Source organism: Vigna unguiculata, chromosome 3 (assembly GCF_037176805.1).
Source record: "Vigna unguiculata cultivar grain cowpea cultivar isolate G323 ecotype 2 chromosome 3, ASM3717680v1, whole genome shotgun sequence".
NCBI classification, from domain to species: Eukaryota; Viridiplantae; Streptophyta; class Magnoliopsida; order Fabales; family Fabaceae; genus Vigna; species Vigna unguiculata.
In genome coordinates, this window is record NC_140794.1 from 24,000,073 (window position 1) to 24,072,161 (window position 72,089).

At 31.5% G+C, this 72,089-nt stretch overlaps 3 protein-coding genes, 1 non-coding gene and 1 pseudogene across 4 annotated transcripts; 3 read left to right on the plus strand and 2 right to left on the minus strand.

The window, feature by feature from the left end:
* Positions 1 to 4,787: 4,787 nt before the first annotated feature.
* On the plus strand, positions 4,788 to 7,826 carry LOC114175944 (peroxidase 10-like). Its single transcript, XM_028060797.2, has 4 exons — positions 4,788 to 5,080; positions 6,144 to 6,335; positions 6,438 to 6,603; positions 7,094 to 7,826. The coding sequence occupies exons 1-4, from the start codon at positions 4,856 to 4,858 to the stop codon at positions 7,501 to 7,503; spliced, it is 993 nt and encodes a 330-aa protein (XP_027916598.1). The 5' UTR covers positions 4,788 to 4,855; the 3' UTR covers positions 7,504 to 7,826.
* A 26,708-nt stretch (positions 7,827 to 34,534) lies between these two features.
* On the minus strand, positions 34,535 to 36,507 carry LOC146887620 (uncharacterized; annotated as a pseudogene).
* LOC114180033 (small nucleolar RNA R71) lies at positions 35,871 to 35,976 on the plus strand. The gene has a single exon (XR_003603609.1). It is a non-coding gene; the product is annotated as a small nucleolar RNA R71 (small nucleolar RNA).
* A 4,538-nt stretch (positions 36,508 to 41,045) lies between the features above and the next one.
* Positions 41,046 to 43,419, plus strand: LOC146887621 (uncharacterized). Its single transcript, XM_085670308.1, has 3 exons — positions 41,046 to 41,134; positions 42,365 to 42,795; positions 43,229 to 43,419. Exons 1-3 carry the CDS (start codon positions 41,046 to 41,048, stop codon positions 43,417 to 43,419), a joined length of 711 nt encoding a protein of 236 aa, XP_085526434.1.
* A 3,806-nt stretch (positions 43,420 to 47,225) lies between these two features.
* On the minus strand, positions 47,226 to 47,792 carry LOC114175190 (uncharacterized). Its single transcript, XM_028059954.1, has one exon. It carries the CDS (start codon positions 47,790 to 47,792, stop codon positions 47,226 to 47,228), a length of 567 nt encoding a protein of 188 aa, XP_027915755.1.
* Positions 47,793 to 72,089: the final 24,297 nt, after the last annotated feature.

The window sequence follows — 72,089 nt, forward strand, 5'->3', positions numbered from 1 at the left end:
GTCCATCACTGATGTAGACTCACTCATTCAAAAAGTGTAGAGTTTTCTCTTCAAGCATGTTACTGTATGAAATGACTTAACCTCGTACAATCTAACAAGAGTATCCTAATTCTCCTTTGTTGTAGTCTTCTCTGCAATGTTGGATAAAACCACACTTGCCAATGCTAAGTGCAAATTTGCAATAGCATTATCATTCATTTCCTTCCACTTTTGATCGGTGATGTACAAGGTTTTTCTTCAATCACCGCTAGACAATTGTCTTTTCTCAAAATTATCTTCATCTTTACTTTCCACAATGAGAAATTATTCCCATTGAACCTCTCTATCTCATATTTTTCTGACATGGCTTTAAAATCAACTTATGCACTTCTCACTATGAATAATATTGTTTGGAACAACAGAGACAGACCGTGAACTAATGCACCAGGTAATTCCTGGGAAACAGATGTGGGTCACTAATGGACACACTTAAATACCAAGTATGTCCCAGCCATAACTCTCCTAGACATGCACTTTCCCACTACCACACTATATCCAATATCAGAACACTATTCTACTAACAATATCAACGAAGTATAATCACACAAACTAGTGGCTCTGATACCATTGTTAGGTATCAGAGTAATAACATAAGTACTAACAACTAAAATAAAAGATAAAAATAAAAGGAACAAAATAGTGGCTCTGATACCATTGTTGGCTTAATTGAGACTCAATTGCTCTTTGAAACTTGATTACTAACTTGTTAATCCTAATTATAGAAGTACTTACTTATCTCTGTCATCGTTCGACCCTATCATCCGAGCGATACTATCGGGACGATCGACCGATCGGTGTCGTTGACGCACATATTTTCATATTTCCAGACTCACAACTTTAAAGTTTAAAGGATTGTTCGACTGTGTGTCACCCGTTGTTGGCCATTAGTCATTGACACATTAATTAATATTATCAACAATTGGAGCCTTACAGCTTGGCGGATGATTCGCGTGACACTGATGTGTGTCCCGCTTGTTGATGTGACTCCATGATCTTCGGTTTGATTACCACGTCCGACGAAATTAGGTTGTTTGTCGACACATAATTCCATGATTTCTGGAGTGATCGCTGCATCCTGGAAGATGTTGTTCACTCGAGCCGATATGCTCTATGCAAATTTCTTTGGGCGTTGATCTACTCTTTGTCGGCGGATCGACCCTCGTTGACGTATATATTTTTATATTTCCAGACTCACAACTTTAAAGATTGGTGATTGTTCCACTGTGATTGTCGTCGGTCGTTAGTCATTGACACATAAATTCATATTATCAACAATTGTAGCCTTATCACTCGACGGATGACTCACGCGACACTGATGTGTGTTGTCGCTTGTTGATACAACTTTGTCATCTTTGGTGTGATTGCCTAGTCCAACGAAATTAGGTCGTTCATTGACACATAATTCCATGATTTTCGAAGTTCATCATTGCATCCTAGAAGATGTTGTTGACTTGATTTGATCAGTATTGTGCAAATTTTTTTGGGCACCGATAAGCTCTTTGTAAGCGGATCGATCCCTACGGGACAAATTTCTTTTAAACTCTTTTATATTTAAAGTAAAAACATAGTTATTTTTGGAACAACAGAGGTAGACCGTGAACTAATGCACCAGGTAATTCTTGGAAAGAGAGGTGGGTCACTAATGGACACACTTAAATACCAAGTATGTCCTAACCATAACTTTCCTAGACATGCACTTTCCCACTACCACACTATATCTAATATCATAATACTATTCTACTAACAATATCAGCGAAATATAATCACACGAACTAGTGGCTCTGATACCATTGTTGGGTATCAGAGTAATAACACAAGTACTAACAACTAAAATAAAAGATGAAAATAAAAGGAACAAATAAGATAATGGGCAAATAATGTAATTTTATTCAAAAGGAAAAAAAATTACATCTCATTCTCTCTAATCCCAAAGAGAAAAAAATGACAACCTATCTCTTGGAAATAGGAAAAATAAATACAAGGAGAACCTTAAAGGAGAAACTAACATTCTCTCACTTAAAGGAGAAACTAATTCTCTCTTAATTCTTCTCTCAAGCAATAAAGCAAAAGGATCGAAAAGGAATAAGACTTTAGGATGTGTTCCTAAGGAAACACAAGACTCATTTTATAACATGAAAAGTAAGCCCCAATGTAAGCTTCTACCGATATTGGATTCTTTTCTAACAAGAGAAGCTATTGACCTGGTAAAGAAACACATTCTTTAAATTAATACATAGAATTTGTCTCACCTCAAAGCTCCTTAATCAACAACCTAGTTGATGTAATCAACATCATTGTTACTCTTTCTTACCCTATTTTGGGGATGGATTAAGGATGGAAGACCTTCTTGGCTCGTTGCATTAGGTTAAAGAGATTCAATAATGGCTAGTCAGATAGTAGCTAATCAACAAATTCCCTCCTCATTCGAGCCTCTAGAAAAAATCCTTGCCAAGTGTGCTTTAAAGGGTCTAAACTTGAGGGATGTTGTATTCCTTTAAGTTCGTACTCGTTTCTCAATTTTCTCTAAAGTAATTTTAGATCTAAATTGTTGAGAATTCAAGATGAAAGACTAAGTTGAATATTGATAAGTTGAGCACCATAATAAAAAGAAGTTTTATATACTTGTTTTAAGATTTTGAGTCAAAAGTATTATCATTATATTTTATGTGAGACCCATGTCTAATTACTATTGATTACTACAAGAAAAATATTAAATAAAAATTATTTTAAAGTCCAAAAATAATTAGTCTCCATATTGACTAATTTAAATACCATTTTATAAACTAAAAGTTGTTGATAGTTAAAATAATCTTTATTATGAATAAAAAATTATAATTAAAACATGGGTTAGAGCTTAAAGAAAAGAATCACTTTGGTTAGAAGAGGCTAAAAGTTTTATTAATAAATAAAATGACCTGAATGAAGATAAACCCAACCTCATTACACCTCATGGCCTATTTGTTTTACTATTTTTGGACAAACCTCTCGATAAATATGTAAGAAATTAACTAATATGTAAGTTAAACTAAGAAATAATTTGTAGACTTTCATTTCAATAAATATGAATATTATTAAATTTTTCTATCCCTATCTAACACTTAATAAAAGCTAATACTTTTATTTTTTTATTTAATTTTATTTCTGGCATAGGGGACTAACGTCTACGTAAATTATTTGTCTAGTCTTCAAATCTTCGCTTCAACTGTCTATTTAGTATCGTCATTGTTCGTTCAGTCTTCCGACCAATCGGGGTACTCGATAAAGAGGCTTTAATTCTTAAGTCAGTAGGGTGTGTTCGATGGAAGTAATTGATGTGGTAATAAATGCGAGAAAAGTCCTTACCAACTTATCTTTAAGTCTTATTTATAGTTTCCTACATGGACATTTGATTAGGGTTGGCTTAATTGAGGCTCAATTTCTCTTTTAAACTTGATTACTAACTTGTTAATCCTAATTACAGAAGTAGTTACTTATCTCTGTTACCGTTCGACCTATCATCCGAGCGATACCATCAGGACGATCGACCGATCGGTGTCGTTGATGCACATATTTTAATATTTCCAAACTCACAACTTTAAAGGCCAGAGGATTGTTGACACATAAATTCATATTATCAACAATTGGAGCCTTACTGCTCGACGAATGACTCCAGTGACACTGATGTGTGTTGCCACTTGTTGATGCGGCTCCATGATCTTCGATTTGATCACCACGTCCGACGAAATTAGTTTGTTCGTTGACACATAATTCCATGATTTCCAGAGTGATCGCTGCATCTTGGGAGGTGTTGTTCACTCAAGCCGATAGGCGCCATGCAAATTTCTTTGGGCGCTGATCTGCTCTTTGTCGGCGGATCAGCCCTCGTTGACGTACATATTTTTATATTTCTAGACTCACAACTTTAAAGGTTGGTGGATTGTTCCACTGTGACTTACCTATCGTCGACCGTTAGTCATTGATACATAAATTCATATTATCAACAATTGGAGCCTTACCGCTTGGCAGATGACTCACGCGACACTGATGTGTGTCATCGCTTGTTGACACAACTCCATAATCTCTGGTGTGATTGCCACGTGAATTAGGTTGTTCATTGACACATAATTCCATGATTTTCGGAGTTGATCGCTGCATCCTAGGAGATGTTGTTGACTCGAGCTAATCGGTGTTGTGCAAATTTCTTTGAGTGTCAATCAACTCTTTGTAGGCGGATCGATCCCTACGGTACAATTTTCTTTTAAACTCTTATATTTAAATTAAAAATTTGGCTTTTCAGTGTTGTATGGGTGTAGACTAAAAGTGGGAGTGTCCATCTCCCGTCACCGTCTTTCCTTTTTCTATTCTAGAACTCCGTAAAGCACTTGGGAACTCAATACCTATCTGCATCTGTAAAATATCAAAACCACTTAACAAGATCATAACAAATAGAATAGGAAAATGGCTCTTTTTCTACGTTGTGCCCGTGGACGATGCTTGCTAGAACTTTTGACGGCGCGTGACTATTAGAAAGTTAGTACTAGCAGTAATGGCAGTGCCACTTCTTCATTGTACCAATGAACTCTACCAGACATTCCATCGTGCATGCACATTCATAATTTATCCATTTCCTATGGACTATGGCTTTGACGTCAACTAAAGAAATTTGGAATAATTCTGACTCATACTAGTTAAATAACAATTCCAAGAAAAAAAAATACTCTTCTATTTTGTCCTTTAATTATGTTTTCATTTGGATATAAATAACCCGAACCTCACCACATGAATGTCACAAGAAATATAAGTTGTGGAGTCCTTGTTACCTAGAAAACATCAAGCCATGACTTGTAGAGTTGTCGTAACATTCTTGTTTTTCCTTGTTACCTTGGTTCCACTTGTTCATATGCTTCCCTATGGTAGAAACCAGCTTGACATCAATTTCTACGACAGCTCGTGCCCTAATTTGCTCATGATTGTTAGATATGGTGTTTGGTCAGCCTTGAAAGGTGACAGCAGAATGGCCGCGTCCCTTCTTCGGTTACACTTTCACGATTGCATAGTAAATGTAAATACTTTTGTGCTTTACGATTTTCTCATTGCTTTTCTTTCTTACACTTTCAAGTTAACACATACGTACTTAGCATGGCTTTATATGTTCTTTCTATCAAACTTGAAATCATACTGTGTCAGAAAGTTCTACATAATCAATTAAGAATAACGTCAATTTATAATATACAAACTTCGTCTAATTTGTAAAGTAAAAATAAGCTTAAAATCCATTTTTAAGATAGTGCATCATACTTATAATTAATAATTATTAGTGTTGCTTAGGAAGATTCGTAGATAGTTTTAAGTTTGATGTTAGAGTAGAAGCATGCTGCTAAATGATTGAAACTAGAAATATTCTTGTTGAATTTGTGTTATAATTGGTCCTCATCCACAAAAGATATTCCACTACTAAAGCACTTGCAGTTTCTACCTACCCACTTCGTATTTGTTTTAAGATCACACTGGCTAGGTTTACACTTCCGTAATTTTCCTTATGGGTACCTGAAGTTTATACATACTCTATAAATACGATGGATCACATATCTATATAGATTTTTTTTTTTTCTAATTCTTAACATGTTTAGATTTTTATTTTGGTGAAGTCTTTGTCACAGTTTTTTCATCATCACAGTATTTCGGGCATGTATTTGTGACGTGGAGATGAATGTGTCGTCTTCGTTATTTTTGTGAAATTTGACTTTTTGAATATTGTTTAATGAAAGTTTGTAAACAATGAGCTTCATACAAATTTTTATGTGGATTTTCGCTAAACACTCAAAACAGTTTCAAACAATATGAAATGGTTATTATTTTTTTACTAAGTAAATGTGAACACAAATCTATCTGTTTTCGTTATAGTATATAATAAACTTATTTAAACTTTTTTTTTTCATTGTGTAAAAAAAATGTATGCACACGTGTTTGAACACACCTCTGCATTCACGTACACTGATTTTAACTACACAATAAAAATACATAGCCAAGATCATATTTAAATTAAATGATGATATAAATAATTTATATAGTTTTAATAGTATAACAGTTACGAGGTTGTGATTAAGTTGAATTGCTTATGAAAGGGTTGTGATGCTTCGGTGCTTCTTGATGATACACCATATTTCACTGGTGAAAAGAATGCTCTTCCTAATCACAATTCACTTCGGGGGTTCGAAGTCATTGATGACATAAAACAACATGTTGAAAGACTGTGTCCATACACAGTCTCCTGCGCTGATATATTAGCATTAGCAGCCAGGGAAGCTATTGATATGGTAAAACTCACTTTTTTCATCTTATTGGACAAAACATTCTTAACCAGACAACATATTTGATGTAATTAACTTGTTGCTGTTTTTCTTCCCCTATTGTCTTAGGTTGGAGGACCTTCTTGGCCTGTTGCATTAGGCCGAAGAGATGCAACAACAACCAGTAAGGAGGCTGCTGAGCAACAAATTCCCTCACCAATTGAGTCTCTTGAAAATATCACTGCTAAGTTTTACTCCAAGGGTCTTGACTTGAGGGATGTTGTAGCCCTTTCAGGTTCATACACTTTTCTCCTTTTTCTTTAACACCGTTGAGAATAACACTAGTTGTTCATTGCCATCTTATACGATGGACTAAATATGTTCTAAACTCCTAAACTTATGTGTAAAATTAAAATTCATTCTTATTTTTAATTTTGAAATATTTTGGTTTCCAAATTTTAAAAATGAATAAACATAATTATTTTAATCTAATGTCATTAACTTTTTTTACGTGGTAAGTGGTGTTTTAAGTTGACATTTGACATGTTTACACTATTTGATATGTTCCAACTCAAATGTTAACTTAAAACACAATTTGTCACGTAAAAACAAGTTAACATCTATTCACTTTTAAGGTTTGGAGACCAAAATATATTAAAATTTGGAACAAAGACGAATTTTAATTTCGTATTTAAATTTACGAACCGAAAAGATATTTAATACATTTTATGGTGGAAGGTTTTCTCCACGAAAATATAGCTTGGTGTGTTTATTTCCATAATCAGGAGGACATACAATTGGTTTTGCTCAATGCTTCACCTTCAAAGGGAGACTTTTTGACTATCAAGGCTCTGGCAGACCTGATCCCGTGCTTGACTCTTCACTTCTCACAAGGTTGCAAAGCATGTGCCCAAATGAAGACATTTCAAACAGCAATCTAGCACCTCTTGATGCTACAAGCTCCTCCACGTTCGACAATGAGTACTATAGAAATCTCATATACAACACAGGCCTTCTACAGTCTGACCAAGCACTAACTAGGGATCGAAGAACTGCTGCTATGGTTTATTATTACAGCAACAACCGTTTCTCCTTCTACAATGATTTTGCCCAATCCATGGTGAGGCTTAGTAATGCAGGAGTTCTCACAGGAATAATGGGAGAAATTAGACAGAAATGTGGCTCTGTAAACTAAGTGCTTGTCTTCTCAACATCTTAGAAAACCTCAACAGTGCAAGTAACTTGGAGTCTGTATATTATATAAAGTAAAGTCCATCATCACTGTAGGTGGTGGAAGTATCCCAGAAGAATGCATTTTCATGTCAAGATCACTCAATGGAAATAAGAAACCTAGGTGCCACAGTTAAAAGAAATAACTGCATTATGCAGTCTAATGCAGCAGTCACATATCACAAAGCTTGTTTAACTTATTATTATGTGTGTATTTTTGCTAAGTTTGTAGATTATTACACAACTGTAAATTTGAAATAAATCAATATACATTGCCTATTTTATACACGAGTATGTGTAATCACAGATCAAAATAGGGCTTGTACTATTGTTATATGAGCATCTAAATGCATTTGTTGTAATAGATGGGACAAAGTTATTGGTAAGAATAAAACTATTGCGGAGTGGACGTAGTTATAGTCTTATAGTGGTCTCAATTCTTTTTCATTGTTAAATTATGTATTGCGCATGCATGTCTTAATTTTACCCAGGTCTCTATCGTCTGATTCAGATTTGCAATATAAGCATGGGAAACATCTTTTTATTTACGTGTTGAAACTGATCTTCTGCTTTATAAACTCAATTTAATATGATACTTAACATACTCCACTTTCTCTTCATAAAGTCTGAATGTATATTTATCTCGGCATATATGTTATAAGGTTGAAATAACCATGGATCAGATTTTACTTAATGTGATAAAAGTCTTTTAGTCTCATAAGACTCTAGTCAGAAATCCAATTTCTCCAAAAATGTAGAATAGGGTTAAGCTAGGTATCGATCCTTGGACACAACAAATTGGAGATGCAAATGCCTGTACATGAAGTGTGGTGAGGAAATTTAACTAACTACAAATACTAAAATCCGGACACTATTGTATACAAGCTAACACTTTAAATCAATTAACAAACACTGAAAAACAGGATTAAGCAAACTATTTGATGAAATGATCATCAAACCCTAGTTTTCACTATGTATTTGATGAAATGTTTCAATGAAAGTTGTACTATAAGAGTCAGATTGGCCCCTATTCTACCAAATCGATAACCTAAAATGATCGTCAACTCAAAGATTCGCTAGCCCAAAATGACCGCTAACCTAAATGGTCACTAAATCCAATATACTATAGACATCATGGTTGGATGGCATAGCAAATAATATGGCGCCTGAGCGCTAGCTACATCATATAGCGACAAAAATGTTTAACTACTTGGCCTTGTCAGTTAAAGAGGAGATGGACAATAATCCCATATATGTAGACAACAAAGTTTGTTATGTCAATACGTTGTCAAACCAACTCTAACTTAAGCAAAAATAAGTCAAAGTCTTAATTAAGCTTTTTAAAAGACTATTAAACCTAAAGCGCGAGACCAATTAAGCCCGGTTGAACCCAATAAAGATTGGGTCATAGGCACTTGATCGTAGTCAAAGCCCAACCCATAAGTAAACTTAGTAAGGGAATTACAAGTGATTAATCTTTTATAAATAAATGTAGATCCCACTAATTAAAGCTACTATAATTTATTATTGCATAATATGGAATTTGACTTTGAAAACTTTTGTTGACTTGATCGTTGGAGTCTTTTTTGCAAGTAACCTCCCCATACTCCATCAAGTATCCGGTGATGAAAGCATCATGAACAAGACATTGAAGTATCCATCCGAAGAGCCCAAAGGTTATAGCAAAATAAAGTTTGAGTCCCCTAATAACTTGACATTGTCCACGAAAAACAAAAGTGAAATGATATTTTTACGATGCATATGTATGGAACATGTTTTAAATGATTAAAACAACAAAGATATGTGTTTATAACTGAACAAAACCTATAGAAACTGAAAAACGCAATTAAAACTAGAAAATCCAACAATTATAAAGAAACAATGTTCATGAGCATGTGAAAGTGCAGGACTAGGGCTGAACTAGCTTATACAATGGATCATTCGATGAATTAATGATGTAGAATGGTTCATTTTAACATTAGTTGATTATAGGAAATGAAATTAAACGAAAAGAACAAGTAGAAATGAAAATCACAATTTTATAGAACCTAGCTTCTATCGCGAAAAATGAAGTTTAACGAACTTAACAGTCAAAGTGCATTTTTGAGTTTTTTGAGTTTAATTCAAAAATTAAAAGATGCAACGTGTTCAGAACATTCAATCTAACTAAAACAAAGTGTATAAAACTCACAGCAAACGAATATCATGCATGAATCCAAAATCACAAATGTGTGTAGTCAAGAACTCTTAAATTTGTGTTTAACACATAATTGCTTCCTATGGCTACGCTTGTAAGTGAAACATTGGTACATTTTGGCTTTTTGGACGCACTAGGTTATAGGCATGAATCCATAACCCAAACCTAGTAGATTATTGAAGAAATTCTGGTCAATTCAAAACTTTAAGTAGAACTTGAGTGTAAAATACAAAAACAACATGAACACATAGTAGAAATGGTACAGAACTGAAGTTGATCAATGAGTAGAGAAATAATTGAATGGTGAAAATAGAAAAGAACAGTATATTGAAGAATGATAGCAAATGAAGTCTACAAATCTTGGAATTAACTGGTCTCCTTCTCAAAACAGAAAAATTAAAAATTCTCAACTAAAGTTAAACTAGACTTTCTCTTAGACTAAGCTTAGTTAACGTTGATCCAGTTGGCAGTGTTTTAGAGCACTCAATGGTTAATTTAGCCTTCAACACGTCGCATGATATGATAGCCTTCAAACACTTTTTCAGATTGTGCATTTGCTGTAATTTTGATTACGTACTCTTCCTTTAATCAACATTAAACCACTGGATTGCATGTATTAACCTATACCTTACTCAACTTTATTCTAAACTAAGCTACTTTAAACTAATTCTAACTTATCTAAGAATAGAACTAACTACTCCTACAATATCTAAAATAAAACTAGTATTATACTGTAATTAAGCCTAATCACTAAACTACATCATCCAATCTACTTAAACTAGCTAAACCAACTAAGGTAAGTAATTAAGGAATTATAAAATGAGATGCTTGATTTAATCGGCTTCCAGCCCTCTTTCCAAGGTTTCCCAACTCCTAGCAAGTGTCTTTTTATGTCCCTTAAAGTCTTCCACAGCTGGTACAAGGTTAAGAGTTAAACTGGAAAAAGTCAACTAAAAGTCAACATTTCAAAATTTGGTTCAAAACTGGTGTAGAATTGCTTCGTAACTGTTGTTTTTCTCGTTCTTTGCTCTTGATCAACCCTCAATAAACTTCTTTTAGCTATCATTGGTTTAATTTTGTTGCACTAAATCAAGTTACACAAGTTAGCTATACAAACTAACGAAAAACCCCTAAACCAAGCTAGCAAACTAATCTACTTCTAACTAAAAAAAAGTCTGAAATAGCTCTAGTTCTACTATTATAATTAATCCAAAACAATCTATATTTTCTAGCTATGGTTCTAATTAAAGGAAACTAATACTAACAACAATATTACTAATATATAACTCAAGAAATCTATCTAGCTAGAGCTTAAACTCCTACTAATACTAGATTGCCTAGACTAGTTAACTAAACTAAAGTCCAAAGTCCTATAATTGCTAGGCTAAAATCTAATAACAACTTAAACAATCCTAAAAAAAATTGCTAAAACTGTCCTATTAACGCTAATTCTAAAATAAAAGTGAAATTAACAAAATAAAGGAATCTATTCTAATATAAGTTAATTAACTAAAATAAATCCTAAAGAAAACATCATTAACTAGTAAAAACATAACAAAATATGTATTTAATATCTTGATAAGAATGTTTTATAACATATAGAACCTTAAAAGATGAATAAACTATTTTCATGAAAAACATATACATCAAATTTTATAATATATACTTATCTAGTCTTAATCCTTATAGTTTTGTGAATATGAAATATTGTTTTCAATAACACAAAAATATTTACGCATTTGATTGTTCAATTTTTTAAAATTGTGTGATTGTAATTAAACATTAATATATTATCTAATTATTAGCGAGAGAAAAACATCGAAATGTCCATTATTAATAATGTAATAATAACCATAATATTAGTTACTTATTCATATATATATATATATATATATTATTAATATAACACATCAACATGTTTTTGTTAATATATTAAGATTAATTTTAAAATTATTAAGTTTTGAAATACTAGAGAACCAAATGTATATTATTAATTTGTTATTAAGAATATTCTATCTAATATAGAAAAGTTATTAAACATTAATATATTATCTGATTATTAGCGAGAGAAAAACATCGAAATGTCCATTATTAATAATGTAATAATAATCATAATATTAGTTACTTATTCATATATATATATATATATATATATATATATATATATATATATATATATATATATAATTAATATAACACATCAACATATTTTTGTTAATATATTAAGATTAATTTTAAAATTATTAAGTTTTGAAATACTAGGGGACCAAATGTATATTATTAGTTTCTTATTAAGAATATTCTATCTAATATAGAAAAGTTACTCATAATTACTTTATGAAAAGATTAATTGGTATAATATTTGTTTTTAATTATTTTTAGGTATTTTTAGACATTAATCTTAAGATGAAGAGACAATTTCCACATCATTGTCACATATGTGTTATGTCATTTAACTTGTCCACCTCATTAGGTCCCCATTTTTAGTCCATAGTGGCACTTTTGTATTTATGAGTGACAAAAGGACAGTTTTGTAAATATGTATAAATGTGGTGATGTAACCACGAGTTTTATGTTATCTTTGTCATGGGCAGCCACCATCTTCTCCCCCATTCTCCATTTTCACGTTCTTGAGCTAGGTTGGTGACCCATGGAGGTGCCTCTTCCATTTTTGTTTTTAGCGTTTTTATGCACCATTGACACCCAATGTGGATTTTACGTTTTCAACTCATTTGCTAGCTTGGGCATTTCGTTTTGTGGATTGTATTGACTTGGAAGAACACTCATGTATGGGGTTTTTGGTTTTTAGCGTTCTCATTTGCTTTTGAATTTGCGTTTCAATAAGACCCAAGTTAGGTTTTAATGTTATATTTTGTGCATCTCCATTTCCATGGCTTGGTAAATTCGTGTATTTACTCCTTGATGAAAAATGCAATGAAGCTTTGAGGTTGTGCTTGCTTTGTGAAATCTACCATGTCCTTATCTTGAATTCGTGGAATGTATGTGGTTCATCTGTTTATGCTTAATTTGCAGATTAATTGCAAATGTTTGGGCTAGACTATGCTCATGCTTAATGTATGTAGCTTGGCTATCACGAATTCACAAATGTATGCATTGCTTAATTGCATAATGAAACTGGATTTTAACTTTCGCTTAGTGGGTTATTGTCTAGTGGATTGAGAGCAGACAGAGGTGTTAATTTGGTGGCCTACGATAAGTGAAACTGTATTTGAATCAAGGAAGTCAGTACATTTTAATCACCATTGCATTTCATTTAATCTGTTGTAAGCATTTGAATCTGCCAACCCCCCTCCCCTTTGTGTTGAATTGCAATCTGGAGGGCTTTGAATGAAAGATTGGTCAGTGAGAGACGACCTTGGTTTAACTACTGAGTATTACATTTAACTGTTCTATTTGGTCAAGTACAACCTCGATCAACGAGTCAACTTTGGGCTAGCTAGCATTGACTTAAATTTCTAACATCCAACAACACAACATGTGGTAAGTGTTTCTTCTAAGCAACTTGTTCATTTGCATTTTTTCTCCAATCCATCCAAGAGCAGTTTGTTCATTCGCCCTATTTCATCCAAAAGTAGCTTCCTCGTTCACGTTCCTTCTATTGTGTCACTTCAAAACCATCTTTATTATAAATATGCTTGTACTTAAAAATGATAACTTATAAAATTATGAATATTACTTATTTTAATAAATGACCTTATAAAAGTTATTAATTCTAATAATTTAATTAAAAAAAATAAAGTTATTAAAATTCTTAAACGAGTCGCATGCATACTTATAAGGGTAGGTCAGCCTATGTTGTCATCCTTACAAAAAAGCATGTCACCAAGAAGATATGTGTCTTACTAGTATACACATATTGTCTGATTATACAAATTTTGAAAATCATTGTTAGTTTGTCTTATTAGTATAAACATATCGTCTGATTATACATTATTAGTGTAAAGTGGCTCTAAAAGGGGGCGTTTAAATATAGCCTGTAGACATTTTACGCTTTTTTTTGACATATTATAACAAATTCACATAACGTAAATAGTAAGTAAGAGAATAATGCACACAAGGATTTGTACTGGTTCACCACCACTTGAGGCTACATTCAGTCTCTTAAACTACCTGCTTAAGAAATTCATAATCAACATCTTTGACTAACACGAGTATGAACCTTTTCAGGTTACAACGAGTTTAACATCTTTAGGTATCATGAGTACAAACCTCTCTAGGTTACAATGAGTACCAAGCTCTCTAGATATCACGTCTCAATCTCCCCCTGAGATCGAGAACTTTCAATTACAATAAAGATAAATAATCTCTCACATAAGAGTGTCACAATAAAGCTCGCATGGTTCAATTTCACAGTGAAGGATTTACAAAAATTTCATTCAACCTAATATCACTCTATAACAAAGATAGATGTGACAGTATAATTTTATAATGTTTCTCTCTTTTCTATTTTGTCTTTTCTCTTCAAGAATGATTTTCAATATGTTTTTGTACTTCATATCTTCTGATATCTTCAAATATTCTCTGTCATTCTTTACTTTGGAAGTTTTTGATAATCAATTAGAGTGTATTGCTTCTTGTGAATTATCAACTCTTTCCTTGTTTAGCCTTTCAACTATTTGAATTTCAAATACTATGGTGTTGGGGCTTCAATCATCTGGATATTATCTTGTCATCTTCAATATGCAGAGTCTATTTCCTATCTCATGATTTGTTGATATTCATACGACAATATTTTAGAGTAATCAATCAGAGAGGAATTTGAACTACTTCCTTTTCTAGATAATGTGATATATGATTAGCATCCTAGATATATATTTTTCAAATATATCTTCTTCAATTATCCTTTGTTACTTACTCTGTCTTCACACAAAATATCTTCAAATAATGTTGAGACTTGTTGAACAATTTTCTTTATCATTTTGATCATCAATCTTCAACAATTAGATTTATTTTGATAACTTTGCCAATGATCTTGATCACCTTATGATTAGATATAATGCCTTTGTGCCATTATGAACTTGACTTGTTTGATCAATTTGATTCTAGTTAAGTGCTTTGACTTTCGACTCGTCTAGTCATTCTTCCAATTAGGTTATCTAATACAAGTCTCGTCAAAACGGTGTTTCAGTGGTATGCTTCATTAATTGACTTTGACTCGTTTGATGAATACTCATCTAATAAATAAGTATATTCGACATTCAACTCATTGAGTTTACTTTGATTCATTTGACATAGATACTCATCTACTGTCTTTGTGTGCTAGCATTGGACTTGTCTTACGTCACATTAACTTGTCTGAGAAATGTTTGTGTAATGTCTTTGCATGCTAGTGTTGACTCGTCGAACATGTCATTAACTTGTCTGATAGATACCCATCTAGTATCATTTGTGTGCCTTTTGCATTGACTCATCTAATACATTCTTGACCTGTTCCAACACTTCTAAATCCTTTTATCTACTTTTCTACTTGTTTTCCTTGATTTTTCTGGTGCTTCTTTGAATATTCCTTTGTAGAAGTCTAGTGTTTTACTACTCTAGGTTGACTCGTCTTGTCAATGTAGTCGTCTGAAACTTCATTTTGCTCTTGCACTATTTGAAATAGTTGGTCCTGATATTCTGACAAGTTGTCTTGAGTTGTCTAATGTATTCAACTTCACTCTATTAGTGTGACACTTGTGTAGAACCTGAGTCGTCTGATGGCTTGGTTGTTTGATCCAACCTTCAACTCGTCTACCCAATGCTTTCAACTGAACTTGATCCTTGCCTTTTCATATGTTTGCTTCTTTCACTAAGCATTAACATGTTCTTTGTTGAGTTGTGCTTGGCTTAAACTCATTGAACAAAACATATACATACAAGCATTTACAAGCAGATAATGCACACATTCTTAGGTTGTCTTACAATCATGTTCATTTCTTTAATGAAGTTTATCACTTGACTAACCCTTTCTATGTTTAGGGCTTTATCTAAGTTATTGTTCTAACAATGCTAAGCTTATTTGCAACATTATATTTACTTATATATGCTTGTTTCATCATTTTTTTTGTTATCATTTAAACATATTTTGTCTCAGACTTGTCTTATGGAGTTTCTAGCATCTAATGTTAACAATCATATGATACTTAAAATAAAAGGTGCAAAATGTTTTTAAAACACAACTTAACTTTCCTTCTTGTATTATGTCTATTTTTCAAATTGGGTATTAGAGCTCAACCTCTAAAGGGTTAAACGTCTTATCATGAATAAAAGAAAATATCCAATATGGAACCACATCTCATCACTAAAGGAGTTTTCGTTTTTAGGCCTCTTGTGTTCTTAGAAGTTTCCTTATTAGATAAACAAGATGGAGATATACATGAAGTCCATACATTGTGACTATTATTTTATGACTGAAATATCAGTTACTCATTTAGGAACACTATTTCAGACACTAATAATAATTACTATTTCCAGTCACCCATATCAATTATTATTTGTCATTTTTCTAGTAATGCATGTAAATGGTATATAAAGATTTGAAATGTATGTGCAGATGCTAATTAAGGAACCTAACTTGAACTTAGAGTAACTAAAACAATGCATAATTATATAAATGGAAAGTGGTTGTGAAATTGTCTCTATTACAATGATAACAATGTTCATAATTATGCATTAATGAACTAATCATGCTAAATTGCAATGCAAATGCTTCTTGTAGATTTCGAATGCTAAAATCAACACAAGAATGGAACAAAAATCAATCTACACACTCTGAATAGTGAATCACGAACAAACTAAGAATATGTAAAACATTGAATGTGCACTTGAGAACAATGGTGTGTATGTTTCGATTCCAATTAGTGAATGTGTGGTGCGAATGTCAAATTGAACATAAAAACAAGTTTTATATAACCAATAGACCATGAATTCCTAAACTGATCTAACCTAAGATAACGAGAATACCGAACCTAACGAACATAACTTTCTAAGTACCGTTTTATTTGGTTTTTCCACCTGTACACGAAAGCTAAGACAAAACTTGAGTTGCAAATATCAAAACAAAGTGAATACACTGAATGAAACATGTAGAATTTGATTAACACCAAAAATCATAGCACACAAACATGTAACATAGAGAATGTGAACTCGCGAACTAAGTTAAACACCAAATTTGAGTAGAAATGGTTAATTCTCATTCTTAGAACCAAGGCTAAATTTGTTGTCACTTTGATTCTACTTTGGTGACTTTGCATTCTCTAGTTTCTAAAGGGATTCCATAATAAAAACCAGTGTTGAAGCAAGAACAAGAATTACTCAATTCAACCTAAATTCTAGCATTGGTTTGTTCGAGAAAACAAAGAAATGGATGACTGAATCAGTAAAACTTGCATTAAACTGATTAAGAAATGGAATAGAAATCAAACCAAAAATTGAATTACTACAAGTGTAAAATAGTTTCCAGCTCCCAAGAATTTCACCACCAAGCTCACTTTGTAGTCAAGGAGATAAAGAACTTGAGAAAGAGCAAACTACTTTAAGAAAACTATAAATTATGCAGAATGTAAACTGTGTATTGTGAATGTAGTGTCTATTGAAGTCTGTATTACAACCTTTTTATACTTAACTACAATACTATAAGGCGGATAAGATTGGCACGAACTTAGTACTCGGTCTTAGCCGCTAAGGCAAAACACTTAGACCTAACCACTTACTTATATCGCTAATAATTAATGCTCTATATGACAAATATGAAGAAGTTGGCTCTATATTATATCCCAAACTTAGGATATAACAAGTTGAAACCTCGAGTCAAATATGAAGCCTGGGCCCATATAAGCCCAATAAGGACCCAACCTCTAAGCACAGTAAAACATAATTAATGCTCTATCAAAATAGGTGGACCCCTAACAATTAAAGGTACGCAATTCATTAATATCGAAAACTGAGATTTGACTTTAAGAGCATTTGTGGACTTGATCGTTGGAGTCCTTTCTACAGGTAACCTCCAAATTGTTCTACCCGACAAGAAGATGTAAAGATAATTCGAATAAAAGCCGAAGAGTACCCATCCAAGAGATTCCAAGGTTGAGGTATAATAAGATTTAAGTCTCATAATATTTTATTAATGTTTCTGCATGAACAACTACCTTAAGACACCGTCAATAACATAACAGGTCAACCTAATACTACGAACAAGTAAAATTCGGTGATTCAAGTTTTCATAATCTTGTTTCAGAATTAAAGATATATAGAAAAAAAGCTAACAAATGAAATTAACCAACCATAGAAAGAATAATATATATATATATATATATATATATATATATATATATATATATATATATATATATATATTGAACTGTCTGAAAAGATTAAGTTTTGTTTCCAAATATATATAATATTATTTTATATAATGATATCACCCGCAACTTTAATTATGATGTGTTACGCTTGTCGAAAGAATTAGCTATATTACTTATTGAGTACAATAGCAATCGCTTCAAGTAACAATAAAAAATTGTGAGTTAAACCATAAAATTCGTGAGTTAAAGTTTAGACAACAATTTTTTAGATGTAGTCTAGTGAGCGTAGTTGTAGATAAAAGGCTATAGTTTTCAGTACAACAACAATTTTAAATCATTGCTTAAAATCCTTATAAAAAGCAACGATTTTGATGTACGTATTTTTCGAAACTTCACATTTTCAACATTACGAGCTTTTGGCGTTTTTAGCATAAAATCAAAGGGAGGGAAGAAATTCAAATTTGTGCATTTTTGGAGCTAAGTTTTGAATTTTAAGTCAAAAAAGGAGGGAGAAAATATTTCTAAAAAAGAGGGAGGTAATATAAAAACTTTAATTTTTAGTGTATTTTAGACCACATTTTAATGGATTAGCCCACACTTTTTACCAACATTTATTAAATGTTGCTTCAGATAACTTTAAAGTCACATCTAAAAAAGTGTTGTCTTTACAGTGTTTAGACCACATTTTTATACTCCTGATCTCGTTTAGTGTTGTCTAAAGTCATTTTTGTTGTAGTAAATATTACAATTATTTTAATTTAAATTTAATAAATAATTTTGCAGCTCAATTATCAAGAAAACAAAATATTTTATTTTATCATTTTTTTTCTAGCTAAATTATTGTTTAAACCTACAAAATTGTTAATTAGGAATATGGTGATGTTAAAAGCATAAAATACGTTTGTGAAAAGTAGATATTTTTATTAAAATATAAATAATTACTGAAATATAATAAATAGTAACATATTTTTGTTCCGGTCTTGAGGCTAAACTAAAGAATAAAAAATTTTAGAATGAGTCTTTATAAATATTCTAATTATAGAATGATGTCACTTCTAGCTGTCTATACATTTTCTTATTTATACCATTATGGTCGCAGCATGAGTAACATCTTATATCTCTATGACTCGGAAAAGTAAAATCTTGAAAAAGTAATTTAAGCTATCTTTCGTTAAGATATAATATACTTATCTCTATTAAGATATGAAAAATATATAATTATAATAATTCAAATTATCATTATTAAAGATATACGTATCTTATCTTTTTCTATAATATCTTCAAAATGATTTTAATTTAACTATTATTATTAATCAAACATAATTCGACTTTAAGAGGTATTATGTTATGATATACAACCGATTTTGTAAAGGTAGAATTCGGTATCAACTGTTTTCGATTACATTTTTAGGATAATAATTGAAGAATAATAGGATTGGTACAAACCTAAAAAGAGTTGAAACAAAACTAACACAATCCTAAAACCTTTTTTTTTCTTCTAAATGGAATGCAAGAAATGAAATAAAATAACATTAATTTTCACGACAATATAAAAGAACTGAACCACGTTCTGCTATTCCTTTACCTCCTCCTATTGTAGTTGGGTGATAATGTGAACTGCATGTGATCATGAAAAGAAGATTAACTCAGAGTATGCATCTAGATTCAAATGAGAAACCGACAAAGGGTACTTGAAGTCAAAAAAAGAATATACACAGAATAGAAGAAGAAGTGATGATGCATGCCCTACGACACCTTTTGTTAGAGACAAATCGAGGCCTCTCCTCTGTCATCTACCCTCAAATTTAAATTATTTGTGTATCTAAATCATAATCACCACGTTTTTTGAATATGCTACCTAGATTCTCTGCCCTCTCAATATTCTATTTCACTTCTACATGAAGAGAGTGTACCTCCACACATTTAACAATTTTACTACTCTAAAAAAAAGAATATATTAATAACAGTCTTATACTATATCACTACAAGAATATAAGTTTTTGGCGTTGTTAGAAACGGATGTCACCAGACCAAAATCGATGATAAGGGAAGATTGTGTGGATCCAGCGATAGTAAAGTGGACCACGTCAATTACTTGGATGCAAAGCTTGTTTCCGTCGGCTAAAAATATAATAATAATTTCCTATGTGTGTGTTGATAAGCGTTTAGCAAGTGAAATAATCGTTGATGTAGTACTAAAATATTGTCCTCTTGTATTGACTTGTTGAATACTAGATTCTTAATCTACGTAATTTTGAGCAAATAAGAATCAATAGAATTACAAGCATAAAATTTTAACAAAAACTTCAATCAATATAAAAATTGTAAGAGGATTGATTTCATACCTTTTTCTATAGAATTATACTCTTTTTCAATTGATGCAAGCAACTTAATCATCCACTTGAGTTTACTCAGAGCTATTTTACCCATAATCCCTTAGCATGTAAAATCTATTCATTAAATTCGAACCCACAATTCCTTAGGTCAGTTTACAGAAATTCAATAGAATCATGAAAAATCACTAATCATCTCTATTGTAAACTAATTAGATATGCCCAATTTCCCAATTGTGACATAACCTAACATGTCTTGTTTATAATCGCAAACAATCCCCAATTTCCCAATTGTGAAATTGCTCATAGAATAAACGATAAAACCATAAACAAGCACTAAGATGAAGAACATTAACAAAATATCAGATGTAAAAAGTAGAACCTATAATCCAAAGTCTTACATCAATCTTCCTACAAAAAGGGAAATTAGTTCTGCATAATGAAAAGAAAAAACTAAACAAGGTAGACAAAGCGAATAACGAAATAGAGGAGAAAGAAGAAGTTTTTTCGTGAACGCTCCTCCTCCTTTATATTTTCCACGTTCTCTCTCTTTGTTGAGGTGATTTTCTCTCTTCTCTAACCATTTCCCCGTCTTTCTCTTTCTTTTGTTTCCTTTTTCCTTTAAATCTTTATCAGTCCACATAATCTTTAGATTTCTCACTGAAAAATCCATAGAAAGACCCACCAGGCACCTGTGGAACATGTTGTTTTGTATCCTCCAATTTGAGGCAAAATTCACAAGTCATGGAAAAATCCACCAAGCACTTGTGGAACACGCTATTTTGAAACTCGCATTTTTTAAGCCAAATCCACAAGTCATGGAAGACTCCACTAGGCACTTATGGAACATGTTATTTTGTGTCTAACTTACTCCCTCCAGACCTGTTTACACAAACAATACACCAATCCAAAGGTATGATCTGAAACCAACTAATGCATGATGAAATTAGTCCAATAATGCACAAATGAATAACAATGGCCTAAACTAATGCATGAATACACTTATATATTATCTGCTTATCAAATTCTCCCAAGCTTAGACTTTTGCTTGTCCTCAAGCAAAGAAAATGTAATGAAATAGAATAGTAAATGCAAACAAAATGATGAGTTAGTATCTAATCTCAAATCTAATTTCACTCAATAATACTCTAGATACACACATTCCACATTTGTTGGGTCCCCGAGTGCAATTTAATCAATGAGTAAAGGCACAAGACATTAAGGAGAAAAATCTTTGATTTTTTTAAAGCTCTCTGCAAAAAGGATATCTTCTTAGGTTTCTAGCCTAGGAAACACTTACCTGCTAACTAAGCTTGGATCCTCCACTCAAATGCTTTGCACTTACCACCCCAGTCTCAAAGGAATGTCTCTTTTCCCAATAACTAACCGTCTCAAAGGGATGTCTATTTCACTTATTATTATTAATAATTATACTCCCCCTCTCCTTTTTTTTTTTTCTTTTTTTTCTAATTTTTTGGTGAAATTGACAGACATTTCTCCAGTAACGAAATGTAGTGAGTGTCATCTTAGAAACCTAAAAAGAACCTTTAAGTCTATCACTCAAAATATATCTTCCTTACATGTCAAGTGTCCAGACCTCCTCTTGTGTAATATATAAGTTCCCTAACAATTATCCAATGTGCTTCCCTAAAATATAATTGAATAAACTTAGACTTGAATCAAATTAATGTGTATGCTATGCAAATGCAACAATAAAATGAAATGCAACAACTACATGCAATTGACCCTCCTAAGCTTAGATGTTTAAGTTGTCCTCAACATAACAAAACAACTAAAAAAGGAAGGGATGGACTCACAAAAATACTAATGGTGGTGGCGGAGCAAAGCCATAGTGTCTTGGAGCAATTGTTCTACACGTTGTTGATGGAGGAGTTGACTATCGTAGAACTGTTCGAACTCATTGTAATGGTGTTGTTGCTGCAAGTGGAGTTCACTAAGGGACTGATTGATATGAGCAAACGCTTCAGCATGAGAATTTGCAGGACTTGATGGCACTCTAGAGGGTTAAAAAAGTGTAGGAGGAGAGGAATTGAGGGCATCAGAAGCGGAGAACGTCCACATGTCTCTACCATACACCGTAGTAAACTCAGGATTAGGTTGAGGTTGAAGTGTCATGCCTTCTATAGAATTCATCACCAAACAATATTGACCATCCCGTTTAATCAATGTCATTGTTTACAAGCATATCAAGATCAATATGAGATGTCCCAAATATTGGCTTATCATGGAGAGCAATAGTCGTTATCAGCCCACCAATTGTTATGTTTCCTGAGGAAACTTTACCAACCTTAGTGAGTGACGAGCCAACCATGCACCTGAGTCTAAGTGAAAATCATTTATCTTACCCCACATAAATAATAACTCTGATTTCCTTACAACAGCAGTGTTATCACCCCAAGCAAACAATGTATGAGCTAATAATTGATGAGCATAACGAAAACAAGGGTGATGGATGTGAGATTCCTTGGAATCAGATGAAACAAATTTACTAGAAGTAGATAAACGACACCAAAAGGCATGTTCATTAAAAACACGAGGGTACCTCCTCTCACCACCACTAGGAAACCCAAAAATGGCATTCAACTCAGCTAACTCAAGAGTGTAATTAGTGTTGTGCAATCACAACTTAATCAACCCCTCTATGCAATTCTTTCCCTGTAAAATATTTGTAAGACCCAAAGAATTTAAATAATTAAATAAATAATTATTTAATAAATGCGGGTAGTGGAAGCCTTTATGGCATTAAATGCTAACTAGCATGACGTGGAAAAGTCCAATTTATGGCTTTCAAGGTTTTCTGCATGAGCTGCCTGGAGGCAGAGCATGATCCGTCAGGCGACGCGAACTAGAGAGTCCAATTTTTTTAGTTGCTTTGGATCTTTCAGTTATTTATGACATTGTAGTGATTTTCTACATGCGGGAATATGAATTTTGATGTATGTATTTGACTGTAGGATTGTTATTTATAAGGAAGAGGGGTAATAGAATAAATGTGTTAATGGAGTATGATTTAAGGTATGATGCATTATATTAATGTTAAAATGGAACACAAACGATCTCTGTATATAATTGGACTTTCAGTTCATGTTAGAACGCGTGCTAGATTGGCTGGGTTGAAGTTTAAGGTGTGTAGAGATGGGGGAAAACTGGGCAGAACCTAGGTTTGGATGCACCGCCTAGCGGTGCAGCATATGTCGCCAGGCGACACCTCAGCATAGGGTCAGATTGACGTTTTGTTTTGTAATTCTGCATTTGGGTTGTTTTTGAATAATTTTCTATGAAATCGAAATTTGTATGTAGAAAGTATGGACAAGTGAACCTGTGTGTAATATGGACAAAGTTTAGGTCTAACTTTGCAATGATTGGGAGTGCATATGCATAAAAATAGCATGTTGGACTAATTTAACGGTGACAGGCGCGGAGGCTTGAGTAGAGTAGGCGACTTCATGGTCGAAAGGAGGCGGCTTGAACAGTACATTGTCATTGATGTTAATCAGTTATTGTGGCTGGTGAACAGTGCGAAGGCGAAGATGTGAGTAGATTGGAAAACGTGAGCAAATAGGAGAAAAATAATTTGATGAGAAAAGTGGGGGGCCCTTGGGGTTTAATGGGTGAAAATTAATTTCCCCCTTTCCAACATATTGTACAGTCACATTATTGTTCTTTCCCTTTTTTCTCATTTTTTTTAGATGAAAAACACTCATTCATAATACATGATCTGTGGTGATGTTAATGCAGCACTAGTCACATTTTTTTCAAAAACACCACCAACATACATCTTTAATCTTTGACCATTCACTCTAAAACTTCTTTTTGAATTGAGGTCTGAAATTTCAACTATACCAAATGAAATATTTGTCTCACAACAAACAAACCAGACCACCTGGACTTTAACTTACCAGGAAAAAAATTGAGCCTGGTATTGTATAACAATACATGTTGCCCTGGTGTAAGCTCTCTATGCACAATTCTTTTATCATGCCATTTTTTTGTTCTTTCCTTATAAATGCTAGTGTCAACACCCAATTTCGTCCGGGTGAATAAATTTATTTTCAAAAAAATAAAAATAAAAAATGTTTTTAGTTAATGGTAAAAGGTAAAATAATTTTCTTCAAAAGATTTTCAAACTTTAATTTTAGAAAAAAAAAAGAGATAGAAAAAAAAGGAAGAACCCAATTTTTATTTAATTATCACATACTTTTTCATAAGCCCAATAACCCAACGTACCCTTTGTTCTTGGTTCGTGATAAAGAAATTAGTGATATGATTCTAATAATTAGAAGCAATATCTCTTTCAAATGGTAAAAATCAATATTATTAATTGGGATTTGATTTTGTGCTCTGATTTGTTAATGGTTAGAATCAATATTACTGATATTGATTGATTTTGTGCTCTAATTTGCCATGATTTGATCCCATAATGTGATGCTATCATGACCAATTCCGTCCTTATATTGTTCATTACAATTAAGGCTGAGATTGCATTGATATTGCAAGGTGTGAGTATAAATACGCACAATGTCATATGAAATAAAAAGAAATAAAAATATTCTTTACGCTTCTCTAATTCTTCCCCGTCACCACTCCTACTTTCACACCTTTTTTTTATTTTTTATCTCTCTTTCAAAAAAAAAAAACAATCATTGAAGGAGGTGGAAAAAAAGAGAAGAAAACATTCTCTATACTTCTCTAATTCTTTCTCATTACCATCCACATAGACACCTCTCATTTTTATCTTAATTGGAAAAACAAACACAAAAATATTAGAAAAGGAAGCAAAAAAAAAAGAGAAAATGTGAGAAGATATTGAAATTTTTTTAAGGTATTTCACTCCCAGTTCTTTCATCTTTCGATTTAATTTTTCCAATTTTCACTTTTTAATCATAAAAAATATTTTTCCCCTTTCTTTAGTGTCTGTCCGGCCACTTGCGTCGCATGACATACAATTTAACTTTTGTTCTTTTCTAAAAAATATATATAAATGATCTTAAAATAAATAAATAAATAGTTTTCTTTGTTTACTTCTTGATATCTATCTTGTTGCTTACGACATCCACATCCACTTTTAAATAACTTTAAAAAATTATTAAAAATTTATAAATGATTAAAAAATGAGAAAATAAAAAATAAAAAAAAAAAATCATTTCAAGTGTCTGTCGAGTAACTCGCGTCGCGTGATACCAATTTTAAAATAATTCGAAATACGAAAAATTTAAATAGAAAGGTTTTAAAAAAAATCATTTTTCAAATAGTTTTCCAAATAGTTTTTTTTAAAGAAATACGTAACCCTGATTCTCCATTGTAATTGTAGATACGTAGGAGCAAGGATTAATCCTTGTCAGACCTAAAAAAGTAAAAAAAAAAATATTTTTGTTTCTTTTGTACATCCTTTTATATTATTTTTGTGAAAAATAAATATTTTAAAAAACCACATAACTTTTGCACATTTAATTAAAGGTATCGTCTTAGAACGGACGTTGTGGTGTGCTAATACCTTCCCCACGCGTAACCGACTCCCGGGCCCAAAATCTGGTTTTTCGCATATGCATAATTTAAAAAAAAATAAACAAAAAAAAAATATTGCTCTATGTAACATCCCGTCAGGATATTATTGATTTAAATAAATAAAACTATTAAAATAATAAAGCTGTCGCATTTATGAATAAACCTCATTTCCCAAAAACGCGGGAAATTTAATTTTTATTAACTTACGAGGATAAAAGCAAAATTCATAGTTCATAAAACTGAAATTTCATAATAAAACCTCTCATAAGAGTTTACAAAATAGTCCCACTCAAAACAATACAAAAATATATAAAACTCCCCAGCATTTCCCACGCTCTGTGACTAAGCCTCACCGGCTCCACCTGCATCAACATTTTCTGCTCATGTGTACCGCGTCTACGATTATCGCCAAACACAAGCAGATAGGGTGAGCTTATGAAAACAACATACATCATAACAATAATCAAATAACCAGTTATACAGCTATAAACTCTACAAAAATCAAGATGCCATAGCTTACTCAATTCTCTAACGCTTGGCCACAACCAGACCATTCGTGTTCTACCTCTTCTAGTGATTACCCCAAGATAATTTGTTGCCAAACATATCGGCCACAACCAACAGAGCACGTGCGGGAACCAATGCCACGGATCACACACCATAACGCCAGGTGGAGTTCCCAATTACGAACATAGTCCGTAATGTCCCAAGACTACCAAACTCGTCAGCCAACGACTGAGGAGGGCAATCTAACTGGACCCATTCGTACTGGCCACAACCAGCACACTCACACCGGCAACACTCGCCAACCCGAGCTAAACTCAAGGGTTCCTCGTGTTCATCCGCCATCCTAAGCTCAACTCGAGGGATGCCATTCCGAGCTCAACTCAAGGAATGTACGTGCTTAACCCCTATCCCGAGCTCAACTCAAGGGATATGTTCCAAGCTCAACTCAAGGAACCCAGCAATCTTACCTTTGAGGCATCACCAAAAGCCTGGTAGATCACCCTACAAAGTCCAATGCTTAGGACTTACAGCAGCCAAATCGCCTAGCGTCGCCTGGCAGAAATTCATCAGAAAACACCCAGAACGTTCACAAACTTTGAGTCGCCTGGCGGTATAGGGATTCACCGCCAGGCGCTGCACCCAGAAACTCCAAATTCTCGTGCTCTCTCTCTTTGGTGTATTTTAAGCTTGCCAAACCTTTGCTATTTACCCACTTTTTCCCTTTTAAAGTGTGCCTAAAACTAGGTTATTAACCTAAAACGAAAATTACCACTTAATGGTGGTTAATTCCCATTCATTGTTTCACAGCCACCCTTATTCTGCCATTCCACTAGGATGTTCCTCAACTCTTCATATTCAAACCAAAGCCAAAAATATCAAAAATTAAGTTTAATGTAACTTCCTCCAAGGCTTGAACCCATAACCACTCAATCACAATTCAAAAGCACAACCAATTCAACCAATCATATTTCATGCTAACCATCATAATTCAATTATCATATTATTTCACAACATGATTATCATATATTTAAAATAACAATGAATAATAACACAAAATGGCATACATAGGACTCGAACCCAAGTCCTCTCACACAATCAAAGTACTCTCAACCACTTAAGCTAGTACCTTTCCATATCATTCCATTCATAATTTAATGTCATAATTAATTCTCCCACCCGCATTTATTAATTAATTATTTATTTAATTAATTAAATTTCACGGGTCTTACACTCTACAATAAGTTCAAATTGTTTCCCACTTTCTTTATCACCAAATTCTTGGAAATTTCTTATGAAAAATGAGAAAATAATAAAACTTTTTTAATAAAGAAATTAAATATTGTTTATTATCATTTCTTTTGAAGCACCCATCTAATCTTGCATGCATGAAATTGCTCAAATCTATTTCCATATTCATCTCTCTTCCACCATAAACTTTGTTTTCATTTCCATGGAGGATCATCATAAAGGGGACACATACCTTAAAATGATTTCAAGAAACTCTCTGAACAAAAAAAAACAAAAAAAATGAAGAAAAGTCTGCTAGACTAAAAACTTTGAAGGACAGTCTAGGCAAAAATAAGACAAAAAAGAAGTGAAAAAAAAGAACAAAACAAGGGACATCCTGTCACATGAACTAAATTCTTTTCATCTAAATTAAAGTTTTTGTTAAGAAAAAAAATCATGATTTGAAATGATGTGTGGCCATGTTTCTTTATCCAAAAAAAAACAAAAGTAATTATCCTTTGCTAACCAATTTGAGCCTTCCATAAAGTTTTATTCAAATTACCCTAAACAAGGGTCACCCTCACACTAAGGGTTGACATAATATTTGCATTTGTTTCATCTGAATGGTAGTTCACCAATACAAAAATATATAGAAAAAAAAAGGAAAAAAAAAAGAAATGGTTATATCAAGAAAATAAAAGAAAAAGAGAAGCAAAAGGTGAACAAGAAGAAGTCAAACAAATTTTGAATGAAACATTATTCAAAGATCCTTGTTGAAACAATCCTCACATCACTTGTTTCGGCCTTTACTATCATTTACTTCCATACCCCTAGCCTTGGCCATAATACAAGCCTAATAAAGTCCACACAGATCAAAGATTGATTGTTACCTTTCAAAGGTTTTAATTTAGATCAAAATTTTGATTTGCTAACAGGTTTGTTCTAAAAAAAATATTAAAAAAGTGTGTTCAGATATTTGCTTTTAAACACTAGGGCAATTTTCTGGGTGACATATTTCCAAAGCTTCAAAATTAGCATGGGCAATCAGACAATTAAGCTAAATTTGGGTTGTCCTCTTTCAATTCATTCCTCATGAAACTCCATCTTTGCTCTAACAATAACCTCGCTCTAAGCCTAAACCTTGACCAACCTTAAAATAGTCCATCTTTATCAATCCCAAACCCAAACTAAGGTAGTCACTTTGTTTGTAATTCATATATTTCGATAATTCATTCTGACTTGGGGCATTTATTTACATCAAAGACTATGATCACATTAGAGGCAACTTGTGAAGACCTCATCATTTTTCAATCTCCTCAATTGGGCAAAGTCAAACACGCTTTTGTACCCTAAGACCATTCTAGGCTCTCACACCAGGGGCGATTTTTTTTTGAAGTCCCCATCATTTTCTTCATACCATCAGTAACTAGGAAAGCCCAAACACATTTTGTGCCCTGAGACCAATTCAAATTGGGGCAACTCCCTAGTTAATCTTCATCACCTCATTTAAACCTTTTCAAGACCTTGGCAATTTCATGGATGTCATTCAAATAGTGTTTGAAAAGAAATGATTAAAAAAAGTGTTCGTTAGTAAACTGATTAGACCAAAGAAATGATTTGAAAAAGTAAAAAAGTATCAAAGTAGAATGATTCCATGAATTCGAAATAACAATGAAATGGGGAACAATTCGAATTTGTTTTAAAAAAAATGCAAAAGAAAAAAAATTCATACATAAGGTAATTCATACATCATACTAAGTCATGCATACATTGGTCATCCATCTTTTTGAATAAAATATTTTCCATCTTTTCAATCAAAATCCTCTTCATTCATATGAATTACCAATATACCTTAAGCCTAGTTTCCACTGGCCATTAAGCACAATTTCCACATTGGCCCCTAATTCCAGTTTTGTCTGGCCTCTATCTTTGTTTAGTCTCTAAGGTTAGTTTTCCTCGCTCTCAAATTAAAATAAAGGAAAAATGAAAAATGAAAAAAAAGCAAATTCCACCCATGCATCCACGCATCCATGTATGCATCATCATATAGGTTCAAAAAGAAAATTATAACCTGTCATGCATCATCAAGTCATCCATCATAATCCACAAAATCATTGAAAATCATTTCAAAAAAAAAAGTCAACAATGATAATTTTTTGTGTAAGTCTCACCAATGTTAGACATTCACGCGATGTTTGTCGACATTTCAAAAGCAAAATTTAGGTTCTCCTTTTATACATCAGGACCCTCTACGAGGCAATGGTCATTGATTTCCTTATGTTTACATCAAGACCCTCTACAAGGCAATGGTTATTGATTTCCTTATGTTCACATCAAGACCTTCTACGAGGCAATGGTCATTGATTTCCTTATGGTTACATCAAGACCGTCTACAAGGCAATGGTTATTGATTTTCTTATGTTCACATCAAAACCCTCTACGAGGCAATGGTCATTGATTTCCTTATGTTCACATCAAGATCCTCTACGAGGCAATGGTCATTGATTTTCTTATATTTACATCAAGACCATCTGCGATGCAATGATCATTGATTTTCTTATGTTTAAATCAAGACCCTCTACGATGCAATGGTCATTGATTCCTTTATGTTTACATCAAGGCCCTCTGCAACGCAATGATCATTGATTTTCTTATGTCACATCAAGACCATCTGCAAAGCAATAGTCATGGTTTCTCTCATCATTGAGGCCTTCTACGAGGCAATGGTCATCGATCACTTTACATCAAGACCCTCTGCAAGGCAATGGTCATTGATTTTCTTATGTCACATCAAGACCCTCTACAAAGCAATGGTCATGGTTTTTCTCATCATCAAGGCCCTCTGCGAGACAATGGTCATCGATCTCTTTACATCAACACCCTTTGCGAGACAATGGTCATTTATTTCTTATGTCACATCGAGGCCCTCTACGAGGCAATGATCATCGATCTCTTTACATTAAGATCCTATGCGAGGCATTGGTCATTGATTTCTTATGTCACATCGAGGCCCTCTACATGGTAATGGTCACTGAATCCTATGAATGGACCCTCTCCACGGGATTGGTCTAATTTGTTTTTTTTTTCAAAACGTAAAAAAAAATGGTGTGTCAGATGGAGACCCTCTACTTGGTAATGGTCTCCTAGTTCTTTTCTTTAAGATATAGACCATCTCCTCTCGAATGGTCAAGTTTGTCTTCAAATTTGTCTTCTCTTGAAACCCGAACGAAATTAGTGTTTTTATCTTTACTTAGCTTTTATTACGATAATATGAAAAAGTCAAATTTTCATATTATCTAGTAAAATCTAAGTAAAGAGGGGCAACTGTCAACACCCAATTTCGTCTGGGTGAATAAATTTATTTTCAAAAAAATAAAAATAAAAAAAAAATGTTATTAGTTAATGGTAAAAGGTGAAATAATTTTCTTCAAAAGATTTTCAAACTTTAATTTTGGAAAAAAAAAAAGAGATAGAAAAAAAAAGGAAAAAAGAAGAAAAAACCCAATTTGTTTTTAATTATCACATACTTTTTCATAAGCCCAATAATCCAACATACCATTTGTTCTTTGTTCGTGATAAAGAAATTAGTGATATGATTCTAATAATTACAAGCACTATCTCTTTCAAATGGTAAGAATCAATATTATTAATTGGGATTTGATTTTGTGCTCTGATTTGCTATGATTTGATCCCCATAATGTGATGCTATCATGACCAATACCTTCCTTATATTGTTCATTACAATTAAGGCAGAGATTGCATTGATATTGCAAGGTGTGAGTATAAATACGCACTCTGTCATATGTAAAAAAAAGAAAAAAATATTCTTTACGCTTCTTTAATTCTTCGCCGTCACCACTCCCACTTACACACCTCCTTTTTTATCTCTTTCAAAAAAAAAACAACCATTGAAGGAGGTAGAAAAAATAAAAGAAAACATTCTCTATACTTCTGTAATTCTTTCTCATTACCGCCCACATAGACACCTCTCATTTTTATCTCTATTGGAAAAACAAACATAAAAATATTAGAAAAGAAGCAAGAAATAACAAAAGAGATAAGGTGAGAAGATATTAAAATTTTTTTAAGATATGACACTCTCAGTTCTTTCATCTTTTGATTTAGTTTTTCCAATATTCACTTTTTTTAATCATAAAAAATATTTTTCCCCTTTCTTTAGTGTCTGTCCGGCCGCTCGCATCGCATGACATCCAATTTAACTTTTTTTTTCTGAAAAATATATATAGATGATCTAAAAATAAATAAATAAATAGTTTTCTTTGCTTACTTCTTGATATTTATCTTGTTGCTCACGACATCCACATCCACTTTTAAATAACTTTAAAAAATTATTAAAAATTTATAAATGATTAAAAAATGAGAAAGTAAAAGATAAAACAAAGAATTTATTTCAAGTGTCTGTCCATCTACTCGTGTCGCGTGACACCAATTTTAAAATAATTCGAAATACGAAAAATTTAAGTAGAAAGGTCTTGAAAAAATAAAAATAAAAAATTAAATCATTTTTCAAATAGTTTTCCAAATAGTTTTTCATAAAGAACTGCGTAACCCTGATTCTCCATTGTAAATGGAGATACGTAGAGCAAGGATTAATCCTTGTCGGGCCTAAAAAATAAAAAATATATATATTTTTGTTTCTTTTGTACATTCTTTTATATTATTTTTGGGAAAAAATAAGTATTTTGAAACACCACATAACTTTTTCACATTTAATTAAAAGTATCAGCTTAGGACAGACGTTGTGCGATGTTAATACCTTTCCCAAGCGTAACCGACTCCCTGACCCAAAATCCGGTTTTTCGCAGACATTGCTCTTTTTTTATGGTTTTTCATAGTTTTCTATAATAACTATGGTAGCGACTCCAAACTCTGTGTTTTTTCAAATTTTAATCCATTTTTTTGTTCTTTCCTTATAAATGCTAGCATTCTCATAAGCCTGCAATCTAAATTCATCCAACTCATCCATTTGCAATAATCTCTTCTCACCTGAAATCTTCGAATCCAAATTCAAGAATTTAATAGCCCAAAATGCTTTGTGCTCTAATTCCATCAGTAAATGACATGATTTCCCATACACCAATTGATATGGAGACACTCAAATAGGAGTTTTAAAAGTTGTACGGTAAGCCCAAAGTACATCATCTAGTTTCCTAGACCAATCTTTCCTGGATGAGCTCACAACTTTCTCTAAAATTCTCTTCAATTCCCTATTGGAAATTTCCACTTGCCCACTAGTTTGTGGATGGTAAGGAGTAGCGATCTTGTGGTTGACACCATATTTCCCCAAAAGTGCTGCAAATTTCTTGTTATGGAAATGTGAACCTCATCACTAATTATTGCTTTTGGCACCCCAAATCTAGAAAATATATGTTTCTTGATGAAACAAATTACCACTTGAGCATAATTTGATGGTAATGCCCTAGTCTCCACCCACTTTGACACATAATCCACTGCAACCAAAATGTATTAGTTCTAAAAAGAGGAAGGAAAAGATCCTATAAAATCAATACCCCACACATAAAAAATGTCCACTTCCAGAATGCTATTTAAAGGCATCTCTTTGAAATATTTCCTACCCTTTTTGTCACACTTCTTAATAAAACCACGGGCATCTTTAAAAAGAGTAGGCCAATAAAAGCCACTTTGTAAGACTTTAGAAGTTGTTCTCTCAACACTAAAATGCCCCCATAACTGATCCATGACAATGCCAAAGGATACTTCGAAACTCATTCTCAGGAACACATCGCCTAATGATACCATCACCACATCTTCTAAATAGTAGAGGATCATCCTAGAAATAACTTTTAACATCATGCAAAAATTTCTTTCTTTGCTGAAAAGTCAAGTCATGAGGAAAAGACTTTGTCTTTTCTTTGTCTTTTCTTTTTCCTAATACAGCACCCACAACATAATCACTAGCATCACACATAAGTTCAAATGGTAAAGACAAAATAAGTGTTGTAATTTTAGGAGCAGAGACAAGTTGTTTCTTTAAAGTCATGAATTCTTGCAAACATGCATCATCAAACACAAAAGGAGCGACGACTATTTAGTTGTAACCAAAATAGCGATCAAGAAAACAGTAGTACTCATGTCCAGATAACTTCTCAAGCATTTGATCTATAAACAGGAGTGAAAAATGGTCCTTCATTGTGGCTTGATTAAGTCTTCTATAGTCAATGCACATGCGCCACCCTATCACTTTTCTTGTGGGAATGAGTTCATTCTTTTCATTTGTCACTACTATTATCCCACCTTTCATGGGTACCACATGAACTAGGCTCACCCACTCACTATCAAAAATTGGATAAATAATGTCCGCTTCTAATAACTTGATTACTTCTTTCCTCACCAAGTCCTTCATTGTGGGGTTGAGCATTCTTTATGGTTGACAGATAGGTTTGAAGTCATCTTCCAAATAAATTATGTGCATGCACATCGTAGGACTAATACCTTGTAAATCATCAATTGGCCAACCTATAGCGGATTTGTGCTCCCTCAACACCTTTACAAGCTCCTCTTCCTCAACAACGGTAAGTTCATTGTTTATAATGATAGGATTGAGCATTGTCTCATCTAAGAAACTGTATTTAAGGCGAGAAGGAAGTGGTTTCAATTCTACCTTGGATGTCTCGTCTCCTCCACCTTCACTCTTGTTAAGGTCTTCTACTCTTCTGGTAGAACTGAATAAAGGCTTGAGAACTTCTAATTGATGGGCACATTGCACCACTTCTTCATCACTCACTTCTTCAAGTAACTCCTTTGCGTCCATTCCTGACAACAAGGTGCGCTCTAATGGACTCTTCCTCCCATGATTATCCATTTCCTTTAACACTAAAGACTCAAGTCGGAAACAATCCTCCTTGTCCACCTTGTGCTTCATTAGAGAGTTATTATTGTAGACTTCACTTGTCCAATTCCCAACATTTTAAAAATGAATAAAGGCATCAAATTGATGCTTGCTCCAAAATCACACAATGCCTTACTCACCATTATATTTCTAATCTCACATGGAATCACAAAGCTTCCTGGATCCTTCAACTTGGGAGGTAATTTTTTTTGAATTATTGCACTGCACTTCTCTGTGAGTATTATGGTTTCATCTTCTTGCAACTTCCTCTTTCTAGACAACAAGTCCTTCATAAATTTTGCATAGCTAGGCATTTGCTCTAAGGCCTCCACAAATGGAATATTAATGTAGAGCTTCTTAAAGACATCAAGAAATCTTGCAATTTTTTTCTCCTGATCTTTCTTCTTCAACCTTTGAGGGAATGGAATCGTAGAAACATATTCTCTCATTTTACCTTTTTCACTCTCTTCACTTTTTTCTCCCTCACTATTCTCCTCACAATTTTTCCGCTCATTTTTTCCACTCTCTTTTACAATCTCATCTCCTCGTGCATTTTTCTCATTACTCACATTACTTTTTTTCTCATTTTCTACCAACCTTCCACTCCTCAATTGAATTTCCTTACATTGCTCCTTTGGGATTGGAATGGTGTCACTAGGGAATGTTCTAAGAGACCTCTTCGAGATTTGTCGTGAAAGTTAACCAATTTGATTCTCCAACTTCCAGATTGAAGCTTCCTAATTCTTGAGATTAGTCCTTGTCTAATTCATGAAATTAGAAGTCTGTTCCATAAATGTTGAGGTTTGCACTGTTAGCTTCTCCACAACAATCTCCAAATTAGACAACTTACTTCCTTGGTTGCTAGATTATGCTTGATATTGATAAGGAGGCTTTGGTTGATTAGATTGATTCGAACCATTCCAAGGTTTGTTTAGTGGGCTCCTCCAATTTGAAAAATTATTAGCAAATTGATTATGTTGTTGGCACATTACATTCTCCTGGCCTCTTGTTGAGTTACTTGACACTCACCATTTTGATGCATTCTTCCATAAAAATCACACAGTAGATACGTTGTATTAACTGCTTTTGCTTGTATATTACCCAACTTCTGCATCAACTCGGTCATTTTGTGTGTTAACAACTTGTTTTCAGCTAGGATAACATAAAAAGTACTAACCTCTAACACTCCAGCTTTCTATTTTGTCGGTCAAACTGCATATTCACAATGTTAATTGCCATTAACTAAATAGTCTCCAAAGTTTCCTCATGTGTTTTCAAATTAAACGATCATTCACTTGTCACATCTAGAATTGCTTTAAAAGATGGTGCAAGACCATAATAGAATATTTGGACTTCAACCAATTTGGTAAAGCATGATGTGGGCATCTTCTCAAGAGCTCCCTATAACTCTTCCAAGCCTCATACAAAGATTCAGTTTCTTGTTGCACAAAATAGTGATTTCATTTCTCATTTTTGCTAACTTGGATGGAGGAAAGTATTTGGTTACAAATTTTGTAGCCATATGTTCCCATGTAGAAATACTGCCTGGAAGTTGTGTTTGAAGCAAACTTTTAGCTTTATCCCGTAATGAGAAAGGAAAACGCCTCAAGTGGATTGCATCATTTGAAACTCCATTAATCTTAAAACTATCACAAATGGCCAGAAAATTCTCCAAATGAGAATTAGGATCCTCTGAAACTGCACCTCCAAATTGATTATGTTGGATGACTTGTAATAGTGCAGGCTTGATTTCAAAATTGTTGGCTTGAACAAGAGGTCTCACGATGCTCCCTTGGTAATTATTTGTATTTGGCATCGAATAATCAGGTAAAGTCCTCCTCACAGGTTGTTCTTCACCCATCATTGATATGTGTTCTTTCTTATGATTTTATGGCCCTGCTTTTCTCTCTTGCTTCTTCTTTCTTGCGATACTCCTATTGCGTATAGCAGTATGTTCAATTTCTGGGTCAAAAAGCAAGATTTTTTCTGCAATTGTATCTCGCATAAATAACTTAAAGACATAAGATTCTAACAACAAAAATCACGTGAAAACACATTAACAACAAACAATATAATTAAAACAAAAAAGAATAAACTGAAAACACAAAAAATTTTGACTACCTAAAAATTAATACTCAAATCTTAAGCAAATTAGATCACTAACACAACAGAAAAATCAATCCCCAGCAATAGTGCCAAAAACTTAATAAACGTTTGGTGAGTGAACCAATCATTAACTTAGTAATAAAATATCGTGCTGTGAGATTGACTCGTTGAATACTAAATTCCTAAATTACATAATTGTGAGCAAATAAGAATCAATAAAATTGAAAGCATAAAATTTTAACAAAAACTTCAATAAATATAAAAACTGTTATAGGATTGATTTCATACCCTTTCCTATAGAATTCTACTCTTTTTCAATTGATGCAAACAATGTAATCATCCACTTGAGTTTACTCAAAGCTGTTTTACCCCTAATCCCTTAGTAGGTAAAATCTATTCATTGAATTCGATCCCCCAATTCCTTAGGTCAGTTTACAAATATTCAATAGAATCATGAAAAGTCATTAATCATCTCTATTGTAAACTAATTAGATATGTCCAATTTTTCAATTATGACATAACCTAACCCGTCTTGTTTATAATCGCAAACAATCCCCAATTTCCCAATTGTGAAATCGCTCATAGAATAAACGATAAAACCATAAACAGAGCATTAAGATGAAGAACATTAACAAAATATCAAATGTAAAGAGTAGAACCTATAATCCAAAGTCTTATATCAATCCTCCAACAAAAAGGAAAACTAGTTCTACATAATGAAAAGAAAAAAACTAAAAGAGGTAGACAAAGCGAATAACAAAATAGAGGAGAAAAAAGAAGTTTTTTCATGAACGCTCCTCCTCCTTTATATTTTTCATGTTCTCTACCTTTGTTGAGGTAATTTTCTCTCTCCTCTAACCGTTTCCCTCCTTTTTCTCTTTCTTTTATTTTCTTTTTCCTTTAAATCTTTATCAGTTCACGTAATCTTTAGATTTCTCGCTAAACAATTCATAGGCCATGGAAAGACCCACCAGGCACCTGTGGAACATGCTGTTTTCTATCCTTCAATTTGAGGCAAAATCTACAGGTCGTGGAAAAATCCACCAGGCCCCTATGGAACACTCTAATTTGAAACTCAAATTTTTTAAGCCAAATTCACAAGTCGTGGAAGACTCCACCTAACACTTGTGGAATATGTTGTTTTGTGTCTAGCTTACTCCCTCCAGACCTATTTACACAAACAATGTACCAATCCAAATGTATGATCCAAAACAAGATAATGCATGATGAAATCAGTCCAATAATGTGCAAATGAATAATAATGGCCTAAACTAATGCATGAATACACCTATATATTACCTGCTCATCATGGGTCAAGCCCCCAAACAATTGAAATAAATAAAAACTTTAAAACAACTTTTGTCAATTTGGACGTCGCAAACAAGGAGAATTAAACGTATTCGAGTGAGATTTTCATATGGGCTTAGTCAACAGAAAAACATAAAAATATAATAATAATTCCAAGCCCACGAATGATTGAAATAATAAAATATTTAAAATAGCTTTCGTTAGTCTAGATGTGGAGAATTTAATGCATTCGAGTGGGTGTTGTGTGGGCTAAGCCAACGCAAATTATTTGAAAGTATAATTATTTGTGTCGGCGTAGCGTGGGCTTGGCCAATACAAATGCTTGAAAATTTTGATATGAAATATTTGTTTCCAAGCACATCTCAGAACCTGCATCCAATCTTAGAACCTACATTCATACACATTTCAAGCAATCCAACATTTCAGGATATTCATTCATTTAGAACTAAAATTGAAAACATAAGATTAAGTACATTATGACTGTAATTAGATCAAATTACAATAGTCACACAAAATCCATAAGTCAAAGATCCAAATAAGTCAAGTCCAGTGATTTTGTCATTACAGTCACATTGGCATTACATCCTAAATTTTATTGCTTAGCCTATACTACTTAGCCATAAAACCTAGTAGCAGCCACATCCAAGCCACAATCCACAATGGAAGAGTGAAGGATTGCGCTGAAACTTGGAAAATGAAAAACTAAAAGGTAAGAGATTAATCTCTAAAGCAACTTTTTAAGTATCTATAATTTAATTAAGAAAATAAAATTTTAAAAAGTGTGCACAATTTGAACATGTACCATCTTCAAGGAACAAGTTGATTATCCAAGTCTTCATCATAATACGTATGCACGCGACTAGTGCCTGTTGAAGTGTCTGCAGCCTGCTTCTCCAATATCATGGCTAATTGTTGCTTGTTCAAACTCAATTCTTCTTGAACGAGAGCATATTTCTAATCAATTTCATTAGCTATCATAGTGGCTTGTTTTACTTCTTCTAGAAGCCTCTCCATCTCAACCAATTATCCATGTCTTGGATGAATTGTGCAAGTTAAAGTAGAAGGTTGAGTGAGGGATGACATGCCATGATGAATGTTGACAACCAAGTCCCAGTTCCATAAACTCTCCCTCTACTTTTCCCTCCAATAGCATCTTTCCAACATTGAATCTTTGTTGTTATTGCAATTCTTGTAGAACTAATTGTCTCCATGTCCAGTACACGTTGATGATATGTCTAGTATTCAATCATAATATGTGAAAAGTGTTAGAATTGTATAGAATAAACAAAGTCTTATATGTCATGGGTCAGCAACAAAATTTGGATACACATTGTCAAAGTGTTTCCATGATTTTTCATCGAATGGATGTCGCAACGCACCATCATATCTTTTATTTTCATAATGTCATTTCATTTGTTTAGTAGTTTCCAATGATGCATATAGTCGTTGTAATATGTGGATTAGTGGCAAGTAGAACATTTTTTTTACTAGAACACTTTTGTGTCTTCTTGTGCCACCCTTGTGAGGTAAGTACCTAGAACGATGATAAAACTTGCATTTTGTTAATTGGTCATCAGCCTTGTAATATAACATGCAACCATCTTCACAACAATCAATCCTTTTAACATTTAACCCAAGATTGGACACAATCTTTTTTGCTTCATAATCTTAGGTGTGCAATTATCTTTAGGAGAGACATCAACAATCATTTGAATAAAATATTCTAAGCATTTTTCAGCAGCATGTCCATTGGTTATGGTTGCTAGAAGCCTTATAGCTATTCATAAATGGGCTCATTTGCATTAGTGAACATGTATAAAACCTTTGCGCTTCAGCATGAGGGGACTCTTCTTCACATTGCCATCTAAAGCTCCTAGATCACATATATGCATACAAGCATTATACACCATTTCAATCATTAAAGCAAATTGATCCTCATGATTCATGTTTTCATAGCTACCAAATGTATAACCTAAGCTCTAAACCTTTGATCCATGTTCTCCATGATTAACCCAAATGTTGTAGTTCTTAAGTACGTATATAATAATAATAATAATAATAATAATAATAACTTATTATAACAATCTGAGAATGTTTCGTATCCATTCATCAAACACGTAGCGTAACTTAAATGTAAGTAATGACACAATCTTTAAAACATATTAATTAAAAGGTATTAAATAAAAGAAAATATTAAAAATTTGTTACAATGATGTGCATATTATAAGAAAATGTCTTATTAACAATCAATTTTAGTGACCAAAGCTGTTAATTATTATGGTGACCAATTTAAATATTAATTTACAAAATAAAAAACTATTGGTTACTGAAATAATTAATATTATAAATAAAAATTTATAATTAGCCTCTGATATTTAATATCTTTCTTATGATTTGTTAAATATTTTTTTTGGAAATTAGAATGCACGAATGTGTAAATTCGTGTAAGGAGAACTTCATCTTAAAATTTCAAAATGAAATATACTAGTATGTATACTATATTCAGCAGAGTAGTTTAGTGATGCTTCGATCTGTGATTCTTATAAACATGCACATCACATATATAAAATTAATATTAATTTTAGTTTTTAACAAAAGTTTCTTAAATATAGTTTAGGAAGGTTGTGCTAGTACCACTTTTTGGCTAAATTAGGTAATTACTCTACTTAGTTTTTACAGAGATTATTTAATAAAGGTAAGTTCAAAATAATATTATAATGATTTTAATATAATGCTTTATTACTACTTAATTATTATTTATTAATTTGTATACGTTTAGAAAATAAGTAAAATAAACATAATCTATTATAGATAACTCGGAGGGTAATTTTAAACAATTATGTAATATTTATTAATAGATTTAAAACTAGTATAATAAGTTTTGTTATCAAATTATTATATTTATTATAAATATTTAAAAGTAAAAATGCTATAAATGTTACAACCGGATTAATTATAATGAAAGAAAACTTAGATAATTGTATTATTTGTTGTACTTTTAGAAATAGACATAGACGTATCCTTTCCACTGTAGATATTGTGGTGAAGTTTGTAAGGCTTTATTGATGTGATGTTTTGGGGACTGAGAGCTATAAATCATAAAGAATGGTGTGGTCACAACTCCTGTAAATGGCAGAAGATTTTGACATCAATGCCATGCATCCTATCATATTCAGTCATGGAAGAAGGTCACACCATGCAATGCGACTAAACCACAGGTTTTTTTTTTTTCTTTTTCACGATAGATCAAATTTTAAAAAGAATTCTTAATTATTAAATAATGGCTTCCAATTCTAGAAAATAACTCAAAATTCAACTTCCCATGATCGAAATTCTCATTTACTTTTCTTATTCTTTTCAATTTTTTTTAAAATAAGAAAATATAATTTTGATTTTAAATTTATAAAAAAATAAAAATATATATAATAATTTAAATAAATTTAATATTATGAGTCGTTTAAAAATTATAATATATAAATTATTTTTAGTTTAACATTTTTTCACTTTTATTTAGGATAATTAATTGTTTTGAATTAAAAAAGTATTAAAAAGAAGTTTGTATGATATGTAACAATGCATGTCTTGTGTTTGTTTATGCATAAAGACAATTTGTTCGTAAGATGTGTAACAATGCATGTCTTGTGTTTGTTTATGTATAAACACAATTTATACGAACAAAAAGGAAGACAAAAAGAAGAGTGAATAATCTGTTTGTATTTCTTAATTTGCGAAGAAGTGGAGGACTAGAGCTAGAGGGAGAGCACTCTTTAGATTCCTTGAACATGTGATTAGAAAGACATCAAAAGCTAGTTTGCATAAGAGTACATTAATCAACTTTGGTGTTGCTTAGTAAGTGCCTTTTGTAAAAGAAAGGATTTTGGTCTTTTCATGTGGCTGTTAAATAGGTCATCTGTACATTACGTGATCAGTGACGGATCTTGATTAAAAAGTTTGAAAAGATCAAAATAATATACTCAAATTTTATATATTTAATTATTATTACTAATATAATAAAAATATATATAATTTAGTATTGAAATTTTTGTATGTTTCTCCTTACAAAAATTATAGTTTTGAAATTGTATTTGATATAGTTTTCCTATATATTCTCATATTTGAGCATGACCCTCCTACGAACCTTCTAAGAAGGTCCACCATTGGACGAGATATTTTTTTAGTTGAAAGTCAATGCATCACAAAATTTCTTCAGATGACTTATCAGTATTTCATGCAGGAGGTAGCGTTAATCAAGCTCACTCATGTCATCATCATCTTGAAATCATGTCGCAACTTCATCATCTTTGACATCAACATCTTGGAAGATTGCATTAAGGACGTCAACGCCAAGGGTTGCAATGCGGCTACCATTCAAGTAGAGTCATCGTCGCCTAAAGCGACATGGATTAAAGACTCTAACCATACGATGAACCAATTTATGGTTTTTCTAGGGAAAAAGTTTCCACTCGCGGCTACATTGACCTCCACACTGTCTTCCGCGATGGTGCCCAAACCAAAATTGTCCTTATCCGCTTCCTCATCGTTGATGCGCCTACATCCTATAATGTCCTCCTAGGCCGCCCTTCACTCAACACCCTTGGCGCCGTTGTCTCCACACCTCACCTCCCCATGAAGTTTCCCTCCCCATCGGGCGACATCCTCACCATCCATGGCGATCAACGTCTTGCGCGCGAATGCTACATGGCCAGCCTACGCTCACAGATTCCCATCCTGCAAACTAACAACATAGAGCGACCATCCGACTCTGACATCGTTTTGTCTAGCAATGATCTAGACCCCAGAGTGGGTCGGGATGTCCGCCTTGAACCTGTTGAAGAGACCACCCCCCTGGAGCTCCCTAATGGCCGCACCATCAAGCTCGGTACCGGGCTCGAATCCGAACAACGTGAAATCATAACACCCACCATTGTCGCCAACTTAGACCTTTTTCGTTTGGTCAGCTGTCGACTTACCTAGAGTTGACCCTCAAGTGGCATCCCACAAGTTATCTATTTACAAGGAGGCCCGATATGTCTCCTAGAAAAAGTGCAAACTCGACGAGGAGCGACGCCTAGCGGCCAAGGCTGAGGCCGATAAATTGCTAAACGCAGGGTTTATTAAAGAAGCCCACTATACCACTTGACTATCTAACGTAGTCCTGGTCAAGAAAGCCAATGGCAAGTGGAGAATGTGTGTTGATTACACCGACCTCAACAAAGCCTGTCCAAGGGATGCCTACCCATTGCCCAATATTGACCGACTAGTCGACGGTGCCGCTGGCAAATAGGTCCTCAATTTTCTTGACGCTTACTCAGGTTACAACCAAATTCCCATGGCCGCATCTGATATGAACAAAACCGCTTTCATCACGGACGATGCCAATTACTTCTACAAGGTCATGCCATTTGGTCTCAAAAACGCAGGAGCGACCTACCAACAACTGTTGGATAAAGTCTTCAGCCACTTAATGGGTAAATGCGTCGAAAAATCCCCCAACCATCACTAGCACGCTCAGGACTTATCGGCAGTCTTCTCTACATTGCGGCAATACAACCTCCGCCTCAACCCTGATAAATGTGTTTTCGGTGTCGATCGTGGCAAGTTCCTTGGATTCATGCTGACCCAGCGCGGCATAGAGGCTAACCCTGAAAAGTGCAACGCGATCATATAGATGCGAAGCCCAACCAGCATCAAAGAAGTACAGTGCCTCATAGGCTGTCTCACGGCCATCTCCCGTTTCCTTCCCAAACTAGCCGAACAAACCCAACCCATCATACAGCTACTCAAAAAATCCGCCAAATTCATGTAGAATGACGATTGTGAACACATTTTCCAAAAACTGAAAACCACCCTCACCTCACTGCCTATCCTCCACAAACCGGATACCCATCAACCCCTACTGGTCTATATCATCGCTACAGATCACACCGTCAGCGCCGCACTGGTTCAAGACGTAGGCGGCACGAAGAATCCCGTTTACTTCGTAAGCAGAACCCTGCAAGATCACAAAACCAGATACCAGATGGTGGAAAAGTTGGCCCTATCCTTAGTACACGCAGCCCGCCACCTACGCCCGTACTTCCAAAATCATAACATTATCGTCAAAACCGACTACCCAATACAATAGATATTCCAGAAACCAGACCTGGCGGGACGAATGTCGTCCTGGGCCGCGAGTTATCCGAGTTCAACATCCGTTACGAACCTCATGGCCCCATCAAAGCTCAATGCCTCCTAGACTTTGTCAATAATCTCCAACAAACACCCACAGAAGACCAGTGGACACTCAACGTTGATGACTCTTCAAATCCAAAGGGAGCAGGTGTCGACATCGTGTTAGAAGGCCCCAACGATATCCTCATTGAGAAATCCCTCCACTTCGCTTTCAAGACATCCAACAATCAGGCTGAATATGAAGCCATCCTCGTCGACCTATCCCTAGCCCGCGAGGTCGGCGTCAAATCGTTAACATGCAAAACCGATTTCAAGCTCACTATAGGCCATCTAAATGACGAGTTCCAGATCAAAGATCCCACCCTTCTACAATATTACCATCTGGTCTGAACAGTCGTCCAATCCGCTTTCGACCAAGTCCGCATCCAACACATTCCTAGATCCGAAAATATCAGAGCCGACATCCTATCCAAACTAGCCAGTACCAAGTTAAAAAGTCGCCACCGATCACTGTTACAGCAAACGCTATCCTCTCCTTCCATCACAAATACCTGTCATAACCTAACTCAACACCAAGCCAACAACTGGACCACTCCTTACATCCAATACCTCCAAACCGGTAACCCCCCACCAAATGCCGACAGAACTTGGATAACTAAAGCCGCCAGGTATACGATGATAGGTGATGATCTATACAAACGCGGATACGGCCAACCACTTCTCAAATGTGTCACTACAGAACAAGCCCAATACATCATCAAAGAATTACACGAAGGCATATGCGGCTATCATTCCAGCGCACGTACCATGACTACCAGAATCCTTCGCGCTGGTTACTTTTGGCCGACTATGGAAGCAAACTGCCAAGATTTCGTCAAATGGATAGAGGCCAAGCCTTTAATTGCTATAAACTTTATATAGCATCTTCATTAATTTTAATTTAACAATAACAAACATAAATATTATTGCAAATTAAAATAAATTATTAATTATTTATATAAATAAAATAATTAATATTATTTATATAAATAAAATAATTAAAATAAATATTATTGCAACTTAACTGATGCACGATGCACACATTGGCAGTTCATTCCATTCACATTCACACATTACCCATTCACGTTCACACATTATTCCATTTATTATATTTGATTCCAAAAGAAAAAACAACTGATGCATTCACGTAAAAACCATATCATGTGACTCCACGCATGCACTATTCAAATCATGGAAAAAGATAAATCTCCTTTGACATATGCACGTAATGGAGAAGCTTGATCCAAAAACAGTGACAACGTTTTAACACGCTGCTTTATCCCATCAAAAAGAGAAACGATTATAATTTATATGAACGCAACAGAAAACAATTAAACCCTTAAATCTTTAATTAGGGTTTATAACATTAGGGGAAAACATGATAAGGGATCACATAATAGGAGAATCATAAATCCTACAATCTTGCTCTGATACCACATGTAAAATAATTAAGGATCTTTAAGAGTTATGATTCTCACTCCATAAAACATAATAGAGCACTAACCTTGATCCATGAGAGATCCTGTGAATATGCGTTCTTCAAATTTGTAATCTTGTGTGTTTTTCAACCACCGTTTCCCAATCTATCTCTTTGTCTTTCTTTCTCTTCTCACACGTTCTTGATGGGTTACTAGTACTAGAAACTATATTTTACACGGGTTATTTTTACCCATTACATCGGTTAAATTGTCGATGTGGATACCAACAATGTAGAAAATGTATGACATATTACATCAATTAATAACCAATGTGAAAACACTAAAACACTAAAAAAAATAAAATAAAGAGTAATAGTTATATTCTAAAAGAACTTATTTTTTTAATTAGCAAAATATTTGTTAAATATTTGTTATTCTTTATATGTATTTAAATAGTTTAATCATAATATGTTAACTAATGTCACTTCTTCAACGCATCAGTTTTCTTGTTTCAATTATCTGTCACAACATGCATTCATGAGGTTTCACCATAATTTCATCATGTATAATCTTTCTTTTAGTCGGAACGGTTATATTAATAATTATATTGATAATTTATTTTCATTAGTTATGTCTTGATAATTGATTTTTAATGATATAGACAAATAATACAATGATATTTTGTTTTATAATTACTATTTTGGTAAGGACAATAATTATAGTGAAGTGATATATAAAATAATAGAAATAGGAAGAAAGAAAGGATTTTTTTCCCATGTAGCACACTTTTTCCAAAATTTTCCCCTGATAGCATAATGTGCACAATATTTACATTCATAACACTATTTTATGTTACGTTGAAAACTCGGTTTCCGAGCAACCGAATTCTAAATTTAATTTTGCAATTTTTTTTCTTATATCAGTCTGAATTCGGTCCCCAGGGACCCGAATTCTGTACTGGTGTTTTTTTTTTTTTAAATGATGGAAACATAAAATTTTTTTAAAATAAATATAATTAATTTTTATTTTTGTTATCAATAAAATAGAAATAATTAAATAAATTATTTTAAATAATAGAATTATAAATGTGTTATTAGTTATTAGAAAAAAAAAATTATTTGTTTTTGAATTTGTTGATTTTAAAATTGATATAATTATTTTTTTTTAAAATAGATAAGAGTAAAAAAAATTAAAAAAATCGAATTATTAATGTTTTATTAGTTATTTGAGGTGTTATTTGAAAAAATAGTAAAATAAAGAATAATTTATTGTGTTTATAAATTTGTAAATTAAAAAAATGAATTTGTATTGTATAGTAAGTGATTTTATGTGTAATTTCAAAATATAAAATTCAATTTAATTTTAAATTTTGTTTCATAATTAGTGAAGTATGAATTTTTTTTAATGTGTTAACAAAAATTGGAATTATAAGCTTCTTTTAATTTTGGATAATTGTTAAAAATTTTATATTTTAAACATTGTAAATTTGTCTAAATTAATTTAGAAATGAAGGAAATAATTAAAATAATTTAAAACGATTTTATTATTGTATATGAAATTAATTTTTTATATGTTTTTGGTTTATGTAAAATAAGTAAGAATAAAAGATAATAAGAAAAGATGTGCCATTGAATTGAATGAAGTTTATATTTATTGAAAACAAATCAAAGTACAACATAAACTAAGTGGTTTGATACAGATCATGAAAGTGCAGGGTTATTAGGACAATGATTTCTTGTGTGTCCTTCAGTTCTACAATAAGAGCACTTTCTTGATTGTCTTCCTTCCCTAATGTCCATCTCAATCCTATTCTACTTGATTTAGGACGACCCTTCTCAGTCCTTTTTGTGGCAGGATGAGGCCAAACCTGTGGCCCTTGGTATGGTGGCCAATATTCTTCATGTCTTAACTCGCCAAATAAATTGTCATATACTTTGACGATGACATCCAGCCTGTAATGTGGACTTATGTACATGCTGAAGTCGTGATGTGCATGCTTGCAAGCTGCAATAACATGTGAACATGGTAGATGTAGTTTTTGAAACTTTCCACAATCGCACCACCTTTCATCTAACCTGACTACAAATTTTCCTACCGGACGAACCTCTCTGGGATTGACCATCTCCTCCACTCTAAATCTTATGGTATTTCTATCAAATTCAAGGACGTGGTGCGTGTTGGACTTCGAGTCTGCATCTTGTAGGAAGTTCGTCGCATATTCAGAATACACATGACCAGCACTAAGCATTGCAGTTATTTGTCTACCTCTTTTGGTAAAGTATGTGTTGCACCTGGTATACGTGGCCAATACTATGGATGAAGTTGGCAAATTTCTTGTCTTCTTCAAGACAGAATTTATTGCTTCAGCCAAATTTGTTGTTATGTGACCCCACCTTCTTCCTTGATCATATGCAAGACACCATTGTTCCCTTGGGCCACTTCAACACACAATGGAGTACATGTCATGGTATACTTCAAACTCATTTTTATATTTGTCAGTTCCACAAATGTTAAATTATCCTAGAATGCATCGTCAATCAACATCGACAAATGTCCCTCCACCACCACAAACTACGCATGACTTAAACACTCCTCCTCCACCACAAGGTATGGAGGGAACAAGGAATTCAGTTTCACCAAACTCAGAACTAGGCATACCAAGTATGTTTGCAACTTATTATGAAACTCCACCTTCTGCACAACCGTGGTTGCATACATATTCCCAAAGTCCAAATTTCTTTGAAGGTCTGCATCAACCACAACAAGACTCAGTTTACTACGTCCACAATCCTTACACACAAGCATCATCATCTGCTGTAAATGATGATCATGAACCTGATGAGGAACATGAACGACAATCTTCATTGGTTGAAGAACCTATACCTGAAGTGCATAGGAGGAACCCCACCAGAAACTGGCGTCGACCTCAGTATGGAACTAGACACCACTACGGTGATTAAAAGGACAAATATGTACTTTAATATTGTATTACATATGTATTAGGTCGTCTTTATGTGTTTGTAAGAGTTTGCCATGTTTAACGCAAATTCGCATATCAGTAATGCAAGAACTTAATCATTCCAAATGCTTCATTGCTAAATAGTGAACAACAACTTCTTTAGATAAAGTGAACAAGTTCAACCATCTTAAAGTACAATGTTAAAACATATAAAAGAAAACTAAATATGAACAAAGTTGTCACACTTCTCAAGGCATGAAAGTGCCACTATTGAAGTTCATGTGCAAAACATTGCACTTGGGTTACCATTTACTAAGTCACAGGTTGACACATAGGGAATGAATTCATATGTTGTTAATTAAATTACAAAAATTTTATTCCTTAACTCACCAACATATACTCCCCACTGGTAATGACGAGAGTGAAGATTGAAATAAGTTTTGTACATCCTTTCACACATGTTCAAAATGTATATCACAGGTTAGCACTTATGTAGCAATGGGTAACTAAAAATACTGCACACTGGTAGTGAAGAAGAAATATATACACCTTTATTTTCCTTTTCCAAACAACAAATAGGGGCAAACTAGACTCACTTGAAGGAATATGAGTATGAAGATTTAACTTTATCATATGAACTCAAGGCATGAAAGTGCCACTATTGAAGTTATTGAAGAAAGAAAAAATTCATGTGCAAAACATTGCACCTGGGTTACCATTTATTAAGTCACGGGTTGGCACATAGGGAATGAATTCATATGTTGTTAATTAAATTACAAAAATTTTATTCCTTGACTCACCAACATATACTCCCCACTAATAATGAAGAGAGTGAAGATTGAAATAAGTTTTGTACATCCTTTCACACATGTTCAAAATGTATACCATAGGTTAGCACTTATGTAGCCATGGGTAACCAAAAATACTGCACAGTGGTTTCACACATCCTTTCACACTTTCTGCTTTTTCCCTTCCAATTTACATTTTCACCTTTTGTTTTTTCTCTTTTTGCTTGCTTCCAAAGAAAACCAACGTGAAAATTGAAAAAAATTAAAAAAAAATAGAAAGTGACAATAAAACGTCAAGTTGTGAGTGAAGTTCTCAATCAATGGATATTAATATATCATTTTCCTTAAACTTAATACCTACTATAAATTCTAACAATAAATTTTACATTATTTATTTTTGTGTAAAAATAAATATTTTATCAATAAAATTCTTATAAACAAATCAAAATATAAATATATAAATAAAAAATAATTCGTACTTCAAACAAATTTTTTAATTTAAAATATTTAATAAACATTAAAAAATAAATAATACAACACCACATTAAACATTATATATTAAATAATTTATTTAATTATTTCTATTTTATCAATAACAAAAATAAAAATTAATTATATTTATTTTAAAAAAACTTTATGTTTTCATCATTTAAAAAAAAAAACCAGTACAGAATTCGGGTCCCTAGGGACCGAATTCAGACTGGTATAAGAAAAAAAAATTGCAAAATTGAATTTAGAATTCAGTTGCCCGGAAACCGAATTCTCAACGAAAAATAAAATTGTGTTATGCATGTAAATATTGTGCACAGTATGCTATCCAGGGAATATTTTGGAAAAAGTGTGCTACATGGGAAAAAAAATCAGAAAGAAAGAGATATAAGCTAATTTTGGGGGAACAATCTTTCTTTTATTTTTTCTTTCTTCTTCCCGCAATTGTGAAATTTGTCACGGGCACAACACATGGGCACCATCACTTATAATCAGAGACCATACATAACTTCTCATCATTACACTCTAACGCCTTTTCAGTTTTCTCTCCTTATAACGTACTAGAACACAGATCCAAGATCCACTCCATTTTCACTCTTCATACACTCCACCATCAAGGTTCGTCTTCTCCGCACCGCCTAACCCTTGCCAGAGTGGCTACTTCCCGACGAAAGAAGACTGCTGCAGAATTATCACAATAAATTTTTAGCGGCTTGGAAATACTATCGACTACTCCAAGTCCTGAAATAAAGTTCCGCAACCAATTAGCCTGAACTATGGCCTCAAAGCATGCCACAAATTCAGCTTCCATGGTGGATGCAGCAATGACAGACTGCTTCGCACTTTTCCATGAAATCACTCCTCCGGCTAAAAGATACACATAACCAAATGTAGACTTTCTTGTATCCACACAGCCGGCAAAGTCTGAATCTGTATAACCTATCACCTCAAGGTGATCAGATTTTCTATAAGTAAGCATGTGATTCTTTGTTCCTTGTAAGTATCTTAAAACTTTCTTTGCAGCTTTCCAATGCTCCAGACCTGGATTACTTTGGTATCTACCAAGCATACCAACTGCAAAGCTAATATCTGGCCTCGTACAGGTTTGAGCATACATCAAACTCCCAACAATAGATGCATAAGGGATATTTTCCATATGTTTCCATTCCAAATCATTCTTTGGACAGTGCATGAGACTAAACTTGTATCCTTTCTGTATTGGAACAGGAGATGCTGAACATTTATCCATTCTGAATCTCTTTAAAACTTTATTAATATATGCATTCTGAGACAAACCTAACAATCCTTGTGATCTGTCACGGAATATTTCTATTCCTATCACATAATATGCCTCACCCATATCTTTCATTTCAAAGTTATTAGAGAGAAACCTTAGTCTCAATTAATAGACCAAGATCACTAGTCGCAAGCAAGATATCATCAACATACAGAATCAGAAATATAAACTTACTCCCACTGACCTTCAGATATATACACTGATCAACGGTGTTTTCCTTAAATCCAAAGGACATAATAGTATCATTGAACTTAAGATACCATTGCGGAGAAGCTTGTTTAAGTCCATATATCGATCTCTTAAGTTTACACACCATGTGCTCCTTTCCTTCTTCAGCGAACCCCACCGGTTGGTCCATATAGACATCCTCTTCTAAATCCCCATTCAGAAAAGCAGTTTTAACATCCATTTGATGCAACTCAAGATCATAATGAGCTACTAATGCCATGATAATTCTAAAAGAATCTTTCTTAGAAACAGGCAAAAATGTTTCCTTATAGTCAATGTCATCCTTCTGAGTAAAACCTTTGGCAACAAGACGGGCCTTGTAACATTCAATATTGCCTTGAGAGTCACGCTTAGTCTTAAAGACCCATTTACACCCAACTCTCTTGCATCCTTCTGGCAATTCCACAAGGTCTCATATGTCATTATGTGTCATTGATTTAAGCTCATCTTTCATGGCATCTAACCACTTATTAGAATTATCACCATTAATGGCTTCTGAAAAAGAAATTGGATCATTATCAATGCTTAAGTCATTTTCTGACTCTTGTAGATAAACCACATACTCATTCGAAATAGCAGACTTTCTATCTCTGTGAGATCTTCTTAATACTATTTCTTGTGGTTGTTCTACTATCGGTTCATTATTAACCTCGGGATCATTAATTTGTTGTTCTTCTTGATTGTTGTGAGTTTCTACAACATGTGGAACAACTACTCTTGATAAAGAAGTACTAGTTATAGGAACTTGTACTCTAACTTCCTTAATCTCCACATTTCGTGAAGCTTCACTCCCACTGGTTTCACCATTTTCAATGAACCGAGCATTTCCAGTTTCAACGATTCTTGTACTATGGGTAGGACAGTAAAACATATACCCTTTTGATTTTTCTGGATAACCAATGAAAAATCCACTGATTGTTCTTTCATCCAGTTTCTTTTCTTGCGGATTGTATATTCTTACTTCTGCCTAACAACCTCAAACATGCAAGTGTCTCAAACTGGGTTTCCTATTAGTCCATAACTCAAAAGGAGTCTTTTGAACAGCTTTACTATGAACTTTGTTCAACAAATACATGGCAGTTTTTAAAGCATACATCCACAATAATACAGGTAAACATGAATTACTTAACATACTCCTAACCATATCCATTAAGGTTCGATTACGCCTTTCTGATACACCATTTTGTTGTGGTGTGCCTGACATTGTGTATTGAGCACAAATACCACGTTTCTCAAGAAACTTAGCGAACGGACCAGGGTGTTGTCCACTTTCATCATATCTTCCATAATACTCACCACCTCTATCAGACCTTATGATTTTCACCTTTCTGTCTAATTACCTTTCTACTTCATTTATATAAACTTCCAAGGCATTTACTGACTGAGATTTCTCATAAAGTAGATAAACATGCCCATAACGCGAAAAATCATCAATAAAGGTGATGAAGTACTTTTCTTTATTGAAAGAATTTATATCAAACAGACCACATATATCGGTGTGTATGATTTCAAGAAGCTGAGTACTTCTCGTGACTCCTTTCTTTGTGTGTTTAGTTTGTTTGCCTTTAATACAATCCACACACACATTCAGATCAGTAAAATCTAAATCCGGAAGGATTTCATTCTTTACTAATCTTTGTCTTCTTTCTTTGGAAATATGTCCCAAACGTTTATGCCACAAGTAAGCAGATCGTTCATCCATTAAACTACGTTTATGCCAACATTGTGATGCAAAGTCATAAGTTTATGGTTCGGGTTGTAAGAAATCCCTGCATCACATTAGAAACATGAGTCGTACATCCAGAATCAATCCACCACGTATTATGGGGAACTTCAGTCAAGTTTGATTCAAAACATACGTAAGCATTATCTTCACCTTTCTTTTCGAACCAAGCTTTACGCTTTATGCAGTCCTTCTGGAAATGTCCAGACTTTCCGCAAAAATGACATTTGTCATTTTTCTTTTGGATTTTGGTTAAGGACTCGTCAATCTTCAGTGGTCCTTTACCCTTTCCATGTTTCTTAGCAACTTTCTTTCCAACAGCTCCTTGATTCTTCACATACTGAATAGAGTGGCTTCCTAAGTTCTTCAGTCGGGTCTCCTCCTGAACTAGCGTACTGTGCAACTCATGCACATTCCACTTGTCTTTCATGGTGTTATAGTTCATCTGGAACGGACCATACTCAGACGGTAATGAGTTCAGAATGAACTGCACGAGAAAACCTTCATCCACTACCATTCCTAAAGACTTAAGTTTTGCTGCGATATTTGTCATCTCGATCACATGCTCATGCATAGTACGCGAATCGTCAAACTTCATAGTGGTCAACGTACTCATCAATGTCCCAGCGAGAGACTTATCAGCAGTTTGGGAGCGCTCTTCTACAAATTTCATAAATTCTTTTGCGTCATCAGTTTTGGGAAGAGCTGACTTTATATTGCTTGCTATGCTCATTCTCATAAACATTAAGTTAAGTCTGTTTGATCTTGCCCAAGCTTTGTAATGGGCTTTCTCTTCATTGCTACTAGCATCCATGATAGCAGCCGACTTTTCAACTAGAAGAGCTAGATCAAGATCCAACACACCTAAGTGAAATTGGACTTGCTCACTCCAGTCAGGGAAATTCAACCCATTAAAGACTGGAACAGACGAAGCATGCAAGTGTAAAGATACCGGAACAGAGACTGCAATTAACACATGCCTAACATCAATGCTTTGAGTCATAAAACTAAACGTAAAAAAAACAGATTCAGATATAAACAGTCATTCTATGCATACTAATGTTCTCCTTTGGGAGATCCACTAATACACAAACATAAACATAATGATGCTAATCACATTATAACATTATTGATAATTAAAATATGCATCAACTAGAATCACCTACTACCTTTGGGTATATAAATAAAACTAGTGACGCATACAAAATTATCTACAATCATGTTCATTAATTATGAGAACAATTAATCAACCTTTGGGCGATCCTTAAATGTCTTATAATTAATGAATTTTAATTAACCCATAAATTTAATTATTCATAATTTAGCATCCATACTATGGGTAATTAAAATAAAAAATATTAATAATTTGAAATCATATAAACTTAAAATTTTGGCCACTTTGGTGACTAACAAAATTTATCATACTTAATTTCAAATAAATAAATACACATTTAATTGCTATAAACTTTATATAGCATCTTCATTAATTTTAATTTAACAATAACAAACATAAATATTATTGCAAATTAAAATAAATTATTAATTATTTATATAAATAAAATAATTAATATTATTTATATAAATAAAATAATTAAAATAAATATTATTGCAACTTAACTGATGCACGATGCACACATTGGCAGTTCATTCCATTCACATTCACACATTACCCATTCACGTTCACACATTATTTCATTTATTATATTTGATTCCAAAAGAAAAAACAACTGATGCATTCACGTTAAAACCATATCATGTGACTCCACGCATGCACTATTCAAATCATGGAAAAAGATAAATCTCCTTTGACATATGCACGTAATGGAGAAGCTTGATCCAAAAACAGTGACAACGTTTTAACACGCTGCTTTATCCCATCAAAAAGAGAAACGATTATAATTTACATGAACGCAGCAGAAAACAATTAAACCTTTAAATCTTTAATTAGGATTTATAACATTAGGGGACAACATCATAAGGGATCACATAACAGGAGAATCATAAATCATACAATCTTGCTCTGATACCACATGTAAAATTAATTAAGGATCTTTAAGAGTTATGATTTTCACTCCATAAAACATAATAGAGCACTAACCTTGATCCATGAGAGATCCTGTGAATATGGTTGAGCGTTCTTCGTTCTTCAAATTTGTAATCTTGTGTGCTCTTCAACCACCGTTTCCCAATCTATCTCTTTGCCTTTCTTTCTCTTCTCACACGTTCTTGATGGGTTACCGTGAAAATAACCTTATGGCCAGAGACAGAACCCCAAAATCCTTTTATACCAACGTCCATCAAGTTGGTTTTATTTTATCTTTATCTTTATTTTATTTTATTATCACATCCCATAATAATAATCAATAAGTCTTTATATTTTTTTATTAAATCACAGTTGGGTTCATCATAATATTTCAAATGAGTCACTAATAGAATTAATTCGTCAATTAATCCTAACATTCTTACTAATATAAATTACTATAAACTTTCTTTGCTTATTATCTTTGTCACGTATTCAATTAATTAAATTAATTTTAAATATTAAATTAATGAAATAAAACTCCAACAAACATATATCATTAAAACATTAATGAGATTACAACTGTAACTACCAATATATTTCTGAATGTTATTCATCATGAAATTTATTGTCAAATAAGAAAATTTTGTTTTTGCAGAGTTACTAGTACTAGAAACTATATTTTACACAAATTCTCAACGGAAAATAAAATTGTGCTATGCATGTAAATATTTTGCACAGTATGCTATCCAGAGAATATTTTAAAAAAAGTGTGTTACATGGGAAAAAAAATTGTTTATTGTTTATGTGTTGTTGCAGTTGTTTTGGTGGTGTCGTTGTTGTATTGTTGTGATTGTTCATTTGCATTATTTGTGATTAAAATGTTTGAATGCATATAAGATAATTATTGGAAAATATTGAGAAAAAGAAACATTCCACACCAATCTATTATGCATTCCTAACCAACAAAATATATTTTAACCACCGCTGCTCATGAAGTGTCACTTCAAGAATTGAAGATATTCACTAATCTGAATTTTATTAGGTTAAATCAATTTAGAAAGAAATAATCAAATTGGTATAAAGTATTATTTTGAACTAAAATGAACAAAATAAAAAAAAACAATTAAACCGTAATAATCTACATATTTTATGTGTTTATGTTAGTTAACCATATTAATATTTGTTTCAAAAGAAATATTTAACAAAAGTTAAAAAGAAATCAGTCAATAATTATTCATTTATGTATTTATTATTTTAAAGATTAAATAATTTAATATTCATTTATAAAATAATTAAAGATATTAATAATTAAGTTGCATATCAATAATTATTTTTTCTTGGTATTTAAACTTCACACTCATCCCACCTTTATTTCAAAGAAGAAAAATGTATACAGTAACAACAAAAACATTATCGTGTAATCATAAATCATAGTTCTGTATAACAATTTGATTTGGTTCAATGTTATAATACTTAATCCAAGAGTTATACGTAATAGTTCTGACACAATAAAAGTATAAAATATTTTACATCAATCTATATTACTAAAACTCTTTATTTTACAATTCTCTTTCTTTCATCGCATTTATACTTTATATTTTCTTTTCAACTTACATTTTTGTTGTGAAAACGCATACTTTCTAATCAAATAAATAAACTAATTCTCAAATGTAGCAGAATATGTTTATCAAATTTTATAATAACTTTAGAAATCAAAATAAGAAAACTAAGAAAACAATTTTGTTATTATTGTATTTTACCTAAGTTATTTTTATGATTTGAACTTTTACTCTGATCATGAATGTATCTTGCTTGCTAACACTTCCCTTGTCGGTAGTCAAATGATTCCCTTGTCCAAAGCTTTATCTCCAAGTCACTGGTTTGTAGTACCAGGAAAAGCACCTAGAAAAAACCACACCTCTCTCTCTCTCTTTCTCATTTTCCTGCTGCTACCCCACTCTCCCACCCAAAAAATTCCTTCATCTCTTTAATCAATCTGCTCCACACTCAACCCTACACACTTCCCACATTATCATCAACACAACACAGTAACCCTAAATCATCACTCTTCTAAATACAACCTTGCACTTTTGCTACAATTTGGGGAAAAAAATGGCACCCAAAACACTCATGCTAGGTTGAAATCAGCACCCATTTTGGTAATCCCCATTTCTCATCTCCCCTCTCAAACCCACCAATGTCTTCCCATTTTCAAGTACTTGAAACCTGAATTTCTCCTAAAAGACTCAATTTTTTTCTCTCTTTTCAGTTAAAGTTGTGTTTTTTTTCTATTCCAAACCCTTGTCTCCAATGTCCACACCTTTTGTTCAACAGCCACCGTCCATAGAAATAACCCAACAAGCGTACACAACCCATTCGGATCACGGGACGGTTGGACCTGTCATAGCGGTTCTAGCGGTCATCACCGTCTTAGGTGTCATCGCCGGCATGATTGGTAGGCTTTGTTCAGGTCGTCGGGTCATGGGTCATGGAGAGTACGATGTAGAAACTTGGATTGAGACCAAATGCTCCTCTTGTGTCGATGGCAGAATTGCACCGCCGCCTCCTCCACCTCCTCTGCCGCCGGAACCTGCCATTCAAGACTTGCAACCTGTCCAAGCCCCTCAAGAGATCAAAGTAGAACAACATCCAAGGCAAAACTTACATGCCCACAGTGATACTTAATTCACTACTATTTCCTAGTTTAAGGTAGTCTTAGCTTATTATTGTTGTTCATATTACATTTGAAAATGTAAAAGAGAAAAGCACTTGGATCCATCATGTTGTTTTCCGATTTAAGTTGACATTTTATCTAGATCATCATTAAATTAACTGTTGTCTAGGTAAAATATTCATTTTAATTAGAAAATGACATCAGCATTGTCTATGTTATGATAATTGAAGTTATGTTCTATTGATTATCTTTTCAGTTCAGTTCTTTAGTGTATCTGCATTTTTTTTCTCTTTGAATAACAAGTTGGTGAATTTGGTATCTCATGATGATTTTTTTTAAAGCTTTTATTTTTTATTTTTTGTGTTACTTGAAATTATGAATGGTCTTTAAAGGAGGCAGTTGAAGCTTTGAATTTGTTGGGTGAATGGTTTGTTTGTTTTGAAGGTGAGTTATTCAGGTGGTCCTGAGAGGATTGCATTGAGCTTTGAATTGATCACTGTTATTTTTTAGTGTATGATAAATATTTCTCTTTTGAGTGCTTCAATGAAAATGGAGATGTTATTGATTAGAGTACTACTTTTGTGAACCATCCTGGTTGGATTCTCAGACGGTGAGCTGTGGACTAATTATGAAACATCACTTTTGGAGAGACAGAAAAGACAAAGAAAGTGTACTTTCTAGGTCTTGTTTTACTAGTGTCTACATATTTTGATGTCAAGTTAGATGCTGCATATTTATAATTTACATTAGGGCTGAAAAGTTAATGTCAATAACTTACTTTATATATTAGAAAATTGGGGCTTAATATTTTTAAATAGGGACATATATTGTGTTGGAAACTCTATAAAATTATCTCAATTTAGATTTTAGTAGTCTTTTATTAGACTTCATACAATCTAATTTATTTTTTATTGGATTAGAGAGAGTTAAATAATTTGATCATAGTTTTCAATTTCTTTTAATTCTTTTTTTTTAAATATATTCTTTTAGAGTTTTAAAATAACTATTTATTTAATTTAATTATATAATTTGATATTTGAGTAATTTAATATTTTAAATAATAAAATAACATTTATATTATTATTGTTTTATAGCTCTAGTTATTTTCATGTTTTAATATGCAAAGTTTGTTTTTGAATCAATGAGGTCGAGTTTATAACTTGACAATTAGCACAAAATTTTTTGCCATGTGGTTCTACCGTAAAAAAATATTTCTGTTCACGTTTGATATATTTTCTTTATTTTTGATAATAATTTGATGTTTGTGAAGATGTAAATTTATATAATTTCATGTTTATGTTATTTTTTTTCTTTCTTTTGTATGACTTTTAACAGCAATTCAACAATAATCATTGTTTTTTTTAAATTTTTAACGAAGATTATTTGAAGTGTCGTTTTTTTATCTAACTTTTAATGATAACAACATTTACAACAGTTTAAAAATTTATTGGAGAGTTGTTTCAATCGTCGTGGGAAACTCATTTTGTAGTAGTACCACCAATTTGGACGTTGGAGAGATCTTATTCAAACACATCTTAAACTATATTATTGAGTGGAAGTACACGTCTCAAACTCCTAAGAGAGACAAAGAAGATCATGAGTGTTTCTTGTGGAAACCAATTGTGGACATATTTTAACCCTACAAAAATAATATAAATTGTTTCATTTGAATTCTGGTACTTGAATAGGGGTTTGTTTTGCTGAAATTTGTAAGCTTGAATTAATATTGTCTAATTTTAATAATTTTTCATTAAGTTTATAGTCATTGAATATAGGTTAGATTATGACTTTAGTCTCAATTTTTGTAAGAAATTATCAATTTGATATCTTTACTTTTAAAAGTTTTAATTAGGTCTCTATTTTTAAAAAATGGTATTAATCGTGTCTTTTTTGTTGAATTAGGTTAAACAATGTTAAGGAAACAGTAACAAGACATAGTTATGTACTTATAAACACTGATTAGACAAAGTGAAAAATATTGAAGTGGATTTAGTGTTGTTCAATAAATAAATTATTAAAAAAAGTCTTTGAAGAGGGTTTTTGTAGTGAACAAAGATTGCATTTTGATTGTGTTGTGATATTAGGGTTTTCTTATTCAAAGAAATTGGTGATTAAAAGTTATCATCTCCCTCGACTCCATTGATGTTATTCTAATTTCTCCATAGTTTTCTTCATATCTATCATCTTTATTGTGTGACTTAATTTTGGAATCTCTTTTCTTCTCCTTCCAATGTCACCCTTGAGCCACTCTACCGCCTCTACCTACATAGAATCCATGCAACCCCAACAAATTCTTATGTCTCACCCTTATGCCTCACCCTTCTCAGTACTTTCATTTCAACTACAAACTTTATCTCTCTTTGAAATCGTCGTCTTTGACTGCTTCACTATGATCTGCAAAGTTCATTTATTACAATACATTACAAACAAATGTCTCATAGCTCAAATTAAAATTTATCATAAACAAATCAAATACTCAAAGTTTTAAAGAATATATTATATTTGTATGAATATAATTGTCTCAACGCCTTTAATTGTTCGACCCCAGTAAACACTTCCAAATCCACCTTCTCCCATATGTTATCTGGATGGAAATCGTTTGTTGCACAAAGCAACTCCTTTACTGTGTATATTTTCCATGGATAGACCTTTTTTTAATGATTTAATTATTAAACAACATTAAATTCACATCACTATTTTTTACTTTGTCTATTCACTATTTATTCGTATAAAACTATGTCCTGTCATTGTTCCATTAACGCTGTTAAACCTAATTTAATAGAAAAGACATGATTGATATATTTTTTAAAAATAGAAATCTAATTAAGATTTTTAATAGTGAATGGACTAAATTAATATTTTCCTATAAAAATTATGAAAAAAAAAACATAATTTAAACTTAAATATATAAAGAATGGTCTCTTTAACGCTGTCATCCTAAAATCATAAACTATGTAAGTTTTAGACGTTTTAAAATATTGATGCAAGATCCATTGAACTTTATTAATCTTTATTACAGTTAAACTTTATTAAACTTTCTTTGTTATTAAAATGAAGCATAAAATAACAACTGTTCAATTGACAACCAATCTTGTTCATAAAGAGTTTTCTTAATATTAAATGTAAATTATGTTTTGTAAATTACAAATTGGATTTCTCACTTTATTTTACTGATAGTTAAGTTAGAATTCAATAAAGCTCTGTAAATGTTTTTTTTTATTATTATGGTCGTGTTATAATGTTCTTAAAATTGAAAACCTTACCAACATTATATCAGTATTTTATTTGAATTGACTACAGATAATGATGAAATGAGGAAATAATTATATATACACAATAATTGAATATGTAGAAAATTTATAAAATTATTTTCAATAATAAATACTATATAAATAATTGATAATAATTATGAGAACTTTTTGTGACATAATTAATGAACCCCAAATTGTTACAAATATTTAAATGAATAGTTTTAACATAAAAAATATTTTAAAAGTATACAAATTATTTAACATAATGTTTGTGTAAATATAAAATATCTAAGCTTATATTTATTTTTTTTCAAAAAAAAAAAAGATGACAGATTATATATTTTTTGCACAAGATTACACTTCAAATTTACTTTCTCTTTTTGAACCATCCTAGTAAATACTGTCGCTGTATCATCTCCATCCTGACTACGTCATGTAACATCATCACAACAGTAATCAATTGACATCCCATTTGAAAATGTAAAATTGGTGTAAATGTAATCGACAACTTAGGACTTATATTTGATAAATTGAAAGTTTAGCAGTATACTTATATTATAGTAAAATTAAAGGTTCAATAATAATATTTACAAAATTGCAAAAACGTTTAATATTAAAATTTTTAATTTAAAATTTGTATATCATCTCATATTCATTATATTATCGCACTATTCGTTATTGAATAATCAACTGACAAAAATGATAAAGTTTGACAAAATTGAAAATTCTATTATAAAATTAGAGGAATTAAAAGTTTAGAGATAAAATTCATAAATACCAAGTAGAAAATCTTAAAATTAAAATGTCAATAGTATGTTAACAAATTACAAAATTTAACAAAAACATATGTAATCTAAAATATAATTGTAAATCAAAAGTCACTTCACAAAGTAAAAATTATCAAGAAAATATGTCATGAAACCTTGAAATAAAATTCTGGGAGTAAGACATAAGTGAGAACTATTTGTATTGTATAAATTGTAGCAAAGGTTTCCATATATGATTACCTTGGACCATCTAAGAGATAACAGCCATTGTCGTAAAAGTAAACAATCACAGTAAAAAGTTGTGAGAAAAGTGAAAACTATGGAATTAGTAGATAACACAAGTTTTTTGAGATCATTTAATTAAGATTTAAATTGATTATAAATTTATGTATTTTTAAATAAGCTTTTTAAATAAATTTGAGATTTTTACAATTTTTAATAAAATTTTTGTTATTTATTTTTTTAATTAAATGATATGATATTTAATTACTTTGTATTGTTATTGTTTTTTGTCTCCACTTATTAAAACACGTGAAATTTTATAATTTTGAAATAAGTTTATTTTAAACGTGAAAAAATTTATTAAAAAAAAATTTAAAAACAAAAAATCATACAAAATTTGTGATAAAATTATACCATACACTAAAAAAATTATAATATTATAAAAACGTTTAATAATTTCTTTCACAAAAATTATTTTCAAGTTCTAACAAATAAAAAACAAAATTTTTAACATTTAAAATTTAAGATTAGTTAATTCTTTTTAATTTTAAAAATATTTTTTTTTGAATTATTTAATATTAATTTTCTTTATCTTTCCCGTACCAGATAAATTTCTGAACAGGTTAATCGTCTTTTTAATATTAGAATTATTATAATTTATATAAAATAATACAATTAATTAACAATATAAGTTATTGGTAACAGTCAAATCATTAAATAAGAAAAATAACAAATATTCGATTAAAGTTTATGAAAATTTAAATTTCTAATGAGAAAATAAATCTTAATTAAAAATATCAAAATTTATAAATAATTTAAAATTAAAAACTAAGACTCTCCACTGAATCATAATTTAAAATTATTGACGTGTTATTAGTGTTGAAGAAAGCATTAAAGAAGAGACATGATTTAGACAAAGATTTGAGGTATGAATGTTTTATAGTTGACAGAAGAGTGGTGTATGAAAGAGACATGGAGGAGACAGGCCATAGATGACAGATCTTTGCATATGCACCTCTGCACATGCTTATTCCCTACCACAGTTTCCATTTTCAAATTCAAAATTTATTTGACCTTAAAAATAAAAATCTTTTTGCTCTTCGCTCCTAAAAAAACTTCCTCCTCATGTTTTTTTTCTTCATGTCTAAAGTTAACATTGAGTTGCGTGTACACCCAAATTCGTAGGACGGCTACACCATGTGACTTTCTGATCTTCCACATAGGTATATACGCATCAACAGTACATCTACATTATTTTTCTTTCCATATATCTCATTATCAATTTAACATATCACTATCCGTTTTAATATGACATCATTCAAAGTTAACACACCCATCAATTTGGATCATATTTAACACTCTAAAATTAGTCTTAAGAAAACACAATTCTCTCATCATAGGTTAATTTATTGTGGAAAGTTAGAAATAGTCTATGTAACTCTTGTTAAAGGTTTACTAAAATAATCACTTTTAAAATAAATTATGAATATAGGTAAGTTGTGTTACTTTAACATGGTGAGGAAATTGTTAAAAGATAACGACTTCAATTTAAAATATTTTTAAAATAATGTGACACAAATTTAAAGTATTTTATATTAAAATTGTGCAATTTTGACATGACTTATACCAAAATTATTATAAAATTATGTCATTTTAAACCAATTTTAATTTAAAATACACTAAAATAAACTCATGAATAATGAAAAATAAATAAGTAATATAATTTATTAATGAATCCTTTAATATAAAAGTGTACTAATTATTATACTTCTTCGTTTCTTTTTAGTTGATTTAATTTAAAAAAAAAAAAAAATTCTCATTCGTCTGCTTAGAATTTTATAACATATTTATTATTTTCCCTATTTTCATATATAATTATTTTGTTATAATAAAGAACAAATATTATACTTTTTATTTTTGAAAAATAACCTTTAAAAACATATAAAAAGGGGGGAAAATAGTATTATAGCCATGTTAAAACGGGTCGATCCAATCGGTTTAGGTCTGGCACATTTCTGGCTCGCTAATAAACAGGTCAACGGGTTGGCGGGTTAGCGGACTCAGAAGTTGGACCTGTCCCACCAATAGGTGGGCTGGCAGGCTAGCTAGAAGTATGAAATGAATCTCGACATCTGTTTCATTATTTTATTTTGTTTTTTAATGAAACGGATATGGAGATCCGTTTCATACTTTTCTGAAACGGATCTTGACATCCATTTCTAAAAAAAAAATATGAAACGAATGTCGATATCCGTTTCAGAAAAGTATGAAACGGATCTCGACATCCGTTTCATTAGAAAAAAAATAAAATAATGAAACAGATGTCGAGATCCGTTTCATACTTTTCTGAAACGGATCTCGACATCCATTTCAAAAAAAAAAATAGCAAACGAATGTCAATATCCGTTTCACATTTCCGTGAAACAGATCTCGACATTTGTTTCACAGAAAAAAAATACAAAACGGATCTTAACAAACAAACAAGGTTCCAACCATTCAAATCAAATTCCAAAACATTCATATGATTAAACTGGAAGGAGACTAACCTGGCAGCAGAGAAAATAAGAGGAGAGCTTTCAAAAATAAAATTAATGCACACGGAGCTCGGGACCACGAACCAGCTTCAAGGACAAGTGCTGACAAGAGAATGAGAATGAAGCACAATGACAAGAGAATGAAGCAGAGGCAGGGACCACTACCACCTCTAGTGACGGATCTTAACCACAAGTTTTGGAGGGGCCAAATAGTATAATTCTTTCATCATTAAATTATTGGATCATTAGTATAATGTTTTAAAAATTGGTTCCTCTAACTGAATAATTTGATCTTTAGTTTAATGTTGTGAAAAATATAATATATCTTGTTTTCATCTTCACGAATAATTTCACTTTTATCATTTTTGAATAATGAATATATTCTTTTATTCTTCATCAATATACCTATTTTTAAAATAATATTAAAAATAATTTATCATACCTTACTAAAAAAATTGAGAAGTGTAAATATTAAAGAAAAAATATAGTATAGTTAAGTAACAATTAAAATTCGGTTATGAAAAATACATAATACATTGTTTTTTCTTTTATATTCATAAAAATGAATATACCAAAGGCTCATGAGATAAAAAAAAACAATGTTAGCTATTAAATTAATATTTCATTATCAAGTAAAATAAAAGAGAATTACTTTTCTTTTCTTCGAAAAAGAAATAAGACAAATGAGAAATGAGAGAAAAAATAATTATTTTTTTCTTAAAAAATAAAATATGAGAGTGAGAGATAAATACAATTTTTGTAAAACTAACAAGACAACAAGAAATGACATAAAACATATCTTAATAAATATTTGGTTTAATTATTATTATTTTATTATTATTTTTTAGGTCAAATATTTTAAGTTGGTCCTCCAATTTTGTTTAGTTTCAATTTGGTTCTGAATTTTGAAAAAAGGGTGAAATTTGGTTATTTTCATTAAATTTCTTGAAACAAATCAATGTTTTTTCATTAAACTTAAAGTTGCAAATAAAGATAGTTTGTTTTGTTGGTATAATTAGCATACTCTCACTATCAATCTTGATGAAATCCTTGTTCCGCTTTAACAAATTTAATGAGAATAACCAAATTGCATCAATTTTTCAAAAGTCATAACCAAATTGAGACTAGAAAAAACTTGAGAACCAACTTGATATTTTTAGATGAAAATAGTGACGAAAAGATTAATTAAACCTAAATATTTTTATTCTTTATATATTAAATTTTATGTTTTATTATCTATTAACATTAATTGATTGTATTTTATAAAAGAAATAAAAAGTTTTCATCCATTTATAAAATATACTACGTATAATTTAAAAAATTTTAAAAAATTTTAAAAAATTTTAAAAAATTTTAAAATATATATATTTAAAAAAAATTAAAAAATCTTTGGGGGGGCCATGGCCCCTCCCAGCTCCTTCTATGCTCTGCCATTGGCCACCTCCAAGGGACCACTCAGGAAGCACAACACTCTGGAGAAAAAACAGAGAGGAGAAAAAATGGAGAGGAGAAAAAACTTTGTGGAAATAGTTGGGATGCAACGTTCAGATAAGCAAAATACAACGTTGTTGCAGTAAATATTATTTACTACTTTCACCCATTTTCACCCACTGCCAACTACAAATTTATTAGGAGTAAAATGATAAATTTTGGGGGTACTAAAAAAGACTTGGAGGTGCAGAGAAAAGACCCCTGAAAACACGCTACACACAAAATTGGGTCGTACAAGCCCAAACAGATAGAAGAACAAAAGGCCTAGAAATACAAACCCTAAATAGCATATACATATTTCTACTCCTATAATACTTATTTACAAACAAAGAAATAAAATTGGGCCTTGTCGTTCGCCCAAGCAACGAACCCTTGGGGTGATTTTGGTTTGAGTTTGTAGATATACATTTGGGCCATCAAAGCTCTCAATTACCAAAGCTTCTAATTCTGAGGAGGGTAAGAGGAAAATGAAGGATATTCAATATGCTAATGGAGTTAAAGAACCTAATATATTAACTTTTTCTTTTGAGGATAAATGAAGATGAAACGCTTTTTTTCTTAATTTAGAGTGAAAAATTATGATGTTTAACTCTCAAAATCATGTGTCTAGTTAAAAGCACACAAGACTGTATACTAAGAAAGCATTTAGTAGTATTAAGTTTAAATAGATTGGCAAACACATGTACTATATCTCAAGAACAAACTTTTCCATAGAACCTTCTAATAAATAAAAGTGTTTTCCTTTTCAATCTTGTTCTTACACTTTTTTTGTTCTGTTGATTTGAATCCAACACCAACTATCACAATACTTTTTATTTGTTTTTTATATTACATGTAAATGGTATTCCATCACCAATAAAAGAATCATTAGAAGAAAGCATTGATTATAATGAAAATCATAAAGAAGAAACTATGATAATAATAAGAATAGTCAAAATAAATCTAATAAAACTTAGAAATGTTTCAAGGTTTGTTATATATATATATATATATATATATATATATATATATATATATATATATATATATATATATATATATATATATATAAAGAGAATAAGGAAGGAAGTTGAATTTAGGAATTATTTGCATCAATCCTTTTCTACAGTGCAGAGGTAAGTTCTTTCAAATATAAATAGCAAATAAGGTTTCTTATTTTCCTTTTATACATATAAGTTTTAACATACTAATAATAATATCATTTCACAAGGGTGAGATACAAAATTTGTATAACTTAATAAATCCATCTACTATAACCCAATTTATTTTTGTCATCATATTACGTGTTCAGTTAATTTAATTTAACTATTTAAAAAAATCTCTTAGAATTTCATTTTTGAAAGTTTAGCATAAAATAATAATATAAAATTATAATTCAGCAATTAAATAAAAAAACAATTTTATATAAAATTAGTATATATATCAAGTGCATATATTTTTTATATGATCTCTTTTATTTAGTGTTATAGTTTCGATGATAAACAATCCATGAATAATTATCATATGTTATGGATTGCATACCATGAAACTGTAATCTTAAATATAAAGTTTACTTTTATAACAATAATTTGAAGGTTTGAGTACAAGCTTTAATCCTATATTGTGCGTCATCAAATTGTTGCTGGAATTTTGATTATGTAGATTGACTGAAGGATTACTCGAAGTTGTTTCAGAGATTTTGATGATATTAATGAAGTCTCCTCATGCATTTTGATATGCATAAAAGTCTCCAAGTAAAAATAAACAATTGCTGTTTATGATGTTGAAGATGAAGTTTATATGAACATTCAGTCAGTAACATTATAATAGTTTGTTCTATTGTTTGGACAAAAATATTTCTGCAATCTGAATTTAGAGAAAAAGAGATCATATACAAAATGAATTGGGCTGGATATCTTTTTGTGTTTTATTTGGATATCTGAACTGATATATATTCTGCGGGCATTTCCTGTTGCAATCCCAAAATTTCAACCTGCACCCTAATAAATTTTAAAACCCTAAATTTATCCTTTTGGAATTAAATTCATAAGGCAATGCTTGTGTTGGTGTTGGAGTGGTTAGTGGTGTAGCATGGTGGCGATTGTTGGTGCATAGGAGATTTTCGTAAGTTATGTTTTCTAGTTTTAGATTTTAGTTTCATTGTGTGTAATTTAGAGATATTTCAGATTACATAATCTAAAATGTTAAACATAAAATTTTTTTATTTTAAAATATACAATTTAAAATACAAATTTTACAAATTTTAGTTCGATTTCAAATTACAAATTTATACTTTGAATTATATATTCTAAATTACAAATTTGTATTACGATTTGTACTACATTTTAAAATATAAAATATAAATCAAAATATATTTTAGATTGTATAATTGAAAAATATATTTCATGTTATACATTTAAAAAACTTTTCAAAATGAGAAAATAAAAGCGACCGGGTCATTTCAACACCTTATGGGGTGCTAACTGAAATCATGGTCTACATAAAGAATAGACCATATTTTGAAGTTGAAGAGTGTATATTTAATGGGCCAGTTATTCGTTTATATACAGTTAATTATATATGTTTTTCATTATGTTGATTAGTAATCTTATAAAATTTGTGGTATTAGAGGCATAGGTATTATAGTGAAAGGTAAATTCAGGTAGACATGAAACCTAGAAAAGAAATATTAAATATATAGTTCAGAATCATGTAGTCTTCATTAATCTTATAATAGGTACATAATCATTACTGTTTCTCATAATAAAAATCCGAACACAGAGTCTTGTTATTTTAAATTATTACCTAATTATTTATTAGAAATCAAGAAGAAAATTCAAATTCCTTATAGTCTGTTTAATTGAAAAATAAATACTATTCGCACCAATTTTATTTTAAAATTGAAATGAAAAAACCACCCTTGGATTAATTGATATATAATTGGTCCAACTTAATTACCTTATATATATTTAAATATGTTAAATATTAAAAAACAAACTTATTATGCATATTTTAGATTAATTTTTTTTAAAAAAAATTTCCTTTTAAATAAAATTTATATAGAAATTTAAGATTAAATCTCTTATTATATATATTTTAGGTTTTACTATATAAAAAACATAAAAATATACATAGATTTCTTTTATATATTTTATTTTAAAATTTAATATTTAAATATAGTTTAAAATAAATCATTAAAATATTTTTCCTCCTTCAACTAAATTTATGTATTTAAATTATTTTTATAAAATTCATCAAATCCATTTTAACTAGTAAATCAGCTTATAGTCTAATCCATTTTCAAAAGACAGCTCCTATAAAATATTATCATAATATTTTACCATCTCATACTATCGTGAAACATGTATGAACATGTAAACAGAATTATTATAAGAATAAATGTTAGGTACAACATTGTTTAATTCATTCTTATTGGTAATAGTTTCTTATTATTTTTATAATTTATTTTACAGGCTTGCGAATTTAAAGTGGATGCTATATATAAAAAATCTTAAACCGGTAAATCAATTTAAGAAAGATAATTAGTTAATTTTTCAACATTATTCTTTTAGCTATTAAAATATGTTGATCATTCTCAATAATGCATGATCATCGAAAGACTTTGACATTAGAATATGAATTGCATTCTTTGATTAGATGGTACCACCCATTCACTTCAATTGTTTTTAGGAAGAGGGTTGTTTCTATTGTTTGTTTGTTTCTACTTTCCATTATTTTTAATGGAATATTTTGTTTGGTGAGTGAATTAGAAATAGATACATTCTTATAGCATGCACACTCTCCACTAATGCAAATTTCCTTCTTATCAAGAAAAGCAAAAAAAAAAAAGAATCATGAGTTATCTCTATCTAAGCCCACTTGTGATACTTTTCCCTTATTAACATTCATTTCATCATACTCAATAAAATAAACTATGATAAAAAAACACAATAAAAAATTAATATACATATATCACTTTAAATATAACTACTATGTATTTAACAAAATTTGTAAGTCATATTTATTTACATTTTGTAAATGCATTTATGGCAAAACCTTTTCTTTCTATGATAACATCAAAGTAACCGTTATATGGTTAAGTTTGTTTGAGAAGAGTTTGCAATGTTATCCATTGGTGTTGCTTTATGGGTCCCAAATGTTTTCATAGATAGAGAGGGAGAAGTAAAGATAATTAAGAAGGGTGAGAAGAGGAAGAATTTTCTCCCACTTTGAAGAAAGTGGTGCCTTTGTGTGGACCACAATACCCAACAATAGTGATACCCACTTTTACCTAGTTGACTTATGGAAAATCAAGGTTATGTTATTTTAAAACTTATCTTCAATATAGTTAGAAGAACCTATTTCCAATAATTCTTTAAGTTTTACTCCTAAAGTACTTTTGAACCATTTTTTATTTTTGGTTAAATTATTCTTCTGGTCTTCCTATTTGTAAAGAAATTTCAATTTGGTCTTCAAGTTCTCCGTTATCTTAATTTGGTCCTCATTTTTCTTAAAAATGATTCAATTTAATTCTCATCGTTAGTTTGACCAGACGATGTTAAAATCAACGCCGCGCATTAATTTCTGGTTATTTTAATTTTTTTAAAATTTAAAAAAAATTAAATTTTTTTTTAAAATTTTTTAATTTTTTACACATGTCACTTCATAGTTGTGTCATGTGTCAAAGTGACTCAATTTGTTCCAAGTGACTCAATTTGGTCCCTATATTTGTTTTTAGTTTCAATTTAGTCCCAATTTTTGTAAAAAGGAAGTAATATTGTCCTTCCTTAAATTGACACTAAATTTACATTTTATAAATCTTATGGTGATTTTCTTACTAAAATTAACTTTTTTATTAAATATTTCTATAAATATTTTAAATTAACTTTAAATTCTATAAAAAACATTAGACTTTGGTTTTTGTTTTGAACTTTAATTTTTGTTTCTAAACTTATGTGTGACAAGTTATTTGATTTTTAATCTTCACTAAGTTTGTATAATATGATACACTTGATGTCTTTATATATGATGACAAAATTGTTAATTTTTGAAATTAAGTTTGGGGTTTAATTTTGTTTAATAATAAAACTAAAAAAAACTTGTTTAAAAATATTTCTACAAATATTTAATAAAAATTTCAATTTTATTAAGAATATCATCATAAGTTATATACAAAGATTAAATTGAGTGTCAATCTAAGGAGGGACAATATTGCTTCACTTTTACAAAAATTGGGACTGAATTGAAACTAAAAACAAATATAGGGACCAAATTGAGTTACTTTGACACTGTGAAGTGAGACGTGTAAAAAATTTTAAAAAAATTTAAAAAATTTAAAAAATAAATAAAAAATTCAGAAATTCACACGTGTCGTTGACTTTAACACCGTCTGGTCAAAATTAACGGCGAGGACCAAATTGAGTCAATTTTAAGAAAATGAGGACCAAATTGAGAATCGAAAAACTTAAGAACCAAACTAAAATTTATTGACAAATAGAGGGACCAAAAGAGTAATTTAACCTTTATTGTTCATGAGCATGATTTTTATCTGAGAGGGAAAGAAAATTTGAATTTTTTGTTTTTTCAAATTCAACCTTGTTTTTAAATTCATTAATTACTTGTACTCAACTTCTTAATTAATACCAATAAATTTGTTAGAAAAAGAAATATTACTAATACATCTTTTTAATCTAATTTTATTATTAAAATTACAACTTTTTGGCAATTATGTATTTGTTAATACATTTAAAACAAAAGAAGTATTTTTAAAAGAGAAACAAATACTAATTAGAAGGTTAGGTATGTTTAAAAACAAAATGTCTTATTATTCATCCTACTACCTTTTGATATCACAAAATACTTGTGATTTTTTTTTTTACTTTCATGAGTATATTGTGGATATTTTTTATTTTTATGTTACTTAATTTTAGATAAAATTATTTAAAATATAAATTCAAATAAAAAATAATAATTTTGAAATACATTCAAATAAAATTTTATAATGAAATATTAATGAAAATAAATTTGATATTTTTAAGAGATAAGATGAAATAAGTTCAAATATAAAGTATAGATTTAGAAAAATAATCCTTTTAAAAGCAATTATATATAGAATTAAAT

What these genes read in the sequence shown, in the direction of transcription:
- LOC114175944 (XM_028060797.2), top strand. Translation starts at nt 4,856, where the DNA reads ATGACTTGTAGAGTTGTCGTAACATTCTTGTTTTTCCTTGTTACCTTG. An exon ending in TTCACGATTGCATAGTAAAT is followed by an intron (nt 5,081 to 6,143) that starts GTAAATACTTTT and finishes TGCTTATGAAAG; the next exon opens with GGTTGTGATGCTTCGGTGCT. An exon ending in GGATGTTGTAGCCCTTTCAG is followed by an intron (nt 6,604 to 7,093) that starts GTTCATACACTT and finishes TTCCATAATCAG; the next exon opens with GAGGACATACAATTGGTTTT.
- LOC146887621 (XM_085670308.1), top strand. Translation starts at nt 41,046, where the DNA reads ATGGCAGAAGATTTTGACATCAATGCCATGCATCCTATCATATTCAGT. An exon ending in GCAATGCGACTAAACCACAG is followed by an intron (nt 41,135 to 42,364) that starts GTTTTTTTTTTT and finishes TGGTTTTTCTAG; the next exon opens with GGAAAAAGTTTCCACTCGCG. An exon ending in TGGCCGCACCATCAAGCTCG is followed by an intron (nt 42,796 to 43,228) that starts GTACCGGGCTCG and finishes ACGCTTACTCAG; the next exon opens with GTTACAACCAAATTCCCATG.
- LOC114175190 (XM_028059954.1), bottom strand. Translation starts at nt 47,792, where the DNA reads ATGCTTAGTGCTGGTCATGTGTATTCTGAATATGCGACGAACTTCCTA.